The sequence below is a fragment of the Pan troglodytes genome, chromosome 10 (assembly GCF_028858775.2).
Source record: "Pan troglodytes isolate AG18354 chromosome 10, NHGRI_mPanTro3-v2.0_pri, whole genome shotgun sequence".
Classification (NCBI taxonomy): domain Eukaryota; kingdom Metazoa; phylum Chordata; class Mammalia; order Primates; family Hominidae; genus Pan; species Pan troglodytes.
In genome coordinates, this window is record NC_072408.2 from 138,254,437 (window position 1) to 138,319,660 (window position 65,224).

The following is a 65,224-nucleotide window of genomic DNA, read 5'->3' on the forward strand; positions in this document are numbered from 1 at the left end:
CCCAGGGAGGTGCTGACCCAGGCCCACAGATGACCTCTGAGGCCCACAGATGACCTCTGAGCCTGTCTGTGGGGGCCGGGAGGGGCACAGGACCTGGGTGGGTGTCCCTGGGAGAACAGAGAGGAAAATGGGGTGGGCGCACACGGAGAACCATGCAGCCATGAGACAGCATGAGCTGCTGCACACGGAGTGATATGAGAGCATCTTTAAAACATGATTATTTGTAAAAGTTTAAAAATACACAGAATGAAATTAATCACATGAGACCATTGACGTTCGTGCCCAGAAACAGCAATGGGCACTCTCCAAGAACACGTCCCAATAAAAAGATCGTCATTACACACGGCTCAGTGATTTCCTAACGGCAGGGAGGGGAATGGGAGGAGGAATGGGAAGGAACGAAAATACATCATAAAGCCTGAAGCCTGAGGGAATCCACGCGCAGACAGATGAGATGTGATGTGTCACACTGTGCAGTGGGGTTCATTCAGTCCTGACTCTTGAGGGCCAGTCATGAAGTGGGGGAAGAGATGGACGCAGTGAGGTACGGGCTGTGAGACCCGTGGAGACCTCAAAGGCTGGGTGTCAGGATGTGTGTGTCCTCCCTCCCCTGTTACAGGACAGTGTGACCCCACCCCCTGCCTGGCTCCGCCCCTCCAGCCTGGCCCCGCCCATGCCCGACCCAGCCCCCTCCAATGTGGCCCCGCCCCTATGGGCTGACCACACCCCGACCACACGTCTCCACCTTGGCCCCACCCCTGTGGTTTGACCTTGCCCCTCCATCCTGGCTTCCCCCAGTGCTTGACAGCACTCCATGGTTAGACCATGCCCTTCATCCTGGACCCACCCTCTGTCTGGCTCCTCCCCTCATCCTGGCCCCACCCCTATCTCCACACCCATGGCTTGGCCACCCCTGTCCATCCTATCTCTACCCCCTCTTTCTAGCCATTTCCTTCTCTGATCCCTCACCTCCACCCTGGCCCTTATGGTTAACCACACCTCTCCACCCTGACCTTGCCCCTGTGGTTTGACCCCGCCCCTCCATCCTGGCCCCACCCCTATCTCCACACCCATGGCTTGGCCACTCCTGTCCATCCTGTCCCCACCCTCTATTTCTAGCCATTTCCTTCTCTGATCCCTCACCTCTACCCCAGCCCTTATGGTTAACCGCACCTCTCCACCCTGACCTTGCCCCTGTGGCTTGACCCCGCCCCTCCATCCTGGCCCCACCCCCCATGACTTGACCACACCTTGACCACACCTCTCGTTCCCGCAGATCGAACCCGCCCCTCCACCCTGACCCCTCCCCTATCTTCACACCCATGGCTTGGCCACCCCTGTCCATCTTGTCCCCACCCCCTATTTCTAGCCATTTCCTTCTCTGATCCCTCACCTCTACCCTGGCCCTGCCCTTATGATTTGACCACGCCTCTCCACCCTGACCTCACCCCTGTGGTTTGACCCCGCCCCTCCATCTTGGCCCCACCCCTATAACTTGACCACACCCTGACCCTCTGTGTGCTCCATGTCACAGATGCTTTTGGCCTGCAGCCCCTGCTTTCCCCACAGCCCCACCTCCTCAGGAGAGGAGCACTGGCTTCCTTGGCTCAGCATGGTGTCCCCTGTGCAGCTGACACAGAGCTGTGCTGTCTCCAGTGTGGACAAGCCTGCAGTGTGGCCCCAGCTCAGACTCCTAAGTGCTTTCTGGAGCCCGGAAGCAGAGGGAAGACACTGCCAGAATTCTCATTTCACACCTTTATGTTCATCCTGAGATAGGAACGGATCCCTTGTTTATGGGGCAGACCCACACACCGTATGTGGACTCTGTCCTGACGCCGGCACAGAGGGCAAACTGCTTGGTCAAAATCGCCCTTACAAATCACCCCAAAACACAATGCTCAGTGGTTCTCCAAAATATATGCAGAACAGATGTAAACATATTCAGGAAGCAGAACACAGACTGAAATGAACAGCGGATAATAAATGGCGTATGTGTTAAATCTAACTGGGCATATTCGATTTGAACTATTTCTCTCATTTTGTCTTGCAAAATGCATATCTTGGAATTCCTATAACTCACATGTGGATATGGTGAGAATCCAAAGTTGCTGAATCATGGAATGGCCAGTCAGAGCCCAGGCTCCCTGAACAGCACTGGGCAGCCTCCGCCTCGCAGGTGCAGAGTCTCACGTCAGCAGAACCAGAAAATCAATTACCCGCCCCACGGCTCCACAGTGAGGGCCGCTGAGAGCTGAGGGGCCTCCTGGGCCAGGCCCCACTCTAAGCACCTTCCACGCAGGACTCAGTCAGCCCAGCACCCCCAGAAGGTGAGCTGGCTGCTGTCCTCATTTTATAGAGGAAGAAACAGAGACATTAAGGAACCTGTCCCAGGTTCTCTTAAAATTATAACTGAGGAAATTATGACTATGAAAGAAATCAGACCTAACCGACTCCATCTTGCTTCTAACCTTTAAGCTGTCCTTGTTCTTTCCTGGGTGTAAGCTGAACTCACTTTGGGAAGGAATTCAGTTCATGGTTTGACTCTGAAACAAAATTGATAAAGGCCCTTTCCCGAAAAGGCCCCGTTCTTGCCTGGGGACTGGTCTGCCTTTGCAGGACTAACAAATTAGCTACAAGATTCGAAATTACGGTTTAGGTGTCATGCAGCCTCTGGCTCCAAGAGTCTGAACCTCCCCAAACTGCTCCTGAGAATAACATCACTGTTGTAAACCTAAAATCAGTGCTTGAGGTATTTTGCAGACCCTGCACCAGATGGATCAGCTGCCACCACCCAGACCAGTAATCTGGCCCAATCAGTGCTGCCATCGCAGCCAGGAACAGAAGACAGCAAGAAAATCTCACTTCAACCCCCTATGATTGCATCTCCAACCTGACCAATCAGCACTCCCCACTTCCCAAGCCTCGACCCACCAAACTGTCTTTAAAAACTCTGCTCCCCAAATGCTCGGGAGACTGATTTGAGTAATGATAGAACTCTGGTCTGCCACACAGCGGGCTCTGCGTGAATGACTCTGTCTCCACTGCAATTCCCCTGTCTTGATCAATCGGCTCTGTCTAGGCGACAGGCAAGGTGGACCCCTTGGGCGGTTACCCACGGAACACAGGAGTGGAAGGGGAGCGGGTTGGGGGCTGTGCGGTTTGGATTCCTGGTCTGAACTGGCTACACTTGTGTTCAGTCCCCCACGAGGTCACCTGTGCATGATTCCTCTCGGTAGCCTCAGTGACACACAATTTGTGAGTGAATGAATGAATGAAAGAACAAACCAACACATGTGGGTCACTGTCCCCAAGTGATGCTCTTTCGGCCAAGCTCAACCCACCTGATCGGGTTGTCAGGGGAACATTCTTTGCTCAAAGAATCCTCTCCACTCTGCCAAAGACGCCCTGGGCCCGCGGAAGCCACACCCAGGAGCCCCCTTAATGTTCGAAGTGGCTGAGTTTCCCCAGGTCACCAACGCCAAGCCTGCATGGCCGATTTCCCTGGGAGCCTGTGGTGCTCTCTGGGGTCACGGAGCAGGGGCACCTGTGCGGCTCTGCCAGGCCTGGCTTCCCCCCTGCTTGTGAGGGGCTCACTTCAGGGGCACTGAGCCTGTCCACCAGCCCCGTGGCCCTGCCCGGGGGCGCGATGCAGATCCAGGTCCTGAGAAGAGATGGGCCCGCCTGGGAGACTCTGGGCTGTAATTGTGCCTTCCTGCCGGGAAAGACCCCAGGGCCCTCCAGGTGGCCGAAGTCTGCGTCTTCTCTAATTATTTAGTCCTACAGTCACCTCAAGCTGGCGCTCCTCACCACGGACATATGGGTGGGGCTTGCTGTCGGGTGGGCTGTGCCGCTGTCCCTCCCAGGCACTGAATTGTGCTGGCGCTGACGGGAGGAAGCCCAGAGCTGCATGGGGTCAGCAGAACCGTCCTCCAGGAAGCTGACGCTGGATGCAGTGCAGTTGGGGACTGGCTGTGCTCATCAGAACCACTCAGTGTCATGCGGCAAACACGCCCACAGGGTCAGGGCACAGGGGGCTGCGTCCACGACACGGTCTTCTGGTGACAGCTCCAGCCCCGCTGTGGCCACGTGTCCCGGAGGTGCGAAACTGTAGGGAACATTCCTCCCACACTTCTGCCCTTCCCTTCCTCTGCTTAACCCCTGGGCTGACTCCGCCTGTGGGGGATGCTGCGGCTGGGGGTCTCTGTCCCCACCCTTCCCAGGCCCAGGCTTGTGCTGAGGTCCCAGTGTCCGGGCCAGCAGGTGGCAGGTCCTGGGACCACCCTAAGCCGTGGGAGCCCTCTGGCATCAGCCAGTGAGGAAGGGCCCTGACCAGGTGGCCTCAGGGACAGTGTGGGGTCCTCCTGGGATGGGAACTGGGAGCTGCTGTCAGAGGAAACATCTGAGGTGACCCTAAAGTCCACAGAAAACCAGGGAGGCCAGGGCGGGCTTGGTCCAGCCTCACGTGGGCAGAGACCCCAACCTACCTCTCAACCCCTCCCCACACCTGCCCCCCATATTCTGACACCTGCACCCAGGGCGCCCTTCTGGGAACGGCTCCTGAACCTCAGCCTGTGCCGAAGAGTCAGGGACGCTGGGCTCTGAGCGGTTCTGGCCGGTCCCCTCCACCAGGGCCCCCGAGTCCCTCCGGCTGGGCCGAGGTGGAGCCCACGGCGGGTGAGGCAGGAGGAGCAGCTCTGCCTTCAAGGGGAGACTCACTCCCAAGCACCCCTGGGCCCATCTTAGGCCACGGTGGGACCGAGGCTGGCGGGACCAGGACCTGAGGGCACTGGGGCAGCCTGAGAAGCCAGGCCTTGGTGGATGGAGAGGCTGCCACCCCGGGCTCTGCTCAGAGGCTCCTCAGCCTCTCTGGCTGTGTCCAGTGGGCTGACCCTCGGGGTCCAGGCTGTAAGTCCACTGGCCCCTGCCAGGGTTTGGCCAACAGAGGGCAGAGTCAGGAGCAAGAGGAAACAAGGAGGGGGCGCAGGGTGGGCCCCATGCCCTGAGATTTCTCACTGCTCCCTCCACAGCCCGGTGTCCCTGGGAAAGCCCTCTGCACCCCCAACTCCTGCTGACCTGGGCAGGGCCCTGCATACCCGCTCCTTGCCCCCATCCCCAGGGCCATGGCTGTGGCTGCTCTCTGGGTGGCCCTGGGCCCTGCACCTCAACTTGCAGTGAGCTCCCCCTGTGCTCTCCTGCCTCCCATCGAGTCACTTTAGCCTCCTGAGGAGGTCAGAACCCAGTGGGGCCAAGAGGCCTGGGTGGGGTGGGGCTCCCCGTGGGCACCGGCTGTTCTAAACCATGGCCCTGGGGCAGCCTCAAAGGACAGGGGAGGACGCGGGGCCACAGGGTGGAACTTGTCCAGGGCAGGCAGATGAGAGGCCTCTCCTCACTGGTTCTGCCTCGTTCTTCCACCTGGGACAGGCACAACCTCCTTCCCACCCCAACCTGGGCCACCCCTCACCGGAGCCACCCAGGGTCCTCTTCCTCCTGCCTTAATGCTGTTTAACTGCCCTGAAGTATTTGTCCTGGGCTGCGGAGGCCAAGGGCAAGGCCTGACGGGGTGAAATGCAGTTTCCTCCCAGGTCTGGGAATCCCCTGGTCTCTCTTTCAGATTCCATTGTCATTTCAGAATTCCAGTTTTTAACACAGATCAGTCCTCGCCTCGGGGCAGCCGCTCCTCCCAGCACCCAGGGCAGCTGGCCTGGAGGGGGCTCCCCTGGCAGGGCCCAGCTCTCCATGCAAAGCCCTCTAGCTGGAAGGGGAACTCCCCCAGAGCCCTGTGGGGAGTGAGGAGTTAACTCTCACGTGGTCTCTGGTCCTGGGACCACAAGAGCTCAGGAAGGATTTTCCCGCCTCTCAGGGCCTGGTCCTAATCTGACTTGTGATCTGGAGGCCTCAGAACTTGGAAAAAAAGAAACATGTTGTTCATGTAACAGAAATCAGATATGTCTTTCTGAGACAGCTCCGAGCCCAAGTGAAGGTGAAAAGCGAACGTCGGCTTTCTTCTTGCTAAAATTTCAAGTTCAGATTTTATGTTCTCAAATAATTTGTCATGTAGATCAGGTAGCTTAGGTCAAAAACGTGTCATGAACATTCAGACACAGATGACAAATGACGATGAGAGGAACAGCTTGCTATGTTTCCTCAACAAATCCCAAGCAGCCCTGACACAGAAGCCTCTGGGAGCCGGGCTAGGTCAATAACAGCAATCAATCAATTAGGCCGTCAGCATCACTGAGCAAAAGGAAGGAGGTTCCCTGTGCTCGCTGGAAAAATTCATCCAAGGGAACAAGCAGAGTGGGATGAAGGACCGCCTGCTGATGGTCACAGACTAACCCACCTACGGTACCAACCTAACCCCACCCCAGGAATAAATCAGGCTGCAGTTAAACAGATCAACAAAAGCAAACGCACAGCCTCCTGCAGTGCCATAATTCTCACGGTGACTTTCTCCCGGTGTGGACCGCTGTGTGTGGCTGCCTGGGGAATCCGGGGTCGTGACTTAAGACAGAGGGCAGAACACTCTGGACAGTTCTGATGTCTAAATGGTGTCGGCCGCCCCTCCTGTGCTGTGCTGGGTCCCAGCGAGGGGAAGATGGAGAGGGAGGACCCTGCCCAGAGTCCCACCGTGCGATGTTGGAACTGCAGGAAAAGGAGGGTCTGAGCAAGTCCCCACCGCCCCGCCTCTGCTCCCCTACACAGGGCTGGGGCACCTGCCTGAGGCCCCATCCTGTCCCCACCCACGTCCTGTCAGAACCCACAGGCTGGGGTGCTCAGAGACCCGGAGCATCCGGGAGGGATGGAAAGCTCTCAGGACAGACGTCCGGGAAAATGTCACTTCTCTTAATGGCTCTCCTTTCCGGGGCTTCCTCAATTAGGATAACGAGGCTCCACAAGCTTCCCTGCCTGCCAAGCACAGCGGTTGAAATTTTATATTAGAAACATTCAATTCCTCTCATATTAGAATTATTTTTTAATTTTACTTTGAAGTGTGGTCTCTGCATGAAATACAAGCCTAATTAGATCATGGTGGTAATGTATTCAAACCATAAGAATGAGAAGTGATTTGAAACTCTCTCTTGTTCCCACACCCTTTATAATTCAGCAGTAAACGGCATATTTATGGGAGTGGGTGAACAGTTACTGGGTGCACCACCATTGCCAGACATTTATCAGGGACCCTGGGGCTCTGCAGGAGCCAAGAAACCCAGGACATTCCGAAGCTCCTGCTTCAGGGGTCAGCACAACTGGGGAGGCCGGAAGGGATCCAATATCAGAGAGGAGCTGGGGTCTTGCTGAGCACAGGGGTGTTGGGGGAGAGCAGTTGGGGGCTCATAAGAGCAGACAGAAACTCTGGGGACAGGTCTCCAGTCGTGGGTGCCGCGGGCACCAGGATGTTACCAAAGGCTTAGATGGAAGTAACGTTTCCTAAACATCGGCTCACCTATGTGGAGGGAGGGGTGCAGCGGGCACAGCCTCAGAACCTGGCTCTCCACGGCCCCCTCATTTCTCTCCAAATTTTCCCAGGCTGAGAAGACTGCAGTTGGGGTGTGAGGGACAGAGAAGGGTACCAACCAGGACTCCATTTGTCAGGGACAGAACCCACTTCAAACTGGCTTAAGAATGAAAGGGATTTATTGGTTCATGTAACTCAGAGGTGCAAGGGTAGCTACCTTCAGGTGCGGCTGGATCCAGGGGCTCCTGTGATGCAGCTGGGACTTCCCCCCGCCCTCAGCTCTGCCTCCCTCCATGATGGCTCCATGGTCAGCCAGGCTCCCCTTGGCATCTTCATCTGCATCCAACAGGGGTGGGCTCCTCCAAGGCAAAGCAAAGGCCATTACTGGAGAGAGGGAGGCAGCTGGTGCAGAAACCAGTGCCCCTGGTGGATGGGAGGGTGGGGCTTTTCCTGAGATGCAAAAGGCAGACTGAGGGGCACAGGCTGCTGTGGCCCAGACTAAAGCCATCACCGTCTGGTCTGCCTGGTCTGTGGGGACCCTCCTCGGCCTCAGCGCCCCGTCTGCAGTGCCCACCCACCAGGGCCCACTGATCCCCATTCCCAGGGGTGCGGGGCTCCTCTGCTGGAAGAGGGTTCTGGGCCAGTTTGTCTCTGGGGCACTGAGGAGGGCAGATGCTGCTCCACCAACCCCGCTTCCCCGCGGAGATGCCCTGGAGCTCAGCTCAGGTGAGTTTCCGCCCCACGAATGAGGGGTCAGGTTCTTCATGGAGACGGCGCGGGGGGATGCCGCACAGCTGCTGAAACAGAGGCCCAGGAGGGTTATTTTATTTTCATGAAGAACCGTTTACAAAACACCATGCAGTGAGAAAGTCAGGCTTAAGAATAACCTGGACGGGGTGGTTACATTTTTTGTTAACAAAGAAAAACATATCACTTGTCTGTATTTGTGCAAGTCGGGAAAACGTTGGCCATGGATGGGGACTTTGTTTTTTTTTTTTACGTCTCTACAGTCTCTAAATTTCCTGCAATGATGAGTTGTGCTTAGAATAGGAAAATATCGGGAAAGTTAATTTTAAAAGGAGAAATTGTAGGGCGGACAGCCTCCCTTGGTGGGAGCAGGGCTTCTTCGGAGATGCTGGAAGGGCAACACCCTGGCTGGGGGCCCTGACCCAGGAGGAGGCCAGAACTCAGGGACTGGGACTGTGGGGGCCTCCCTGGGCCAGGCATCTCCGGACAGGAACAGAACTGACTGAGGTTCATGAAGGAGTAGTCAGGCGTCTGGGATACCCAGGAAATTAGGCACCAGAAGACACCAGGGAGGGACAGGCGCTGTGCAGGAGACGGGGAGGGAGGGAGGCGAGCCCAGGAGAGGAGCCCACACCAGCCCCGCACTGCTCACCCACACACTTGCCTCCTGGTCCAAGGAAGAAATGAGACTCACACTGGGCTCCCAGGTGCAGGAGCCTCAGGCGGGGGCTGCTCCCTGCCCCCACTGAGTGCAAACACTGGGCCTGCACTGCCCACACCTGCACCCCCAATGTGTCCAGTCGCTCCCCAATTCTTTTATTTTTTACACTTTAAAAACTGGGATATCATTCACATACCATATAATTGCACCAACTGCACAAGTTAGTAGTTTCTAGTACATTCCTAGAGTTATGCAACAGTCATATTTTCATCACCCCACCCCCCAAAAATTGCGTGCATTCCTCTCTCCATTCCCCAGCCCCTGGCAACCACCAGCTGCTTTCTGTGTCTATGGATTGGCAGTTTCTGGGCCCCTTATATGAATGGAATCGTACGGCATGTGGCCTCTGTGTCTGGCTTCTTTCACTTAGCAAAATGTTCTCATGGTTCATCCACTATGTAGCCTGTGGCGGTGCTTTTTTCCCTCCTATGGCTAAATAACGTTCCATCGTAGAGATGGACCACATTTTCTAATCCATTCATCTGTTGATGGACATTTGTGTTATTTCCACCCTTCGGCTATTATGAATAGTGCTGCCATGACCATTTGTGTATGAGTATTTGCGTAAACATGTCTTCCAGTTCTCTTGAGTGTCTATCTAGGAGTGGAATAGCTGAGTCATGGGATAATTCTATGATTAACTTTTTGAGGAACTGCCCAATTATTTTCTCTATCGGCATCACCATTTTACATTCCCACCAACAATGAATAAAGGATCCAGTTCCTCCATATCCTCACCAATACTTATTCTTTTATTATTTTGCTTTTTTAAAAAATTATAGGCATCCTAGTGGGTATGAAGTGGTATCTCATTGTGATTTTGATTGAATTTCCCTGATGGCTAAAGATGCAAATTTTTTCATGTGCTTATTGGACATTTGTGTATCTTCTTTGCACAAATGTCTATTCAAATACTTTGCCTATTTTAAAATTTATTTTTCATTCTACTGTTGAGTTCTAAGAATTCTTCATATATCCTGGATACCAGATACTTATCAGATATTCTCTGGGTTGCCTTTTCACTTTCTTGATAGTGTTCCTTGATGCATATATGTTTTAATTTTGATGAAGTCCAATTTATGTTTTTCCCCTTGGTTATTTGTTTTTTTATATATATATATATCAAATCTAAGAAACAGTTGCCTAATCCAGGGTCATGAAGATTTGTACTTTTGTGTTTTTTAAGGGTTTTATATTTTTAGCTATTATTTCTAGGTCTTTAATTCATTTTGAGTTATTTTTCATACATAACGTGAGGTGAGGATCCAAGTTCACTCTTCTGTGGACTATTCAGTTTGTAGCTTTATAGTAAGTTTTGAACTTGAGAGTGTGAGTCCTCCAGTTTTGTTCTTTTTTCAAAGTTGTTTTGGCTATTCTAGGTCCCTTGCATGTCCACATGAATTTTATTTTTTTACTTGTACAAATTTATGCAGTTTATAAATTTATGGGGTAAGCTATAAATTGGGGTACAAGTGCAATTTTGTTGCATACATAGGTTGCATAATGGTCAAGTCAGGGCTTTTATGGAATTAGAATCAGCTTATTCATTTTTACAAAAGAGACAGTTGGAGTTTTCTAGTGATTGCATTAAATCTGTATCAATTTGGCGCATACTGCCACCCTAACAGTATTCAGTCTCCCAATACATGAGCATGGGATGTCTTTCCATTTATTAGTTCTTTAATTTTTCAACAATGTTTCATAGTTTTCAGTATGCAAATATTGCATGTCTTTAGTTAAATTTATTCCTATTTTATTCCTTTTGATGCTTTTATAGATGGCACTTATTTCTTAATTTCCATTGTAGTTTTTTCATTGATAGTGTTTAGCCGTGCAGCTGAGATTGTGTATTGATCTTGTATTCTGCATCCTTGCTGAACTCATTTATTAGCTCTAACCGATTTTGTGTGTGTGTGTGTGTGTGTGTGTGTAGGTTGTTTAGCGTTTTCCATAGATAAGATCATATCCTCAGCAAATGGAGATAATTTTACTTCTTCCTTTCCAATCCAGATGCCTTTTATCTCATGTCCTTACCTAAGTGCCATAGCTGGAACTTCCAGTACAATATTGAATGGAAATAGTGAGCACAGATATCCTTATCTTATTCTTCATCTTATGGGAAAATAGTTCCATCTTCCACTCTGAAGCATGATGTTAGCTATAGGCTTTTCATAGATGCCCTTCAGCTGGTTGAGGAAGTTCCCTTCATTCCTAATTTGTTGAATACTTTTATTATGAAAAAGTGTTGGATTTGTCAAATGCAACTATTTTTTTCCACATCTATTGAGATATCACATAGTTTTAGTTCTTTGCTCTATTAATATACTGTTATATTGATAGGTTTTCTTATGTTGAATCAACAATGCATTCCAGGGGAAAAAATCTTATTTGGTAATAATTTTTAATTATAATTTTATATGCCTCTCAGTTTAGATTAATAGTACCTTGTTGAGGAGTTTTGTGTCTGTATTCTTAAGGCCATTGATCTATGGTTTCCTTTTTTGTAATACTTTTGTCTGGTTTTAGTGTCAGGGTACTAACTGGCCTCAGAGAATGAGTTAGGAAGTATTCCATACTCACATATTTTAGGAGAGTTTTTGAAGGATTGGTGTTTCTTCTTTGAACATTTGGAGAATTTCTCAATGAAACCATCTAGTCCTGTAATTTACTTTGTAGAAATTGTTATTATTTGTGAACTCAATGTCTTTACTTATTATAGGTCTATTCAAGCTTTCTCTTTCTTCTTGGGTCAGTTTTGGAAATTTGCAACTTTCTAGGGATTGTTCCTTTCATTTAGGTTTTCTAATTTGTTGGTGTACATGGTACATTGTATTTACTTATAATCCTTTTTTTTTTTTTTTTTTTTTGAGATGGAGTCTCTGTCCACCCAGGCTGGAGTGCAATGGCACAATCTTGGCTCACTGTAACCTCTGCCTGCCGGGTTCAAGTGATTCTTCTGCCTCAGCCTCCTAAGTAGCTGGGATTACAGGCACCCACCATCACGCCTGGATAATTTTTGTATTTTTGCAGAGACGGGTTTTCACCATGTTGGCCAGGCTGGTCTTGAACTCCTGACCTCAGATATCTGCCCACCTTGGCCTCCCAAAGTGCTGGGATTATGGGGGTGGGCCACTGCACCTAGCCATATTTCCTTACAATCTTTCATTCTTCATAAGCTTGGTAGTAATGCTCTTCTTTCATTTCTAATTTTAATCATTTGAATCGTCCCTCTTTTTTCGTGGGTCAACATAGCTAAAGTTTTGTCAATTTTCTTGATTCTTCCAAATGAGTAGAATTCCATTTATTTCTGCTCTAATCTGTATTCACTTTTTTCTTCTTCCTGTGGACTTAGTGTGCTCTTCTTTTCCCAGCTTCCTAAGGTGGAAAGTTAGGTTAATGACTTGAGATATTTCTTCTTGTCTAATCTAGATGTATGTGGCCATAATAAATTTCCTTGTGACACAGCATCCCATAAATTCTGGTATATTGTGCTTTTGTTTTTATCCATCTCAAAGTATTTTCTAATATCCCTTATGATTTCTTCTTGACCCATTTTATTGTTCAGAAATATGTTGTCTAATTTTCACATATAGACCAATTTACCAAGTTTTCTTCTATTACAGATTTCTAATTTCACTCCAGTGTTGTTGGAGAACTTACTTGGTATAATGTCATTCTTTAAAATTTCCTGAGACTTGTTTTATCATCTGGAATAGGATGTATTCCTCGTACCATGTGAACGTGGAGAGAATGTTTCCTGCTGTTGTTGGGTGAAATGTTCTGCAAGTGGCCTGCCCCAGATGAGAGCCAGTGGGTCCCGAGGAACAAGGGGCTCATCAGTAATTACTCAGTTTGCTGGCTGCTGCAGATACTGGTTCAGTGATGGTGCCACAGACACTGGGGGAGGAGCGGGCTTCCTGCTGAGAGCTGTGCTGGAGCTGTCAACAGTTAGAATAACAACAGCTTTCAGCATGCAAACGCTGCAGATGTGGGTCCAAGCAATGGCAGGCAAGTCCCTCCCCCAATGTGCCATTCTGATATAACTACCTTCCAACCCTCCCGTGAAGCACCCTGCATATGAATCAGGAGCTGGGCGTTCACACCGGCCACGGGGCGTCCTCTGCACAGCTGTGCTTCTCGGCGCCACTGCCCCCTTCCTGCTTTGGACGAAATTGCATTTTAAAAATGAAACAGGCCAGTCTTTTGTAGATACCTGAGGACTTTTACCTTTTCATGGGGATCTGGCTATTCACGATGCTAGTAACAGCTATTCATTTGGAAGGGGTGTTGCATGACTCAGTCTCCAGGCATAAGGAGAATGGGGTCCTGAGATTTTTTTTTTTGTTTTTTGTTTTTTTGTTTTTTTTTTTTTTGAGATAGCATCTCCTTCTGTTGCCCAGGCTGTAGTGCAGTGGTGCGATCTCGGCTCACTGCAACCTCTGCCTCCCGGGTTCAAGTGATTCTCCTGTCTCAGCCTTCAGAGTAGCTGGGATTATAGGTGTATGCCACCATGTCTGGCTAATTCTTTGAATTTTTAGTAGAGACGGGGTTTCGCCATGTTGCCCAGGCTGGTCTCGAACTCCTGACCTCAGGTGATCCGCCCACCTTGGCCTCCCAAAGTGCTGGGATTACAGGCTTCAGCCACTGCGCGTGGCTGAGATTTTTTTATTTTCCTTTACATAGATTACAACAATGTGTGGAGAAGGCTTGAAGACTATTTGAAGATTGTTGCAATAATTTTTGTGTTTTACAAAGACGTGAATTCAAGTACATCTCTGTTCAGGCTCTTTGTATACCTAAAGTCTTATGCCTAATTTCAAAGGAGTTTACACTCTATGAGAGTATTATTGAACACTTAATAAGAGTCAGGCAAATGCTTTACATGATTTATCTCGTTTAATCCTCACAACCATCCATTGTCACTAGGTAGGCCATACTGTCTTCCCTATACTATAAGTGAAGAAATTGAGGCCTTGGCAAGATTATGCACACTGGGCAATATCTCACAGCCAGTATATGTGGAGTCTAAATTTGAATCCAGGTGGTCTGAATCTAGAAGCTATATTCATGAACAACTTAACCTTTTATAATATAAATGTAAATGGACTTGCTTGAAGACAGAAAGTATTAACAGGAGTATATGATGCCTAGAGTCTAGGAATAGAACCAGAAACTCATGGTGAAGGGGTTAAGAGCATGAGCTTTGGGGACAGGAGGTAGCCCTTGGTTTCATTTCCAACCAATCCTTATTACCTCTGTAATTATATACAAGTTCCTGAAGACCTCTCAGAACTTTTGTTTCTTCATCTGCAAAAGAAGGTCATTGTGATGATGTATTTTATGTAAAACACATAGCACAGAATATAACACATAGTAAGTCCTTAATAAATATTAAGCAAAAGAGGGAAAGATATTCTAACTTTATCCATAACTATCTCTGAATGTTTATAAACAGAGTCCCTAGGGAAATACAAGTGCTGCCTGAATATCTGTGCTTAAGTGTAAACCCATCTAAATAAAATCAATTAAACTGGAAGCAATATTTCATAAGGATAAGACTAGAGGTTTCAACTCTTAGCCTGCCTGCTATTAACCATCTCTGGGATCTTACTTAATATAGGACTTCATCATCACGATGCAGTTTAAGAGACTGCTTCCTGAACCGTCTATTCCAGACTTATGCTGTGTCCTGGGGATGTAAGAGGGCTTATACATTGCCCCTGCCCCAACTTCACTAGACCAAGATTTTTCTCACTGAAGAAATGCGTAGGTGGAAGGTGAGAAAGGTTTTACTAAGCTGATTTAAATTATTTTGATTTTAAAATTAAAATTATTGTGATTTTTATCATTTAATTATTTTGCCAGATGCATCTATTGGGTATTAATGTAATGAATCACAGTTAAAAGTTTTCCCAATTATCAAAAATAAATAAATAAATAAATAAATAAATAAAACAAGGAGCATTTGCAGTGAGAATGGGCTGCAGTAGGGTGAGCACTGATGGGAATTGAAGTCCACAAGCTGGCAGGTGGGGCCCTCGTCCCCCAGGGACATGGCATAGGGAAGCAGGAGAGGCGCCCAGGCCTTGTGGGCCTGAGGTTTATGTGACTGGGAGGGTGTTCCTGGGGAAGACACTACAAAATCACACAGACAGAGTTGCAAGGGACCCTCTCACACTCTGCAGAGGCCCATGTGACACGGCAGGGACAGGAACTGCAAGCAGCTCCACTGCGGGAGCACCTGCCCCCCTTGTGGCCATGCAGGGCAGACGCAGCCCGGCCATGCAGCAGCGCCCAGCCACTCCTTCTCACGTGCCCACAGCAACTATCGCTTAAGGAAGAGAGGTCTCCCGACCACAGTCACCAGGCCACACGCTCCCTCCAATGGCTCCCTTCCTTTCTGGGTCAAAGCCTGACACTCCCTGGCTCCTGCCCCCACCCCTGCCTCAACATCTGTGCCCAGCCCCACAGCTCCATCTGCTCCTTAAACCCCCGAGCTCCTTACCTGGACATCAATGTGGTGGGGAAGGCCAGCGAGGAGCCTTAGAGGACGTGACTTTTAAGCAGAATCCTTAAGAAAGAGTGGAACGTGGCCAGGTGGAAATCTGAAGGAAGTGTCCAGCAAAGGCAGGCCCGAGTCCCAGGATCCCCGACGGTTAGGAGCTTGGTTGGCTGAGGACAGGTGTGGGCAGCTCCTGCTGAGGCAGGAGAGGTAGGCAGCGCCAGGCAGTCAGGGCCTGTTAGGACGAGGACTCACACAGCCTGAGGAGACTCTGAGGAAACGCGTGATGCAGACAGACTTAAAACTGTAAGAGGCCCCACGGCTGCTCTGGACAGGGAGGGTTGGCAGGACAAAGACAGGTGCAGGCGCCATGGAGTCTGTTCATGGGGGTCCAGGAGAGAGTGATGAGGGTGGGCTGGCACCGAGGGGACTCCTCCAAGGGAGGGTTAGGAGAAATTCCCTTGGGGCCAAAGGGGATTGACGTGTGGTCATGGGAAGGGCAGCCCGGAGACTCCCTCCTGAATAGTCACCAAGGTCCAGTTCCCTTGTGCATGGCGGAACCCAGGCCTGCGGGCGGCTCTTCCACCCCATGGGGTGGGGGCACAGGACAGGGAGGAAGCACTTTGGGGACCCCTCAGAGCCCCGGTTCAGCGAACCTCAGGAGCCTGCGCAACCCACAGCCCATTCTGGAAATGGTGGTATCCCACCCAGGGGCCCAGTGGGGAGGGGAGGTGGGCCAGGCTTTCCTCTGTGCTCTCCTTGTCATCTGCAGCTGAGACCCCAGCCCAACTCACTCCTGTGTCTTCTCGTCCTAATCTCTGACATGAGTACAACAGGACTCACCTGACAGCAGGTGCTGTCAGATCCCTGCCCATTTCTGGCCAAAAGAGCCTTCAGGACAGCCCGGCAGTGCTAGGAATCGGAAGGCTCATGGGGACCGCAAGGTCTGGAGATGGGAGGGCAGGGGAATGTGTGTGTGTATGTGTGTCTGTGTGTCTGTGTACGTGTGTGTGTGTGTCTGTGTATGTATGTGTGTGCATATGTATGTGTATGTGTGTGTATATGTGTGTGTGTGTGTCCTTCCTGGAGCTTCTTAGTGTACCTGCAAATGCCTCCAAGAGCAACCCACGTGCCTGTCCTGGGCCTGTGGCCCTGATGCCCTTTCATCCATGCCCCACCCTTCCTGATCTGCTGGGAATTTGTGGGGGTTGGGGGCTGATCTGCTGTGAATTTGTAGAGTTGGGCTTCCCACACCCCTGGTCAGCTAGCCTCAGGCTGAGCTCAGACAGTGAGAGGCCCTGGTGGGTGATGGGGGGCAGGGAGGAGCCAGGCTATTCCCCATCCTTCTCTGCCTCAAGCGCCTCGGGCAGCTGCCTGTCTTCCCTGCCAGCTCCATGTCTCAGGGGTCCTGGGGCCACCACACACTGCGTGATTAGAGAGTGGACTCCATGGCTTATTACAGAGAAAGGCCACGTAGCAAGATCAGCAGGGGAGAAAGACCCAGGGGAGTCCACCAAACACGCGTCTTGCTCCAGCAACCAAGTCAGCAACACATCCAGAGTGTCGCTTCCCAGGGAGGCCGTGTAGGTCTCTGAGTGCGGGGCTTCTACAGGGGGCTGGTCACATAGGCACCCTCTGCCTGTGCAGCCACTGTGGTGACAGAAGTCAGGCGTGCCCTGATCACACTGCAGAGTCCAGGCAGCTGGTAGGGAACGGCTTAGTTCCCTGAGTGCACAACGACCTGGTCAACCAGTCACTCAGGAAACGTTCCAAAAGCCAAGTTCCCGGATGCTGGCTGGGGATCACCGGGATGCTGGCTGGGGCTCACCCAGATGCTGGCTGGGGATCACCCGGATGCTGGTTGGGGATCACCCGGATGCTGGTTGGGGCTCACCCGGATGCTGGCTGGGGATCACCCGGATGCTGGCTGGGGCTCACCTGGATGCTGGCTGGGGATCACCCGGATGCTGGTTGGGGATCACCCGGATGCTGGCTGGGGATCACCCGGATGCTGGCTGGGGATCACCCGGATGCTGGCTGGGGATCATCGCTGCACACGGGCCTCCGTGAACACGCGTCAGAATCAGGCAGCCTCCGGCCTGCTGCGCACGTCGTTCCTGCACACCGAGGCCGCTGTGGGTCCAGCTTCCCCAGAGACCCCAGCCCTGGGCTCCGCCAGCACCACCCACCCCGCTCCAGCCCAGGGATGGAGCCGCCGCCTTCTCTCCCGGCCTCTGAGTTGCCTCCCAGCCCCCGTCTGACTTCTCAGCTCTCCCGTCCCCTCCGTAACCCACTCCCTGCCTCAGTCTCCTGTGTGGTAAATACGCGAGTTCTGCAGTGAGGCCCCAACTGCTGCATCCTTGGATTAATTTAAGGATCCAAGGACAGAGGCCAGAGAAGCCTGCATGGACCTGGGTATCAGACGCAGAAGTAATGGAGCATTAGTCACCTTCATCACCACGTTCTCAGTCAGCGAGGTCAGGTGCACGTCCAGACCTGATGGACGCTCCTTCACAGGGACCTCCGGTGCGCAAACAGGACTCCATGGAGAGCAGCTCGGGGGCAAGGACAGGCTTCTCTAAAGCATGGTGAGGCACCGCTGTCACTGAGGATGCACGGTCCTCTCCTTGCCCTGGAAGCAGAGAACGAGAATGTGCAGCCACAGTGAGTGTGCGACCAACCCCAGGCCAGCTCAGTCCCCTTAAGTCCCTGAACAGCGGAGCCTTGACTGCCTCCAGCCAGGTTCTCCATCCACAGCCCCAGTATTTGGGTCTTGGAGCGGTGCTGACAGCCAAGATGGTGAGGGGGTAGCAGGAAGCTAGATGCGGAGCAGGCATTTCCCAGCCTGGCAGAACCACGGAGAGACCCCCCGGCCCCCACCGCCGCCACCAAGGGCAAAGTCAGAGCAGGACACAGTGGGTCGGGGTGGGGTTCCCAGGGTCCTGACCCTGAGGCAGCAGGACCCCAGGCACAGGCAGGACCCCACCTCCCCCCCTCCACCTGTAGGCTCCTCCTTTCTCCAGACGCCCCTCAGCAAGGAAGAGCGGACCCAGACCGGTGGGTGCTATTTGCTCCAGACTCCCCAGCACCTACGCGGCTGAACCCTAAGGAGTCCCACGCGGCTCCAGAGGGACGTTTCCAAACACAGGCCCAAGTCCTCCAGAAGGTGACTTGAAGATAAAAGTCCTAAATGAATGCAGAGCAGTTTCAACACATGAGTTCACATACATGCTCCCAACTGTTTCTAAATGTTAGGGGAAATCCCAACCTTTGTCTTTGAAAAACACCAGAGTGTCTTGTTTGTGATTTTAAAACACTCAAAGACAAATTGCCAGTTTGCCGTGTGTATTTCAAATCTACTTTCCGTTTATTTAATTTCTTGGCTTCTTTAACTTGAAGCTTCCCACCAGGGCTCCAAACCTCTTTCTTACTATCGAACAGTGTGACTACCCAGGCTGCTGAAGGCACCCCTTGTCATCTATCTAGAAATTACCTTCTCTGCATGTTGCCTGGAACTGTGGAGGGTTCACCATTATAAATTATAGTTCAAATTACAAAACAGGGCCCCTATTGATGATTTCAGGTTCTAAGTGTGTAATTATGGTGCTTTTGCTAATGACATAATGAAGAGAGGTGATTATGTCATTAAAATGTGATGTTTTTTATATCCCGAAGAAGCTGCCTATGTGTCGTAATGAACATCCTGGGTGTGGGGTCAGAGTGGGCTCTCCCTAGAGGACCCTGAGGCCACACTACAGGGAAGAGTGGGGTTTTGTCCAGTGAAGTATTTGCTAGTCACAGGCTGCGCTGCTTAGTCCTGAGAACGAGACACTTTCAGAGTTAATGCCACAAATATTGTTCTTCGGCTCAGTAATGTTAGGACGAAACAAACCCTTGTTATTCTAATTGTTTGAATTATCCAGTTGAGATCCTGGGCAGTCTTGTCCTGTTTAATGACTGACAATTAGGCTTCAATGGCGTTCACGCTGACGGGTGCTGGATCGCCCGGCTTGGGGCGTCTCACGTGGCTTCAGCCCTGCCCTCCCTGCGGATCTGGCTCTGGTACCCACCGCGCTGAAGGAGGGAGCGTGGGAACACGTGAGCCTCTCTGCACAGGGAGGTCCGAGGACTGACACCGACACGGAATCTCCTCACCTTCCACGGGTCCCTCGGGTCCCCAAATCCAAACTCACGCCGGGAAGTACCTCAACGCACTTCCGCCCTGGCCCAGGCTGGACAAAGCCCAGGTGCTGCTGAGCTGGAAACTCGCTCTTCAATGACGTTCATCTTTTTCCGCACCAATGACATCTTTATGGGGGAGGCATTCAGTTATGCGCCCGAGGCTCAGCACCTCATGTGCAGTTGTGGGTCTGAGTCCTGGACAGAAGCTGGCGGAGGGTCTGGGGGTTTTGTTCACCCCACACTGAAGGGCCCCGAGCACCTTCTCACCCACCCACCCACGGGGGTGTCATGAGTCCAGCCACAGGCCTGCCTGTGACTCCCAACAGTTTCAGAAGGAAATGAAATTTGAGGAGATTCGAGCAGTGATGGTGGGCGTATTCCACATTTCCTCCTTTTTTAACACAATGAAAATGTAATTATCCTCCCTTACAAGAACTCCCAGCCACTTGAAGGACTGTCAGCCCAGCTGCGCTGTGACGGTCACATATTCTTGTTTGCCTGTGCCTTTTCACTGTTTTCACAGAAGGAAGCCGAGTTTGAGCTAGTTCCATTTCACCATCAAAGGCAGGGCATGAGGAGCGATGGGGAGAGAAACGTGGATGCGAAGAGGCGCCTGCCGCCTGTGTTCTCACAAAGCCACAGAGCATGGACCTGCTCCCCCTACCCCCCAGCGCCAGCCTGGCCTGGGTAGGTGACCGCAGTCTGGAGGAGGGGATGGGGACAAGGGAAAGCGGGGGGGGGGATCTGACCCAGGAGCAGCAAAGAGCAGGTCCTGACAATTCCCTGATTAACCGGCGTGCAGCTAGACAGGGCAGGTCTCCATGGAGAAATACACGTGGCTTATTTAATTAATCCTGAAAAGTAAGTTCCCCTGGCCTTGCCCCAAACCGGAGTCCCCCTTCTAACGATGAGAATAGATCATTGAATCAGATTTCATGAAGTCTACTCAGATTTTTCTTATTGAATTCCATGAAGGTGTTACTTTCAGGACTCTGCCCCGGCACCCATGGTTCAGGGACATCCTACATGCACTGGTTCCTGCTGCGGCACAGAAGGGCCCAGGGATGCCGTCTATGGGATTTCTGCTCCCAGAGAGGCTGCCCCATCCACCTGTGCCCTCCGTGTGCCCCCACCCACCCCTGCTCCTCCCCTGCCCTCTCCATTAATCAGCGTGAACTGAGGACTCCACTCTTAATATTTAGCCAAGTCAGGCATTTAAAAATGTCATTCTCCTGGGAGGAGATCATTATTAAAAAGGGAATTAATTTATTCTAAAGCCAAATATAAATCCTCCGTCATCCATGGACTGCTCTTAGATTACTCATCTCCTGGTATCTTTTCCACCAGGACGAGTGAATGAGCGAACCTAAGTGTGGGTGCACAGAGTGTCACCATATTCTGGAACTCGAGTTATGTTTGGGTCTGTTTTTCTCTGCTTTTCTGATTGACTTTTCCTTGCTCTCGGCTGTGCCAGGCAGAGCTAATGTCCATGCATTTCACAAACACGGGAAAATTCAGAAGCTGTTCTTGCTAGGAGATGTGCCCGGAGAGGAAGATGCCAGCCAGGAAACAAAGCCAAGTGTTAAAAGCCTCCTATTTGTTTAACTGCATAAGTAATGCACATTCATTACTCATAAAGGCAGGAAGGGGAGGGGGTCAGGAAATAATGACAGGCAAAGAAAGTAAACCCTATAAATTTGTATTATCAGGGACAAATCACTGTGAACAATTAGGATTGAATTGAATTTTTACCATCTTTTACAGTCTCACTTCTAAAAAGGCACACATAGAATGTAATAGGCGTAACCTTGTTAATACCTAGATGGGACCACTTTATAAACAATATTTTGTCATCTACCAATTTCACTAGATTGCAGACACCATTGCTTCTAATTAACGCAGATCTGTGAGACCCGCTGATTTCTGCAGAGCACTCGTCTGCCTCCATCCTAAAGTTGAGACAGTTCCCTGTGTTCGGTTCTTAGGTTTTCCCAGTGTTTTTGCTATCTTGCACTGGGATGTAAGCAGTGTCCCTGGATGGCTCATGAACCCTCAGCACAGTCCCTGGCAGTGGAGTGGGCACTGTGCCTGATGACACTATGACCATCCTCCCCAGGTGGCCCCTGTTTCCATCACAGGGCTGAGAGGGGCTCTGGAAAGTTCCCTGGACCCCCTTCTCTGCCCACGAGCTTCTCTGCCACATCTGGTTAGATTTAAGAGGGAAATGGAACAGGAGCCCTAGAGGGGCTTTCAGGCTGCAGGAAAAGGCCCTGTTGTCCCAAATGTCCACCCCTGGCAACTGTCAGCTCTCCTCCCAGCCAGGGGGCAGCCCCAGGGAAGAGCCCAGGCAATGTCCTCTCCTTGGGCTTTATTATTAACTGAAGAAAAAGGGGTGCCCTTTAAAGACTTTTTAAGATGAGGAAAAAAATAAGTCAGAAGGAGCCAAATCAGGACTGAAAGGTGGACGCCTGATGATTTCCCAGGGATGCTCTCAAGATTGCCCTGGTTTGGCCAGGCGTGGTAGCTCACGCTTGTAATCTCAGCACTTTGGGAGGCTGAGGTGGGTGGATCACGAGGTCAGGAGTTTGAGACCAGCCTGACCAACATGGTGAATCCTCATCTCTACTAAAAATACAAAAATTAACCAGGCATGGTGGTGGGTGCCTGTAATCCCAGCTACTCAGGAGGCTGAGGCAGGAGAATCACTTGAACCCGGGAGGCAAGGTTGTTTGCAGTGAGCCAAGATCGCACCATTGCACTCCAGCCTGGGTGACAAAGCAAGCCTCCGTCTCAACAACAACAACAACAAAAGACTGCCCTGGTTTGATGGTAAGAAATAGCAGGAGCATTGTTGTGGTGGAGAAGGACTCTCTGATGAAGCTTTCCTAGGCAACTTTCTGCTAAAGCTTTGGCTAACTTTCTCAAAACACTCTCATAATAAGCAGCTGTTATTGTTCTTTGGCCCTCCAGAAAGTCAACAGAAAAAATGCCTTGAACATTCCCCAAAATTGTTGCCATGACCTTTGCTCTTGGGTGGCCACGTTTGCTGTGACTGCAGCACTTCCATCTCTTGGTAGCCATTGCTTTGATTGTGTCTCCAGAATGGTACTAGCAAAGCCATGTTTCATCTCCTGTTACAATTCTTCAAAGCAATGCTTCAAGATCTTCATCCCCCTCTTGCTTAAAATTTCCATTGAAAGCTCTGCCCTGGTTGGCAACTGATCTGGGTGCAAGTTTGGGCACTCATTACGTAGAAAATTTGCTCAACTTTAATTTTTTGGCCAGGATTGGGAAAGCTGAACCAATTGAGGTGTCTATGGTGTTGGCTATTGTTTATGCTGCTAAGCACCAGTCCTCTTCAACTAGGGCATAAGCAAGATTAATTTTTTCCTCTCAAATTGATGTGGTCTGCTGCCGCAGGCTTCATGTTCAACATCATCCTGTTCCTTCTTAAAATGGCGTAACCATTTGTAAATGGCTGCTTTCTGTGGGGCATTATCCACCTAAACTGTTTAGAAAGCATCAATGACTTCACCATTCCTCTACCTAACCTTCACCATAAATTTGGTGTTTGTTCTTGCTTCAGTTTTGCATAATTCACGTTGCTCTGATGACTCTTTCCAAACTGATGTCTTATCTTTCTTAGTGTCTCAAACTAGATACTTTTCAGACATATTATAACAAGTTAGTATGAGTTTATTTTGGTGCAAAAGAAATTTGAAATCCATGCATAGTTTTATTCATAAGATACATTTTCCATAAACTTTTGAAAACACCTCATAAAAATAGCTGACTCTTGAACAACACAGGTTTGAACTGGTGGGGGTGCCAGTTATATGTGGATTTTTTTCAGTAAATTTGTTGGAAAAATGTTTGAAGATTTGCAACAATTTGAAAAACATGCAGATGAAACACATAACCTAGAAATATTGGAAAAAAATTAAAGTTAGGCATACCATGAATACTAAAATAAATGTAGATACTAGTCTATCTTATCATTTACTACCACAATATTAGACAAATTATTATAAAAGTTAAAATTTATCAAAATTATACATATAAACACAGACTTTACATGGCATCATTCACAGTCAAGAGAAATGTAAACAAACATAAAGATGCATAAAACTCACTGTAGTACATCACATACCACTGTCATAATTTCATGGCCACCTCCTGTTGCTAATACGGTTCTGAGTATTTGCTGGAAATGCGGTGTGATGCTAATCACCTCCCCATGCACAGCTCATCGCTCCAGTAAATTACATATTGCAGTAAAAAGTGATCTCTTGTGGTTCTCATGTATTTTTTAATCATATTTACTGCAATACCATAAACCTTGAGTAACACCCTGAGACCTATGAGAAGTGCCACTAGTGATGCTGGAAGTGCTCCAAGAAGCAGAGAAAAGTCATGACATTACAATACAAAGTTGAATTGCCTGATATGTACTCTAGATCAAGGTCTGCAGCTGAGATTGCTTGCCAATTCAAGATAAATGAATTTAGCCTAAGGACCATTACAAAAAAAAAGAAAGAAAGAAAGAAAAGGAAATCCATGAAGCCGTTGCTGCAGCTATACCAGCAAGCACAAACACCTCACACTTTTTGTAGCATACGTTTGAATTTCGTATTGAAAATGCAGCTTTTGTGTGGGTGCAGAATTACTATGAGAAAGGCATACTGTAGACTTTAATGATTTGAGAAAAACTGAAGTCATTATCTGACAACTTAAAGCAAAAGGAAGGTGAAGAAGCTAAAGCTGGAGAGTTTAATGCCAGCCAAAGATGGTTTGATAATTTTAGAAAGAGAGAGGTTTGGCTTTCAAAAAATGTCAGGATAACAGGAGAAGCAGCTTCTGCTTACCAAGAAGTAGGAGACAAGTTACTAGACACCATTAAGAAAATCAATGAGCATAAAGGCTATCTGCCTGAACAGATTTTTAATGCTGATAAAAGTGCTCTATTCTGGGAGGAAAATGCCACAAATGACATTTATTAGTAAGAAAGAGAAGTGAGCACCAGCACTGAAGGCAGGCAGGGAGAGGCCAACTCTACTGTTTTGTGCAAATGCAGTTGGGTTTATGGTCAGGACTGCCCTTATCTATAAAGCCGCTAACCCCCAAGGCTTGAAGAGAAAAGATAAACACCAGCCGCCAGTCTTTTGTACAACATGGAGGTCTGGACAGTGAGCACCCTTTTCCTGGATTGATTTCATGGATGCTTTGTCCCTGATGTAAGGAAGTACCTTGCCAGTAAGGGACTGCCTTTTAAAATCTGTTTGATTTTGGATAATGTCCCTGGCCACCCAGAATGCCTTGGGTTCAACACCAAAGGCATCAAAGCGGTCTTGTCCCCAAATACAATACAATGTCTTTAATACAATACAAGACAAGACAAATACAATGTCTCTAATTCAGCCTCTAGATCAGGGGTCATAAGGACTTTTAAGGCCCATTAAGCACGGTACTGTATGGCCAGGATTGTCAACGTTATGGAACAGAATTCCAGTAGCAAGAATGTCATGTAAGTCTGGAAGGACTACACCGTGGAAGATGCCATCGTTAGAAAAAGCTGTGAAAGCCATCGAGTCTGAAACTATGAATTCCTGCTGGAAAAAAAACTATGTCTGGATGTTGTACATGACTTCACAGGGTTTACAACAGAGCCAATCAAAAAAATCATGAAAGTGATTGTGCATCTGGCAAAAATAATGATGGGGGGTTGAAGAATTTCAAGATATGGATCTTGGAGAAATCCAAGAGCTAACAGACACCACACCAGAGGAATTCACAGAAGACAATAACCAGAAGACGACTTGATGGAGGTGAGTGCTTCTGAACCAGCGCCGGATGATGAGGAAGAAAACAAAGAAAAAGCCATACCAGAAAACACATTGACTTCAGACAATCTGCCAGGAGGGTTCCAGTATTCCATCTTGCTTTTCACTTCCTTACTGACACAGACCCTTCTATGACGCAGGCACTGAATCTAAAGCAAACGGTGGCAGTAGGATTCACATAAAAATATTTTTAGAAAAATGAAAAAGCGAACAGGTCAGACAAAATTTCCCGGAAATTGCACTGAGTGTGCCTGCCTCTCTTGCCTTCCCTCCTTCCACCTCCTCCACCTCTTACATCTCTGCCACCCCTGAGACAGCACAACCAACCCCTCCCTTTCCTCCTCCTCTCAGCCTACTCAACAGGAAGACAATGAGGGTGAAGATCTTTACAATGATGTGCTTCCACTAGTGAATAGCAAATAAATTTTCTCTTTCTTATGATTTTAAATAACATTCTCTGTATGCTAGTTTACTTTATTTTAAGAATACAGTATATAATTTACAAAATATATGTAAATCTACTGTGTTATCAGTAATGCTTCTGGTCAACAGTAGGCTATTAATAGTTAAGTTTTGAGAGAGTCAAAAATTATACATGGATTTTTCAACTGTGCGGGAGGTTAGCACTCCCAATTCCTGTGTGGTTCAAGGGTGAACTGTATACGCGCACACACACACACGCACGCACACACACGATTCTCTCCTTGGATTTTTTTCTGCAAAACTCCTACTCATGCCCTGTCTAACACATTACTTTGATCTTGTCTAAGTTTCTTTAGAATTTAATAAATTATACTTTTACATCAGTCATAATATTGGCTCAAGGTATGAAATGGATCCAATTATAGGAAAAGAAGGAAATGTGCCTTCTGGCAGCTGAGTTTATGGTCTGTACAACCCTGCATCCTGCTTAGCTGTGGTTCCTATTCACCGAGCCTCAGCCTGTCCTTTGCTCATCCCCAGCCCAAATGCACTTCATTCATGGAGACTTTGTCCATCCAAACCAGGGCTGTCCAACCTTTTGGCTTCCCTGGGCCACACTGGAAGAAGAATTGTCTCAGGCCACACATAAAGTACACTAACAATAGCTAATGAGCTTTAAAAAATTGCAAAAAAAAAAAATCTCATAATGTTTTAAGAAATTTTACATATTTATGTTGGGCTGTATTTAAAGGTGTCCTGGGCCACATGTGGCCCACATGCCGCGGGTTGGAGGAGGCTGATCTAAACCTAGAGGAGGGCCCTCGTCCCCAAAGTGCATGTTCCTGGGTTGTATTTACGAGGATGATTCTGCCTCAGGACAAGTGAAACAAGGCCTAGGTGTGCTGGCCACTCAGCCCATTCATTTTGGGAAGGGACTTGTTCAATCAGCTTTTGGAATCCTCAATGTCTCCCCCAGACCTGGCAACTGAGCCAGGCCGGCTCTAGCCCCTGAGCTCGAGTGGTGACAGAGGGGCTCCTGGTCCACATCCCACGTCATCCCAGCAGTTCAGGGGATGCTGGAAGAGGGAAGGACACAGGACTGAAGGGGCTGTACCCGCTGCTCAGCCACAGGTGTATTCTCCCCTCTGCAAGAGGACAGGGCTGCCTTTTCCTGTTGGACAGAGAGAGTCCAGCTCTGAGAACCCTGGGGCTGCCTTTCCAGAGGGAGTGGGAAGGCAGCCACCAATTCCCCCAACCACCTGCCCACAGGCCCACGGCTCCATCCCACCCCCACCTCCACTCCAGGAAGAGCCAGTCACCCTCCCACACCTGCCCTCCGGCCTCGCCTCTTCCTCTGCCCAACACCATTTTTCTCGTCTTGGGGAAAGTCTGCCCTCACCTTGTGTATTGGGCCAGGGTTAGCTGTGTTGGCACAGAAACATCCAAAACTCAAGAATCTCATGAGGAAAACACTTGTTTCTCTCTCACAGGAATGTGGAGTGGTAATTCCAGTCGGCAGGAAGACTCTGCTCCATGCGGTCATTCAGGGGCCCAGGCTGATGGCTGCTAAGCTACCATCAACATGCGGTTTCCAGGGTCACCTGGGCATCACCACCTCAGTCAACAGGAAGATGGGAGGGGCATGTCAGGTGCCTCCACAGGAGGTTTAGGGCCCAGCCCTGAACATGCATAATTTCTTGCCCAGCACTGACAGCCCCTCTGCAGGTAGGACTGAGCTGAGACCCTCCAAAGTCATAGTGCCATGGATGATAAGGGAGGGCAGGCTCCGGAGCTGCTGTACAAGCCCAAGCCCAGGTGTCTTCTGACCAGTTGTTAAAGTTACAGAGCCCTCGTCATGATCCTGGGGTGGAAAGTGATGTTCCTCCACTCTCCATTTGTGGGTGTTGTGCAGTAACTTGGTTCACAGGCACTGTTAATGGGGAGTGGGCAGCACAGAGATTGGGGCAGACGGAGATGGGAGCAGGGTCTGCCCGGTTCATTTCCAGCACAAATCACTCCTTTGCCAAAAGTAAGTGTTAAATCCTGACAACAAACTCTCCTGGAGACTCATCCCTCAGATTAAAGGCATGGACAAGTTTTGCAGTTAAAAAAAAAGTAATGCATTCACTTTGCTAATGCACTGCTTGCAAAAAATGAAAAAAATAAAAACATAGAATACTGTTTTTGTGCAACGTCTTAATAGTCTGTAGAATTAGTGTTTGCAGGAGACACTGTGAAAAAGTCAGGCCTTTTTTTTTCTCTCTCCATTTAAGAGACAGGGTCTCACTCTGTCATCCAGGCTGGAGTGCAGTGGCATGATCACAGCTCACTGCAGCCTCAAAATCCTGGACTCAAGTGATCCTCCCACATCAGCCTCTCAAGCAGCTGGGACTACAAGCGTGCACCACCATGCACGGCTAATAGTTTTTTATTATTCTTGTAAGACAGGGTCTCCCTACATTGCCCAGCTGGTCTCAAATTCATGAGCTCAAGTGATCCTCCTACCTCGCCTCCCAAAGTGCTGGGATTACAGGTATGAGCCACTGTGCCTGGCCCAGGCAGGTCTTTGAGATGAAGACCAAATTCCTGAGCCTAGTATTGAAGGCCTTAAAAAGTTTGACTCCCCTCATTATGGCCAACACCAACACAGTGACTACATTTGCTACACACTATTCTAAAGCTTTACTATGTTAACTCATTTAATCTTCACAATAAGTGAATGAGGTTTGATGATGATGACGATTCTCACTATAGAGATGAGGATGATAATATCCAGAGTTCCCAAGATGCACCGAGCGAGGAGGAAGCCCAGGTCTGGGACCCCTGTGACAGCTTCTCCAGTAACAAATGGCCCTGAAATCCCAGCAGCAGCACAAAACCTCAGTTCTCATTCACACTCCATGAGCACAGGGCTGGGGCTCGGCTGGGCTCCACAGAGTCACTCGGGGCCCTGATGACCAAGGCTCCGCTCCTCATGCCCACACTCAAGGGAGCATGTGGCCCCTTAGTCAGGGCAGCAGGAAATGTGCAGCTGGAGGGGCCCAGGGGGCTTTTCTCCACCTCAGCCAGGTGTCACCAGGTCCCTCCTGCCCTAAGTCCATTGGCCAGGACTAGTCACAAGACTCTGCCCATCAGCAGGGGGGCGGGACGTATGTGGACAGAGGGAAGGTCAGGAGGGCGCCACACCTCCACCCATCCTCCTGCTTAGACCACACAGAGGGGTCTTAGAGGGCCTTTAATTTATGATCCTGTTTCTGAGATGAACACGAAGACCTCTCGGACACCAGAGCCCAGAGGACAGAGTGTGTTTGAGCAGCCTTGTGATCGAGATTGTTTCCCACCCAGGGGGCAAACGCACCCAGGAAAGCCCCCGCCGAATCCACTGAAAATGGAGAACCCACACCCCAGGGGAAGCTCAGAGCCTGCTCCACGGCTGGCGGCCAAATGCACACGGAGCCTCTGCTCAGTGTTACAAGGAAGGTTTTCACTGCACAGAAAACTCTCTTCTCTGGACTTGAGAAACAACCAAAGCAATGGCTCGTGGTGGATCCTAGCACCGTGAGGCCCAGGAGAGGGGAAGCTTCCAAAACCAGGGAGCAGGGCAGCGGCTGGAGGCGCTCGCATCCGCACCCGCTGCACAGCAAAGTGCCGCACATCTCAGGGGCGGAACGCGGGGCTTCCTTCCCAGGTGACTGCAGTTTGGCCGCGGTGGCTCAGATCTCAGTGGGGCTGGCTCAGGGGTCTGAGGGTCCAACGGGTGTCAGCTCACCTTGCGCCACTCAGATGAACAGTGCAGCAGCGGCAGTGTGGCTGGCTCTGCTCCCGCACCGCGCGTCCTCCCTGGTCCCACAGGCAGCCAGGCAGGTCCCCCTGTGCTGATGGCAGAGGCGCAGGGAGTGAGCCTCGGTGAGGAGCTCCCTGGAGCCCGGGCAGCGCCTGTCCGCTGACGTTTCACTGGACAACGCAGGTGACATGGCTTTGATTGGAGCAGGATATTCCACACCTGGAGAGCGGGGCCAGGGAGAGAAAGAATATTTCAGGAAAATCATCTCATCTCCCCCAGAACACAGTAGGGTGTGGGCCTGGGGCTGCCAGGGCCATGGGCCGCCCCTCCCAGCACTCACAGCCGCACGCTTGCGTGTGTCCTCGGCTGGACCTGGAAGGCTGCACCCCCACGGCCCCAGCAGGGAGCATACCCAGTGATGCCTGTGCTACTGGATCCGCCACTGCCAAGGCCTCCCAGGGCAACCACAGCACGCGCCCAGCATTTGTGCCCATCCCTTGCCCCACGCTGCAGGGCCTGCCTCCTGGGGGCCTCTGAGCCTCTGAGCCCTGTGCTGCTCACGACGCTGAGAACGCTCCTGATCAGGAACGGACCCTGCCCGCACGCCCAGGGCCTCACCAGCTCAATCAGGCCATCCCCCCGACAACAGCTTCCAGGTGTGCCCTGCCTTCTGAACATAAAAGCTGATGAAAATCCCATCGCCCATTGGGAGTAAACGCCACGTGCATGGCTGCTCAGGAGGAGTCTGTAGGGAGAGAATCTTTCTTCCTTAATCTTCCGATAAGAGACCTATTTTCCCTACTGCAGTCGTGAGACACCCATAAGCAGTGATGCGGTGTTCCTGATGAGTTGTGAATTATCTCCTAAGTGTCTAGAAAGCGCCTCAGCCCACAGCAGCCTGCTGCCTTCAGAGGATGCACTAGAGAACGGTCTCCCCAGCTGCTGGCGGGAGTCCTGTTCCAGTGTGGTGAGGAGCCAGGGACATGGACACGGGAAGCCTGAGGGATTCTGCACCGTCCCCATCCCTTTCTGCTGGCCAGAACCACTCCCAGGCTCAAGCCCAAAGCCAAGGGCAGAGGGTGGGGGCTCCGCAGAGAGAGGTGAAGCCCTGGGGCCACGAGCTGGGTCTATCGCAGCTCCCACAGAGGGCTATTTACAGGTGGGGGTGAGAGAGGAGCGGGGACATCCCTGAGGGACACCTGGGGAGGAACAGGCCCTGCAAGGTGACTCCAGGTCAACCTCTTAGGAGGATACCATCTCCCAGGATCCCGGAGGCAACCACATATTTCTGAACAGGGCCAGATGGAAAGTAGAAAATATGAGGGGTAGATGAGACTAGAACTGTTTTCAAAGATACAGAAAAAGGAGGGATTAAACTCCAGGGACCCTCTCCATACTAGAATTCCTGAAGGAAATGCATAAAGAAGATAATTTGCTGAGAAGCAGTTTGAAATACAGTAAGTTACGGTGAGAAAAGAAAATGATGTATATGGTACAATATTAAATAATTATTAAATAATAATATCGACAGAGGAAATAAAACCAAACCCAGCTAGAAGACTATGTTAACAGCCTGTCAGCCAGAGGGCAATAGTTGAAATTAATAATCATAATTCAGAAAGAAGGCAGAGATGGCTATTAATGAAAGTGTAATGAATTAAACGCACTTGTCAAAAGGTAAGCGACAAGAGATGCAGAATGTCCATCCTAAAAACCAGTAGGGGAAGGAAAACAATGAAAAAAAAATTCTGAAGAAGACAAGTCCATGCTGTGCTACATTATCTTAGAAAACACAAACATCTCCGTGTTTCTGTGTGTGTTTAACATATCTCTGGAAGGTTCACAGAAGACGGGGTTGCCCACGGAGGGAACGTGGAGATTCCTGTCTAAGTGGTAGTTGTTAGAGAAAGAGGACATTCATTTAAAATCCCAGCATTCTTCCTGGTGAAAATTAATTTTAAAACCCATCATTTAAGAGAGTGGAAAAGTGTGGCTGTAAACTGAAGAACTAAAGGACATGCCAGGAGAGAATGTGGGCTTAGGGAGGAGTTCCCTTGAGCCGGGCGCTCCTGGGAATATCTAGAGGGGAGGGGACGCAGCCACGACAGAGGCGGAGGAGGAGTCGGGAGAGGAGACAGCGGTGCAGGGGAGGCAGGACGGGGCCAGCGGTGCTGCCAGGGCCTGCTCCTGCTCTCCCAGAGCTCCTGTTGTACCCGTGGTCACACTTTTCCATACCTCCCTGGAGCCAGATGGCCTGGGCTGTAGACAGGCGAAGGCCCCTGAGTGGTGTAGCCACGCCAAGATGTGCTTTAGGAAGGAAACTGCCCAAGCATTAAAGGGAAATGAGGTCACGGTGAACTTTGTCCCCTCTGGGCTTGAACAGAGAAGAGCATCTGTCCTGGGATGGAGGACGTGGATGGAGCAGGACCACGCAGCATGGCACCTGCAATGTCAGAGGGACCTGGGCAGGAACACCTGGCACAGCCATGTCATCTTGTTTGTGCCTCGGTTCATCCTCCCAGAGCCGACCCCTCCATCCCCAGGAGCGAACCCCACCCTCCCTATCATAATGCACTGACCAGGGCCAAATTGGTTTCATGAAAAGGAGACACCTGCAGGCAGAGCCCAGCGGACACTCAGTTGTCTGAAGTTGCCGCACCTGCTTCATTTTGCTTATCGAGCTACTCCTGATGCCCACAGCACTTTCTAACAAGAAATGAGCAGTGAATCCATGGAAACCAATGGGAACGGGATGTGGCAGGCATGATTTATAGTTTAGTTAATTCGAATAAGCAGAGAATCACACCTGCTGAGAGATTCGGAACCACAGCCTCCACGACACACGGCTCCTCTCAGCAGGAGTCCTTCCCAGCAAAGGCTCCCCCAACACACCCCGTTCCACATCACGGAGTGCCAGCCCCGGCCCAGCCCGGCCCATCCTTAGGGAGATGGACTCAGCAGGGCTGCCAGAGCCCACACCAGGGCTGCTCCCTCCCTCACCGTCCACAACCAGGGCCAACTCATCTTCACAGCTCGACCCCATGCTCTGGTCACTTTTCAGCCCAGTGACTGTTTCAAAGGCATCTGGCACAAGTCAGGAGAGTGCTGTGGAGTCAGTGGAGGCTCCCAGCCAATGAGAGCACCCTCTTCAGGTGAGCTCCTTCCCCCATGGGGGCCGCAGCATGGGGAGACCAGCTTCTCTGCATCAGCCCTGCATAAGCTCTGAGCTCTGCTGCTCCACGCCCCGCATAGCTGCTCTAGGGATGAGCATGGTGACATCTGGCTTCCGTGTCCGGGGAGCCTCTGGTCATCAGCAAAGTGAGGGGTGCACACGCAGCCCTGCGGTGAAGACAGGGGTGTGGCTGATAGGACCCCAGGGCATCTGGACTCCCACCTGTCAGCAGCAGAAGTGGACCTGCTCTGTGCACAAGGGAGCTGCCTTTGACCTGATTTTGGCAGTGATGGCGGTGACCACAGAGGTCAGGATTTACTGATTTAGAAAAGAAATGGCTGGGATTGCAAACCATGAGCTTTGTGGCCCTCCGGACCACAGGTGGCTGCAGACTTGGACTGAGAGGCCCCAGAGGCCAGGCAGGAGGGCTCCAGTCTGCCCCAGAACACATGAGTCCAGGCCTGGCTGCTGATCTCCTGATGGTTCCCCCAGCACTGTCTACCTCCCAGAAGCCTCGGTGTCCCCATCTAGATGAGGAGACAGGGGTCTGGACCTCAGAATCAACCAGGAAGGCTCCAGTGGAATGGTGGGAAATGGGAGTGACCCACCCATGCCTTCCCAGCGAGACTCCCAAGAGCCGCTGTGGATCTGGGACTGAAGTCCCCTGGGCAGGGCAGCTGTGGGCTGGGGCAGGGATGGGGGCTGGCCAGGGGGAAGAGGCACGTGGTAAGGATAGTGCCCTGGATGGGGGGATCAGGGCCACTTTGGGAACCAGCCGGGGCAACAGAAGCGTGTCCAGGTGATTTGGGCATGAAAAACAGGATCTGTGGGAAGAACCGAGGGGTCTGTGCAGGGATTTCATGTTCTGGCTCCACATCCTGCTCTGTGTCCGTGAACCCATGAGCACTGGGTCCCTTCCCCCAGAGTCCACCTGGCCTCAGCAGGAGGGAAGCAGGGGGCAGGTAGTGTGGAGACCTGAGCCACACTGACCACCCCCTACATATGTGCCCTCTCCAGGCACCCGAGGAGGGGCAGCTCCCCGCAGACAAGGGCTCCGCCTGGAGTGACAGCAGCTCTGCCTGGAGCATCCCTGACTCATCTGAAAAGCCACTGATGGGGCCCCACTCAGCGAGGAGGCCGACACTTAGCAGGGACAGGACAGGTGGACGGGGCGCCTGTCCGTGTCCCCATTTACGCCAATGGGAGCTCAGGCATGCACGGCCGCTCCCGGGCTCCTCACCCAGATATAGCCTCAGGACAGCAGGCCTGGGCTTCCCACTGAAGACCCCAAGGGGCAGCGAGCTGGTATAAGAGATAAGGGGAACATACATTTAACTCTTGGCTTTTTACAGTAGCTATTTGCCAAAATTAAAGGAAAAAAAGAATTTTCCTGGGACAGCCAAGGGTGAAACATCCAAGTGGGTTTAAAATCCTCAACATTCCAAGCTGAGAGGCCACGAGGTTCACCCAGGTTCACAGCAGAGCCCAGTAGAGCCACATCCTTCCCAACAGGAAATGCCTGTCCCTGTGAGATCAACTGCAAGATGCCCATAACCACGAGAGAGCGTTTTGCTTCCTTCTCTGCGCGAATCGGCTGCTCCTTCCATCTCACCAGCAGCAAGGTAACAGCAACACCTGAGTGAGTGCCCATGGGTCCCGGGGCTAAGCTGACTCCCCAGCATGGTCCCAGGAGGCAGGCGCCCTTATCCCCATTTTACAGATGAGGAGACTGAGGCTCAGCGAGGGTAGAAGGGTCCCCGATTCCCACACTCAGAACTGGTGGAGCCTGAGTCAGCCCGAGTCCATCTGACCCTGGAGCCCCCCTGCTCAGCCCTGGGCCCCGCCCACCAGGGCACAGCCAGTTTGTGAAGGATTTTAACAGAAAAGCCACAAATCTGATGTGAAGACGCCTACCTGAGAGACGGTGAGCAGAGGGGTGACCCGGGGCAGGGAGCAATGAAGCCCCTGGAGCAGGGCCCAGGGAGCCGGGCCGAGGCGAGTCTGGGAGGTGCATCAGCCTCTGGGACTCTTAGGAAGCTCCAACGGTGACACAGGCCGTCCCTCACCTGAAAATGCACAGGCCGCGTCACGTGGGAGGGAGGAGTGACTGTTTCTGAGAGCGAGGAGCCTCCTAGTGCACAGAATGGGTCAGCTGCTAAGCAAATGCTGCATTGGAGGCCTGGCCCTGTGTGACTCTGGGGAACATTCTGGCCGCCAGTGCACATCTGAAGCCAGCTCTCCCCTCCAGCTATTTGATCCAGGGCAGAAACTCATCACACCCAAGCCCAGAGGCCCCGAGGAAATCGACGGAAACCAGACTCATTTCCACGGTTCAGGAGCTTGTCACTGCTCCTGACCTGCTGCTGGGTCCTCCTGGGTGCTTCAGGCTGGAGCAAGGAGCACGGGCGGCTCCGGAGGCTCTGGAGGGGGAAGGAGCCACCCAGAGCCCGGGGAAGCAGGAGCAGCGTGAACAGTGACTTGGGGGTTATTTGTTGGGTGCCCTGCAGACTTGGCTCTGTAGGGAAACAAGCCCCAGAGATGCCCAGGTCCTGGTCCATGACAAACGCGCACTGTGTGTGTAAGTGGGAACCAGCCGGGACGCGCTAGGCTGCCCTGCGGTAACAAACATCCCCGATCCCAGCTGCTCACGAAGGGAAAGGCTCGCCCCCGCTCACGCTCTTCGTCCATTGTCCCTTGGCTGGGCGTCTCGTCCTCGCCATCTGCACTTCCTGCTGCTCAGAGGGAGGAAGAGAGAACGTGACGAATAACTCATGAAGTACTAAAGCTGCTGCCCAGAAGCCACGCCCCCCACTTCCTCTCCAGTTTTAGGGACAAAGGCAGTCGCATGGCCCAGCCTGATGTCAGTGGTGGGGAAGGTCCTCTGACACGGAGGGGCTGTGAGTGTTTATGAGCAGCCGTGCTGTGGGCTGTGCCAAGCGTTGTCTCTTCCCTCTCCCTGGTGAGCCCACGCCAGTGCATCTCTGCTGAGGGGGCCCTTCCTGCTCTTAGATTTGTCTTTTGGAAAAGGCTCCAGAACTCCTCAGGCAAGACCATGTGACTTCCCCAAGCCTAAGCCAATCAGGGCATTTATTCCACCAGCCACTGTGATTGGCTGAGGGATGGACATGTGACCCAATCCGACCCAGTGAGATCCAATGAGATGATTGCAGGGAATGCTGGGACTGAGGCAGGTGGCTTCCCAGTGGACCTGAAGCTGAAACAATGTGAGGTCCGGAGGGGCTGCAGCCATTTTACATCCATGAAGGAGGAGCCTGTCAGAGAAAGGAGTCAACGTGAAAGGAGCAAGGAGACAGTGGTGTGGGGAGAGAGGCATCGGGCCCTGATGGCGCCACGGAGCCTGAACCCAGTCTTGCAGGAGCCAGCTCTAGCCCTGGACTGTGCAGGAGCTTGAATCCGAAATCCCCTGGTTAAAGTTGGCTTTTCTGTCACTTGTATCCCAACGAGTTCCAGCTGCTCAGAGCACTTAGGGCCCTGTCTGGCCTTCCTCATGACACAAGACAGGGACAGGGGAAGGGTCCTCTGACACGGGGTGACCTCCTCCCAGGCTCGGGCCATGGACTAGCATGAGACTTCGGAGCTCAACCCTGGATTCTGATGGCCTGGAGTGAAGTCCGGCCTCTCCTCTTGCTCACTGTGCAACTTCTACCTCACTTTACTTATGTTCAATTCAGGAACATAACAGAACACACCTCATAGGGCTGCTGTGAAAATGCAGGGGATTAGACAAGTAAATTCCTGGTGCCTGTAAGGGGTCAAATAATGTCAGCCGGGCTGTCCCTATGTCCCCAATACCCAGCCCGGTGTCTGGAGTGGGAGCACCTCAGGACATGTGTGACAAGGGTGTGGGATGAGATCACATAAGGGCTGTAAACCCCCTGTGAGGAGGAGGATTCCAGAGGACAAGGGAGCAAGGGTCCCCTGGAAGGTGTAGGTCAGGAGCTGATGATCAAGGAATAGTGGGATGAAGATGGAAAGAGGGAGGTGGGGAAGAGAGGATTGTCCCACTGACCAGCCATGAGGACAGGTCTGAGGGGCTGGCCAGAGTCACAGTTGAGGATTGCCTATCACGAAGCACGTGTACAAGGACCATGGTGGCATGATATGGCATGATGTGTTATGACATATCACCCAGTGAGGGAGGGTGGTTGTGAAATATCATGGACTGCCTTCTCTCCTACTTCGTGAAAAAATTATTTGAATATCATTTCATTAAATTAAGACTGGAAGGAGAGCTATCAAAATACTACTAGTGAGAGTGAGTGACCAGATTTTTTCTTCTTCTATTTTAGGCAAAAAATTATCTAGTTTTAATTTCACCCTATCTGAACATATTCCCTTTGTAAATCTCCGAATAGTGCATATATATTTTTAAAAAGAGGGCTGGGCACCGAGGCTCATGCCTGCAATCCCAACACTTTTTGAGGCCAAAGCAGGATGATCTCTTGAGTCCAGGAGTTTGAGACCAGCCTGGGCAACATAGAGAGACTTCATCTCTAATAAAAATCAAAAAAATTAGCCAGGCATGGTAGCGTCTATAGTCCCAGCTACTTGGGAGGCTGAGGGGGAAGGACTGCTTCAGCCCAAAGGATGAAGGCTGCAGGGTGCCAGTATGGAGCCACTGCATTCTAGCCTGGGTGACAGAGTGAAACCGTATCTCAATAAAAACATTTTTAAATAAATTAAATAAAATTTAAAAAGCAAGTGAATCAACACACAATGAAAAATGACCTCACTTTCTCAAATAAATCAATGACATATAGAAAAGACATTTGGGAGGCCGAGATGGGTGGATCACCTGAGGTCAGGAGTTCGAGACCAGGCTGGCCAACATGGTGAAACTCTGTCTCTACTAAAAATACAAAAATTAGCCAGGTGTGGTGGCAGGTGCCTGTAATCCCAGCTACTCGGGAGGCTGAGGTGGGAGAATTGCTTGAACCGGGAGGTTGCAGTGAGCCGAAACCACACCGCTGCACTCCAGCCTGGGTGACAGAGTGAGACTCCATCTCAAAAAAAATAAAAATAAAAAATAAAGTAAAATAAAGAAAAAAAAAGAAAAGACATTTAGTAAAAGAAAGGAGGAAGGGGTGACTGTGATGATGATGACGATGATGATGGTAATGGTGATGGTAATGGTAGTGGTGATGGTAATGGTGCTGATGATGGTAATGGTGGTGATGATGGTAATGGTGATAGTGATGATGGTAATGGTGGTGATGATGGTAATGGTGATAGTGATGATGGTAATGGTGATAGTGATGATGGTAATGCTGGTGATGATGGTAATGGTGCTGATGATGGTAATGGTCATAGTGATGATGGTAATGGTGGTGATGATGGTAATGGTGGTGATGATGGTAATGGTCATAGTGATGATGGTAATGGTGGTGATGATGGTAATGGTGGTGATGATGGTAATGGTCATAGTGATGATGGTAATGGTGGTGATGATGGTAATGGTGGTGATGATGGTAATGGTGATAGTGATGATGGTAATGGTGGTAGTGATGATGGTAATGGTGGTGATGATGGTAATGGTGATAGTGATGATGGTAATGGTGGTAGTGATGATGGTAATGGTGATGATGGTAATGGTGATAGTGATGATGGTAATGGTGGTGATGATGGTAATGGTGATAGTGATGATGGTAATGGTGGTAGTGATGATGGTAATGGTGATAGTGATGATGGTAATGGTGGTGATGATGGTAATGGTGATAGTGATGATGGTAATGGTGGTGATGATGGTAATGGTGATGATGATGGTAATGGTGATGGTGATGATGGTAATGGTGATAGTGATGATGGTAATGGTGGTGATGATGGTAATGGTGGTGATGATGGTAATGGTGGTGATGATGGTAATGGTGATAGTGATGATGGTAATGGTGGTGATGATGGTAATGGTGATGGTGATGATGGTAATGGTGATGGTGATGATGGTAATGGTGATGGTGATGATGGTAATGATGGTGATGATGGTTATGGTGATGGTGATGATGGTTATGGTGGTGATGATGGTAATGGTGATGGTGATGATGGTAATGGTGATGGTGATGATGGTAATGGTGGTGATGATGGTAATGGTGGTGATGATGGTAATGGTGATAGTGATGATGGTAATGGTGGTGATGATGGTAGTGGTGATAGTGATGATGGTAATGGTGGTGATGATGGTAATGGTGGTGATGATGGTAATGGTGATAGTGATGATGGTAATGGTGGTGATGATGGTAATGGTGGTGATGATGGTAATGGTGATAGTGATGATGGTAATGGTGGTGATGATGGTAATGGTGGTGATGATGGTAATGGTGATAGTGATGATGGTAATGGTGGTGATGATGGTAATGGTGGTGATGATGGTAATGGTGATGGTGATGATGGTAATGGTGGTGATGATGGTAATGGTGGTGATGATGGTAATGGTGATAGTGATGATGGTAATGGTGGTGATGATGGTAATGGTGGTGATGATGGTAATGGTGATAGTGATGATGGTAATGGTGGTGATGATGGTAATGGTGATGGTGATGATGGTAATGGTGATGGTGATGATGGTAATGGTGGTGATGATGGTAATGGTGATGGTGATGATGGTAATGGTGATGGTGATGATGGTCATGGTGATGGTGATGATGGTAATGGTGATAGTGATGATGGTAATGGTGGTGATGATGGTAATGGTGGTGATGATGGTAATGGTGATAGTGATGATGGTAATGCTGGTGATGATGGTAATGGTGATGATGGTAATGGTGATAGTGATGATGGTAATGGTGGTGATGATGGTAATGGCAGTGATGATGGTAATGGTGGTGATGATGGTAATGGTGATAGTGATGATGGTAATGGTGGTGATGATGGTAATGGTGATAGTGATGATGGTAATGGTGGTGATGATGGTAATGGTGATAGTGATGATGGTAATGGTGGTGATGATGGTAATGGTGATGGTGATGATGGTAATGGTGATAGTGATGATGATAATGGTGGTGATGATGGTAATGGTGATAGTGATGATGATGGTGATGTTAATAGTGATGAAGGAGATCTTGATGATGACAAAGATAATGATGATGATGTTGACGGTAAATAACAGAATGATAATGAAGAGATTGACAATATAACAGTGACCATGACAATGACAATGGTGGGCAAGATGGTGATAATGAGGATGATGATGATAATGGTAATATTGGGGAATAACAAGGAGATCAGAATAAAATGCTTGAACTCCTCCCCCTTTGCCTTCCAGACCTCCATCCTCAACTCCATTCCCATCTATATCCTTTCATTTCCCCGAGGTAACAGAAAAACAGGGCATGCACTCGGCACCCACGTCCCATCCATGAACTCAGGCAACCTGCTCGCAAGCTAGAACCAATGTTGTACTAAGGCCTTACAGGGCTGTGGCAAGAGGCACAGGCTCTGGTTAAATTAGACTTGGGTGTGGATGCAGGCCCCACTATCAGCAGCTGAGCCTAGCTCCCGCCTCTGTAGAATGGGGATAATCATCATACCTTGCCACAGGATGACTAAATACATATCAGAGGATGCATAAAACACACTGAGTCAGCATCTGGCACACGTGCACACACACACACACACACACACCAGAGAAATGATGCTCACATGGCCTTCCCTCCCCTCCGCCTGTAATTCTTCCATCATGAATGTCAGTAGGGAACCACTGCAGATCCTGGAACAGGGGCTGTGCATGCTGCATCTTGTACATGTATTCCCTTCTCCCCTGCCCTGTAGAAAAGCACCCTTAACTTTTCACCCTCCCAGGACAGGGCAACAGCACCCACTGCCTGCATGACCAGGATCTGAGGAACTGACCACCCTCTGAGGATAGCTCCTCCCTTCTGAAGCCAGGGATACATCCCCATTAACCACAGGGAGGGCGTTCTCTGCTATAGACAGGGAGGGGACTGTTTATAGACTGAGAGTTCATGCTGGTTTATGTCATCAATAAAATGCTGCAATTACATAAAGCTATAATAAAGAAGCTATTAACCTTATTGTGTTGGAAAATTTTTCCAGCAATCTACTGAGGAGATTCGATAAAATCATACGCTGTCTGCCACTCATGTGACAAACATCACACTAGATAAGAGACATTCTGCCTTCAGGGAAATGGACACTATTTTATTTCTATTTAAAAACTAATTTTAATTACACAGAGATGCATGAACATATTCCTGGTCCACCATCTTGGGAAACTAATTTTCAGTTGTACACCCATGTAAGAACATTTTCCCCTCTAAAGCTAACACATAACTCCTCCAATCTAACCACACCTCACGAAACCCTTGTAACCTGTGGCCTCTGTGGCGAACCTCTGCCACCCTGTGCAGTGGTCTTACAAACACACTGATGCATGCACAGAAGCATATGACGCATCTGACAACACAACTGAGATCTATCTGCTGACATTTTGGCTGGGATGGCTGCCACTTTTCCACCCGACAAGGCCTCACTGGCAATGCTCTGGCTGTGATATTGGACCATAATTTTGCCAGAAGTTACTACTGGGGAAACTGGGTAAAAGTTGCAAAAGGTCCTGCATTACTTCTTACAACAGCACATGAATCTACAATTTTCTCAAAATCAAAGTTTGAATTGAATATATGTGATCTTTCATTGTTTACACATATATATTTGACTTGCCTGAAATGTATGCTTGGTTCATTGGGCCTGTGAGTCAGGCACAATCAAAACCCTGCATTCCCCTGGCCACAATTATAGAAACACAGATGGATGTGTGACCAAAACCAGACCTTTGGGAGACAAGGAAACTAAAATTTGAAACTCTGGTTTTGAAGGACTGGAGAAATCAAGCACCTCCCCTTCCAGCAGGGTTCCTGAGAGGCTGAGATGCAAGCCTCAGGACCTCTAGAAGGTATCTTGACACCACAGTGAGGGATTCTGTCTGAGGAAGCAGCCAATACAGAGGAAGCACAGTAAGAGGCAACAGGAGAAAATTACGGAGATCTCCTGGATCCAGCCATGCCTGAAGATAAACTATCCCTGAGTGGTTATTTGCATCAACAAACAATGGTGTTTAAGCCAATTCTAGAGATTTCTGCCACTTAGAAGTGAAAATAAATTCTCATTACACTGTTGCAGCTCATCACCAACATGAAGTAGAGCCAAGAGGTGTAAAGAGCCTTCAGAGACCTAAGTTGCTCTCCTGGATTCAGCCATGCCTGAAGCTGACATACCTATGGATTGTTATATGTCAAAAAACTTTCCTTCTTACTCAAGCCAATTTGAGTTGGGCTTTCCGTCACTTACAATGGAAAAACTCCTGATTACCCTGCTGTATCACAGTGATTTACACACAGTCAGCATCAGTGAATACTTGATGAATAATTGATGAATAAAAGAATGAATGCAAATGAACGTGTTTGACTACTGCAAGATGCACTCTTGCTGAGCACTCAAGCGGGGACAGAGAAAGGCTCTGGAAGGTCCCAGCAGATGCTATCTGCAGGTGGGAGGCTCGGGAGTGGTCTCCGGAGATGACATGTGAGCAGGGACTTCACAGAGGGGATGTTTCTATGGTGGGGACTCCAGACAAGCAGGCAGCAGGAGCGAAGGTGATGGGGCTGGCGTGGGGGACAGCAGGGAGTCTGGGCACCATGGCAGAGGGTGTGTGAGGATGAGAGGAGGAGGAAATGGGTGGGGTAGAGGCCTAAGTGTCCTGGTGAGGGGTACATCTGCACCACGGTCCAAGGAAAGAGGGGTCACTGCAGGTGCTTCACCATGAAGGGACAATGCAGGGATTTGCATGGAAAGCTGAGAAGGCAAAAGGCAGCTTGTGAGGTGAGGATCAGCCAGCACAGCAACCTGCCACTGACCCTGGGGTAGACCATGAGAGGGAGTAGGGTCCCCAGCTCAACAGGCCACAGCGGGGACTGAAGCCATGGGGGAGATGCAGCCACTGCAGAGGGAGGCGCCCTGGGTCCTCCTGCCCCCACCCTCCACCACAGCCCCCCACCGCTAATCCAGGCAGACACCAGCCCAGTCAGAGCCTGGGAAATGTGGCCTACCGGGGTGAGCCCAGAGACTCATGGGAAGGGGCATGAAGCGGCCTGAGGACAAGCAGGCCCAGGGCAGCCCCGATGTTCCTCCAGACCAACCCTGAGTCCAAGAGACTTCCAGAAGCCCCTCGTGGTGCTGCTCTGAAAACACCACGCTTCAGGAATGAGACAGTCGGCTCTTAGAGAAGCATCATTCCTCATCAGAGCAACAGGAAATGTAGTTAAATAACCAAAACTCAATCTATTTAGTCTAGACATAAATAATGAGATTTCATGGAATTCTAATTTCAAGTGTAATATATTACACAATTATTATCCCTCTAATGTGATTTTATTCCTTTGAAATGGATTCGTGGATAGATTTGGCCTGGGTATAAATCTGTGTTTATAGCTGGATCACGGGCACAGGCTGATGTCCCCTGTCTCTATGCCCAGTCCCCTGCTGCTGCACAAATGGCATGTATCACATTGTGCTAACCTGGGTCGCAGCAGGTAGCCTGCCCGCAATGTCCTGCCGAGGGCAAAAGTGCCTCCAGCAAACACACTGCCCATGGTCCTGCACTGGGCTCTAGCAGCCCCAGCTGAAAAGCCATTAGCATTTGATCCACATCGATCTGCGGCCCTCAGCAAGTGGGCCGAGTGACCCTCCCGGACAGAGGCTGGAACGCCTGCATTTCACCTGGCCTGGAGCCATGACACTCATTACAGGACCCATTCTCCAGAACCCCAAGGTCACGGGCTTGTGGATATTCAATTTCACTTTCAAGGTCTAGTGGTGAGTAAGGGACCAAAGTCAGGCAGGCTCGGCTCCTTCTTGCAGATCCAGGGAAATAAGAAAGGAGATGTTCTGGGGTGAAGTCACCCCACCCCTGCTTGTGTGTTTGTGGTTCTGTGCGCCTGTGTAGACGGTTGTTTCTGGGTTTGTGTGTGTGTGCATGTGTGTCTAAGTTTCACCTGCAGGTGTGTGTGTCTGGATCTTTTCACAGGTTTTGCGTGTTTGTCTTGTCAGAGATGTGTTTTCTCTGGATACGTGCTGGCCTGTCTCGCCCGTCTGCAGTCCAGCAGCAGGATGGATAAAGGATGAACCCGATCATCTCACTCCCTGGTCACATCCCTCCCATGGCTTCTGCATCATCGGGTTCTTTGCTGTAACCACAGAAGACCACCCATCCAGCTGCATTAAGCAGGAGTAGCTCATTACAGATCACACTTCTCTGACTCCCATTACACACAAATCCCCAGGGGTCTTGATAAAATGCAGACCCCGACTCAGCAAGTCTGGCTGGGATATGAGATGGTGCATTTCCAACAAGACCCAGAGGCAGCGAATTCCTTGGAGCCAGTGTGGACATCAGGAAGGTCCCGATGCTTCATGGGGGCAAAGACTCCATGGCTACAAATGTCCAGCCCACAACAAGGGCTGCTCCAAGGAAGGCCACTCAACCTGACCCCACAGGTCGCTCTACTGGCCCCAGGAGGGGACATCAACCTTCTTCCTTCCCACTCCCGCTGAGTCCACCGGCCCTGCCAGCCCCAGTGCCCACACAGGGATCCACACATCTGCCATCTTCCTCCAGTTCTTTTCCTGGGCAAAGGCTCATGGGAGGTTTCTGATTAGTTAAGCCTGAGTCACATGATGGGGCTCAGGTCACATGAGGGGCCTGGCTGCAAGGGATGCTGGGAAATAGAGTCTGGTTTCCCCCTTGGAACTGTGACAGACACCATGAGGGATGTGTGCCCATAGGAAGGGCGCTCACAGGGACCATTAGAGGCCATAAAACGCCCACGACAGCTTCACCCAAACCCTGAACTCAGAGAAGATGGGCCTGAACTCGGCCCATCCCAATGGCCTTGGTCTAGAATATTCTCCCCCCACATCTCTATGCAGGTCTTAGCCCAAATATCACCTTCTCAGAGAGCTTTCCTGACCATTCCAGTCATTTCAGAATATGATACCCAAATCCAAGGCTGCGGCCCTGAGAAAACTGCCCAGAAGTTTCCCCAATGCCCCACCCCCTTTCAACACAAAACTAAAATGACTTTCCTGGGCCAGCCCAGCGAGGCACGGCGACACCAGTGGATCTGGCCCATGGACGCTCCCAGTCATCTCCCATACAGAGGCAGGGGTCCTCCCAGAAGAAGCGTTCTGGAGATCAAGCGAGTTTGTGCTGCTGTGTCCACGTGCGCGGCTCCTTCAGAAGTCTGGTTTCTTTGCCAGTGCCTTCTCTGCTGGTGTGGTCAGCGTTCTTGGCCCCAGCATTCAACAAGAATCCACTGTCCATGCATGGCACTTTTAAAGGGTCTGCCCCTCAACCAACGCAAATGCTGTTGGCAATACAGGTGCCCAGGGTGGGGAGGAATCCTCAGGATTGGGGTCTGTGGGGTCTGTCTGCCTGCCTGCCTGCCTGAAGCAGGGTGAAGGAAATACTCCTCTGTATTTGAATGGCAAATCATTTCTCCATGCTCAAAAAAATGAGCCCAGTAATTCAGGGAAGGAAGGAAGATAGAGGCCAGTGGTGTTGGGCATGCTGGGGCTCTCAGCTGCTGCGTGTTGTGGGCGGGGCTGTGGTGAACACAGTGAGTCCATCCCCACAGCCACTCTCAGGAACAGCAGAACAACCATCTGACATCTCCTGCATGAACCGGAGACCTCTAGCTGGTGTGTCTCAGGCTCTGGCAGGATGTATCCAGGGGCCTGGAGACCCTCCGTGTGCAATGAACGGATCAGACTTGAAGAGCATGGACAGTGGGTGGAAGAGATGCCTGCTGGGACTGAGCCACAGTGGACACCTGGGGTGGTGCTGGATGCTAAGGGACTGCTGGGGGCTCCCCTCATCTGCCCATGCACTCACTCCCTTACTAGGTTTGGGTAAAGTGAGCCATGTCTCAATAATGTGGAGGGTGGAATGGATGGGGTTGGGGAGAGAAAGAGAAGGGAGTGGACAGAGGGGGAAGTCGCAGCATCACCCAGGCGAGTGGAGAGTAAGTCTGGAGACAAGTGGGAGCCATGAAGATGGAAGCCAGGGATAGGGAGGGGGAAGATGACGGCAGAGCTGTTGGTGATACGGCAGTCGGGTGCTGGGCAGGGAAGGGCATGGTCCCTTTAAATGATATGGAAGTGGGAAAGTGCTGGGTAGAGTGGGAAGAGGAGGGCATGGTCCCTGGCCCCATGGAACTAGGTGAGGACAGGCATTTCCTGCCCAAATGTTGCATTTCCCAAGACCACCCTGGCCTGCCATGCCCCCATCCTATGCCTATAAAAACCCAAGACCCTAGCAAGGCAGACACACAAGTGGCTGGACGTCGAGAGGAGCACATCATCAGCGGAGGAGCACACGGGTGGCTGGACGTCGAGAGGAACGCACTGACAGGCACCAGCAAGCCGCAGGCCAGCAACCGGCAGAATGATGTGGAGTTTGGCTGGGGCAGTTGGAGGACAGCCCAGACCCCAAGCGGCCCAACTCCAGGGGAAAATCATCTCCCTTCTGGCTCCCCCATCTGCTGAGAGCTACTTCCACTCAATAAAACCTTGCACTCATTCTCTAAGACCGTATGTGATTTGATTCTTCTGGTACACCAAGGCAAGAACCCTGGGATACAGAAAGCCCTCTGTCCTTGCGATAAGGCAGGGGTCTAACTGAGCTGGCTACCACGAGCCACCTACAGACAGCTAAACTAAAAGAGCGCCCTGAAACACATGCGCACTGGAGCTTCAGCTGTACACATTCACCCCTAGACACTGCCGTGGGGTTGGAGCCCCACAGTCTGCCTGACTGTATGCTACCCTAGAGGTTTGAGCAGCGGGGCACTGAAGAAGCGAGCACCCCTCATTGCACACCTGCGAGGGGAACAAGGGAACTTTTCCCATTTCACTGGAATGATGGAGGAGTCAGAGGTCACCCAGTGTTGAGCTTAACAGAATTAAAGGTCAAAGCATAAAGGACACACGAATCTCAGTTCTTTAAGTAAGACTCTCTCTTTCCTGCCTATGAGCTTCCTATCAGAATAGATGTCTCTTTAGTTGGTTGACTGAATAAAGTTGGGGAAAGTGGCGAATCATGAAAAAAATAAGATCTATACTTCTTAAAAATATTTTCACACAATGCATGGAAATGTACAATTGTTTGTCAATGTTTTCAGTATGGGTTTCGTAACTAGAGGTCTACTCACTTTCTCTTCCATCAACCACAGCCACGGTATGGTACTCAGGAATCAGAGTTTTAGAGGTTTTTGTTCGTGTTTTTCAACAAAGCAACTAAACCTATAATTCCAGTACAAAATCCTCCAGTAATTATACCTAGTTCTCTACAGTTGCTTCAACTACATTTAAGACAAAAGAATTTTTTTTAGTATGTCTGTTAAGTAAACCTACTGCTTTCAATTTAGGTTTCATAGAAATAACCCTATTTTGCCCTCTTATCTCATTGACATATGATGCTTTATTAAAGCACCTAAATTCAGTAACACACACAACCGGCATAAGCAAGTTAGGAATTAGGCACGCTGACTCCTGGCCAACCAGTACCTTCCCTGGTAGGAACAGATGTGGCTGGGAATGGAGAGGGACTGACCCCATACATGGTCACATGCCCTGGGCTGTGGTCAGCATGTGCAGAGGGAACAGAAAGTCAGTGTTGGGGGGTTGCTATGTGAATATCAACCAAGAAACCTTCCACTAAGTTATTATTATATGGTACACAGAGGGATCCTGCCACACTCATGTGATTAGTAAGTCCAAATGTATATACCCAAAAACACAGAGAGAGAGAGAGAGAGAGAATGTAATTTGAACTGTTCAGCTAATTCAAGTTGAGGAGCCCAATCCCCCAAATGGCGAGGAGCTGAGGGACGAGCCCAATCCCCCAAGTGGAGAGGAGCTGTCCCCTCATCTGTCTCTCCAGGGGGTGAACATCTCACCATTCAGAAGCTGGTCTTGATGTTTAAAATGAAGTTTTTCATTCAAAATGGCCCTACAAAAAGGAAGCTACTTCATCTGATACTGGACAGAAAACAATGCAATCTGCTCCAATGCCAGGCAATGGTGCCGTTTAAAGGCCCTGAGTGTAAACGTAATCCCTGAGTGATATATGGTTCAACTGCATTGTCCATATTTTTATAGCCCCCACATATTGTGTGTCACCATCCCACTGTGCCACATTCTGGGTATTAAGGACCCAACTTGGAGTGGGGCACACTTGTGTGGGAATCCTGGCTCTCTCCTTTGCCGGATGTGTGGCCTTTGTCAACTCTATACCCTCTCTGTGCCTTGGTTTCCTCAAGTAAAATGTGGATGATAACAGAACGTACCTCACTAGGCAAGGATTAGATGAGATAATCCATCTAAGGCCTTTAGCACGAGGCCTGCCACACAGTAGGTGCACAATAAATGCTGTGGTTATTAACTTCAAGTTCACAAGATGGACTCTGCAGTAAAGGATGCAGAAATGATTATTTAATTTGTCATGCCTTGTTCCAAGGCTTTTGTGAATAAAGCACTGCATTTGAAGGCTTTATCAAATACTTTCTCATCTTTCTTATTACTAGGACCCTGGATGCAAATATTTCTTCCTGTTGAATGTACATTTTTATTCCTCTCCTGGCTGCATTAACCTGTCTTTCTTATCACTCTGGTCCTAATGCTTCAACCTAGACTTTACAGGAATGACAGCGACAGGAACTATCATTGCATTTTTTCCTTTAGATTAAAATTGATTTTTTGATTTTATACAATCTTGCCTTTCACACATGCCTATGGGTTATTAACATTTAGTCAGAACATCTGTTTCATTTCTATACCCCATTTCCTCTGCCTACCAATTGGAAGAAAAATCTCCTGAGTTTTCCATCAACTCACTTTAGGTAATTTTTGATTTATCCCTGAGTGAGAGCTGAAATTGCTCAGCCTTCCCTAGTGTTCCCTCAAGCTCTTGTGTCAGCCAATAGCAGCTTTCTCTCACTCCTCTTTGCCTTCTCTTTCTCACACTCGCTCATACAAAGCAAACTTAACTGACCCCAAATGCAAAGGAACATCTCTCCAGGATCTCTGTCTTAGCTCAGGTTGCTATAAGAAAATATCACAGACTGGGTGGATAAGCAACAGAAATATATTCCTCGCAGTTCTGGAGGCCAGAAGTATGAGATCAGGGTGTCAGCAGGGTAAGGGCTCTACCAGGTTGCAGATAGCAGACTTCTCACCATCCCCTTGCACGGTGGAAACTTGCTGAGGTCTCTTTTAGAAGGGCACTAACCCCATTCATGAGGATGCCACCTGCAGGACCTCATCACTCCCCAAAAGGCCCCACCTCCTAATACCATCCCCGTGGTGGTGGTTAGGATTTTAACTTATGAATTTAAAGAGACACAAACATTCATTCCACTGCAGAACCTAATTTATAACACTGGGGAAAAGTCAAAATAAAATACCCTCCTCCCCCTGTATTCAGATGGTGCCGACTTCATCCTGCACCATCCCACTGTCTCTGCTCCCCAAGTTTCTGACATGTGAGCTGATTTGCAGGACTTGATCTTCCCACTGATGCTCATACCCAGCACCCAGGGGAGGGCCTGGCCCACAATCCACACTCAGGAAAGATCAGGTGAAAGAGTGAATGTCAGAGAAGTGGAGGACGGGCCCAGGTTCCCAGAACCATTCGGCCATGTCCTTGTCACAGACACAGACTGGTACACAGGCTCCAAATCATCATAAGAACTCAATGTGGGCTCTTTCCAGGAAGTCGTCACCTGCCACAGGTCACAGACAATGTTCTAGGATCCATACCAGAGCTGGTACAGCTGGTGATCACCAGGGAAGCTGAGAGAAATTACCCAACTACTCTATAAATAATGGTGTGTGATTCAGACCTGCCAGTGAAAGAAAAAATGACCCCCTCCCTGAGAACCTTTCAAAAATATCAGAAGATCACAGCAAGCAAAGCACAGTTTCTTAACAAAATCAATCTTTCAATGTATCATTTCACAGTTAGGACACAAAAAGCACAAACACAACATTCTCAATAGAAAATAAAAACACTTCAGCAGATTACACACTTTCCAACCTGTTTCTTTGCCCCAGCATTTCTAGGAAGTCATTCTGCTGATCCTCTGCCAAGTTTGCTAAGCAAATGGCAGCGTCAGCACTCTGCTAAGTGGGTAATTCGCTCTCAGGATTCCAGTTCACGGTGGTGGTTATTTGGGGCTGACTCACCCTGTTCTAGCTTTCAGGATACTGGTGAACACTGCCAACGTTCTCTCCTGGGCAGCTGGACGCATCCTTCTCAGCACATTTATTTCTATTCTCCATCCTAAGGTCAGCTCTCCCCACCCAATACCTTGCACATACACCCCTGGCCTCAGGTGGAGCTGCCTTCCAGTCTCTGCAAGCTGAAGGGCAGCTTTCCTTTACTTCCAGAACCATAACCACCTGTATTACATTCCCACTATGGCCCTAACAAATCACCACAAACTTAGTGGCTTAGACAACACAAATATATTTTCTTGCAGTTCTGTAAGTCAGAAGTCCGATGTGGACCTCACTGGACTAACATCAAGGTATCCACAGGCTGTTTTCCTTTTTGGAGCCCCTAGGGGAGGATCATTTGCTGGTGTACTCAGGTTGCTGGCAGAATTTCCTTGTGGTTATCGAACTGAGATCCCTGTTTCCTCGTTGGCTGGCTGGCTCAGGGCCTTCCCAACTTCTAGGGGCCATGTGCATGCCTTGGCACCCTCCTCTACCTTCCAGGCCAGCAATAGGGTGAGGTTCTCAAACAGTCTCTCTTGCTTCTGGCTCATCTCTCTGACCCAGCTGAGAAAGTTATCCTATTTTAGGGACTCACGTGATGACACTGGGCTCACCTAGACACGGGCTCACCTGGACACTGGGCTCACCTGGACAACCCAGGATGCTCTCCCTATCTCAAAGTCCAAACCCCTCATCGCATCTGCAAAGCCCTTTATCCTATGTGAGGCGACATATTTACAGGTTGCAGAGATTAGGGTCTGGGCATATTTGGGGGCCATTGTTCTGCCAAACACACCATGATGGACTTGAATCAAGGGTTGCTCAGAGCAGCAGCTGTGTGAGCTTGCCTAAGGACAGCCCAAAGCCAGGGTGAGAAGGGGGCTGCAGACTGAGCCCCAGGCTCTTCACCTTCCCACTCCTGCCTACCAACTGTGCTAATTTCACCTTTGACACATTCCATTAGAGAAAGAATTGCAGTATTTTAATTGTCTATTAACCAGAATACCTTTGACAATTCCCAGGCATGGTCAAAAGTAAAGTTGAAGAAATCCATTTACTAGTTAGAAACACACACTCTGCTAACTCACAAAGCACTGAAATAAATGTAACTAAATTCTGCAATCAATTCACCATCAGGTGCAAACCAAGCATGAAAATTTAATTCCTAAGAGGAATCTTTTAATAAAGTCATGTGTGACTGAAAATGAGGGGGCTAATGAAATTATTTTGGGGACAGTGTCTGGACATTTTACACACAAATGCTGCTCATTGGAAGTTATTGAATATTCCATTGCCAACAGATGATAGAAAGAGAGATTTTCTAATGCTATAAGGCAGGAATGAAAAGACCCACAGAAGGCATCTGCAGTTTGGGGCTACTGAAATGACGGATAAATATTCACAGCCCATCATCCTGGGGCTGCCAAGGAAGAATTTAGATAATGTGACTCTCGAGATTTTACTGGTATTTTCCCAATTCTGGAATGTTTTCCTTTTATAAAATCCATGATTCTACAGCAGTGCTGCCTTCATGGTCAGGCCAAAAACTGTAGACTTCATCCATTACCTCCCTCATCATCTCACGCCCCATGTCTAATTTCCTCTAGGTCCTACAAGGTCTGCCTCTAATATATGTCATCTTAGTTTTTGCCCTCCCAGGAACAGGCAGGCCTGGGACAAAGATTCAGGACGAGCAGTGTATTTGGTAGGTGACCCCAGGAAATACTGGTAAGAGACGGGAGAATGGGGCAGGATGAGGCGGCAGTTAGCAAAGAATTTGTTTCCAAGTGTTACCTCTGTGGCAACCAGAGCTTTATCCCACTGGGAAATCTGAAAATCCAGGTAGGACACAGGCCCCAGAGTCATCCTCCTCCCACGGATGAGGGAGTTGGGGTACTGATACACCAATTCCCATCAGTCATCGGGGGAGGCTGTTCCTGGAGGGTGTCAAATGCCAGCACTTTCTGTTTGTCATGCAAGTGAGGATGCAGCTGGAGGAAGGTTTGGAGAGTAATGGGCTATGTTCACAACCTTGATTGTGATGATGGTTTCATGGGTGTGTGCACGTGTCAAACCTTATCAAGCTTCATCAAACTTAATGTGCAGATTATTACATATCAATTACCCTTAATAAATGTGGTTTTGATAAAACCCCAAGGGATTCTCATGGGAATCAGAATAAAAACCCAAACCCTTTATTTCAGGCTGCTGCTCCTCATAGCACCTGGCCCCACCTACATTGCTTCCCACATCTCTAATGAAATTTTTTCTTCTCTCCACACTCCAGCCCAGGTCCCACCTTAGCTAGTTTGTTCTTGCCATTTGCTCTTCCTGCAATACTTCTCCCCAACACCTCAGCTTGACTGTGAACTCCCAGAAAGCTCCCCTTGACCATTCTTTCTAAATTAGCATTCATGTACATACACACACATAAAAACACAAACCCCTACACACTCACACATGTATACCTACAAACACCTCCACACTTACGGATACACACATACCCCTACAAATTCACATATATGCATACACACCTACTTACAAGTCCACACACACAAACTGCACTTAAGTTTGCACATAAACACACATCTACACACTTACACACACATGCACAGACACACACTACCTACCGCTACCCTGCATCACTGTCCTCAGAACACACATCACCACCTGGAATCATTGTGTCCATGATTCTGTTACTTGCTTATTGTCAGCCTCTGCCCCTATAACATTAACTCATCAGGGCAGGAACCGTGTCTGACCTGTTCAGTGTCTCATCCCCACTTTCCAGAACATTCCCCAGCATGTGGTAGGTGCTCAATGAATAGCTGTTGGATGATAAATGAGGCTTCAACAAGGTCCAGGAGTGTACCAGTGACCCCACACCCTGGGAATGAATGAGATGAACCACATCCATTCAATACCATCCTCATGGTTCCCACAGTGTCCTCCTTTTCCAATTCTTTGTACCCACCAATCACAGCCTCCCACTGATGACTGATGGGAATTGGTGTTATCAGTTACCCATGTTAACTTATAAATGTAGACACTGACCAGTGGCAGATGTACTAGTAGAGACCCATCCTATCTTCCCCATTAAATACAAGACCATGGCCAATTCTGGAACTTAGATTCTTCATCTTTAAACAGGGATAACATCATACCTGTCTTATAGGCCAGTGTGAGGATTCACGGAGACCAGGCAAGGCATATGAGTGCCTTGTCCTCCCGACACACAGCAAGCTCTCACCAATATGGGTCATTTTCACTCATCAGTCTGAGGCCTGTTCCTCAGAGCCTGTGGGGCAGATTTTCATGTGATCACTCTAGATAGGGAGTGTGCACCATCCCAGTGATTAATGGAAACCACTCATGTTAACTTATGAATGTAGTCACTGACCAGTGGCAGATGTGGAATGGTTCTGTGTAGAGTCTGAATGTGATTCTGAATATTGGTTTTATTTGATCTCTTCTGAATGTATTTCTACAGTGTATACCTTTAAATGTGTATGTCTTCTTTTAAATTCATACAGTGCCAACCAGTGTTACACGATTTGTTTTTCTAAGCTTTTAAATTAATGAAATAGTTGTGTACCTGCCCCCCAGTCTTACTGACCTAAGAACAGGTCTAACAGATTTAGGGAGTACACACTCTGAGCCTAAGATCCCCTGTTTATAAGTTGTGAACTCTCCACTCAGAAGTGATAACTCATTAGAGATGCTCTAACCCATGTTCATGAGCTTTGAAAAACCATCTGAGAGCCCAGAGGAGAGATTAGTGGACAACAACACTAGAATGAAACCCCAATTCTATGGCATAAACAGGAGAAATTGAAACAAAATATAAATAAAATATTTAAAAGTAGTTGGAAATGATAAGAATAAACAGAATGATAAGGAGAACAAATCAGAATTAATGAAACAGATGTACCAGGTGCAAATAAATGAACCCTAATCCTTGCAGAAGAGATTGTTATAGGGAATAAAGATGACAGCTCTGGGCCCTGGAATGCAAGACAACAGGACAACAGCTGGACCTGGGCAACAGACAAGCCAAATGTGACTGGAAAGGAATCTATGTCTGACTGCTGTCCAAGACTCTGCTGTTCTATTACAAGAGCTGCCTTTGGCTAATCCATGCAAAGCAAAGGTTTCAGGCAGTAACAAGCAATCCCCAAATCTCCAGGGCTTAAAAGGCCACTGTCAGTTTCTTCCCTATGCCATACACCCATGACAGATCACAGGTGCTCTCTGCTCACTGTAACCACTGCAGGGCCCCTGCTGCTGCTGCCCTCTGCGTGCCAGAGGGAGTGGGTTCTGGAGAGACTCACCACTCAAATCAAATGCTCTGGGATGGAAGTGACCCATGATGCCTCAATTCAACAGTCCCATTCTTCCAGGTGAGGGTGACTGACTCCAATACACGGGGGGGAAAACAGTCTCTCCAATGGGGCCACACTCTGCACAGTGGGGACAGAGGAGGGACCAGCAGCGTTGACTGGGGGTCTGGGACAGCTTCCAAGGAGCTCAGGTGAGAAGAGCCTTGAAGTTGAAGAGTATCTCAAGGAAGGCCCAGCCCCGGCTGTTTCTGGAGGCACATGGAGGTCTGGGTTCTGTGCAGGGTTCAGCCTTGGCCTTTGCAGGTTCCCGCTCCTTGACTGCTGATATGGATCGCCCCTCTCCCCCTGCACTGAGGGTGGACAGCAGAGCCGTGGGGTCTGAGCCCTTTCTCCACCGTGGGACAGACTTACAGCACAGGCGAGTGCTCCCTGCATCTGGACACAGCTGTGGGGCTGTTGTCGCCCCATCTTAGGCCTTGTTTCTAGGAGACGTTCCCACCGGAGGGAGTCTCTCGTCACTTTCCTCGGGTGATTCAGGAGCTCCGGGTGTCATTTAGTTGCATTGCTCATTCCCAGATCGAGCGGAAATCCCAGCCTGGAGTCTCCCACCAGCGCTCACGTGCGTATCTACAGCTCATACCTTGGGACGTCTGGGCGTGACGTCAGCTTCCGAGTTCACGAATCAGACAATTAGATTAAAAATTCAAATTCCACTTGGAACTCCCAGACCTCCGAAGCTCGGCGTGTTCTGCACTCAGTGGCCGCACAGTCCGGGTCCTGGCGCGGATGCACTGGGGCTGAACTCCTACTCCTGACAGCGCCGTCCAGAGAGGTGCGGCCCGCGGCGGGGCTGGGGGAGCTGGGGACCCGCGGGCCCAGAGGAGGCGCAGGACAAGGGGCGCCGAGACCCACCAGGACCGTCCCGGAGGCCTGAAGGCCGTGCCTGGTGCCCGGGCAGGTGTGAGGAGGCTGAGCCCCCGACAGCATCCTCTCTCTTCGTTCCCAGTCCCCACGTGGGGCCTTGGGGCACAGACTCCAGATACGCGGAGGGTCCCGCCCCCTCTTTCCAGGACCACCCGAGTTTCACTCAGGAGCCCGCCCACCCCTGGCTGGGACCCTGGGACCCCCACGGATGTCCTTGGTCTATGAAGCGGCCTCTAGCCCCGGGTGTGGTTGGAAACCACTGTATTCTGGTTCTGTGATTGGTGCAGGGCTGGTCACATGGCCTGAGCAAGTCCAATCACTGTGAGCATCAGGGTTTGTTCCCTGGCCAATGGGAAAGGCTCTTACACTTTCACCGGTTGTACTCTGGACCAGTGATTGGTGCAGGGCTGGCCACACGGCCCAGCCAGTCCAATCAGAGTGCATACCAGGACTTGCCTCAGGGATAGCGGAAGAGCCTCTCATGTGAGAGGAACTGGAAGAGACTGTAGCCTCCATCTTGTCCTATTGATGGGGCCCCTAAGGGGCAGTCTGAGGGGCACAGGCCCTAGATTGGGTCATTAGTGGGGCCAGAGCAGCCCCATCTGAGATGCCTTCAGAGCAGAAGGTCCAGATCTGAGATGGAAAAAAACATCACTGGAGCCCTGGATCCAGCCGAGCCTGCAGCCAGACCTGTACTGCAGCAGTTGCCAGGGCCAGGTCTCCTCCTCGCTTTTATTTCCTTGAGCTCATTTGAGGATTTCTGTGGCTTCCAGCCCGATCCACACAAAGCCGGATCAGGATCCAGAACCCGGATCTCGCCTCTTCCCCCTCTGCCGTCCTGAGCCTGGGCTCATGGCCTCAGTTTCCCTGGCTGTGAAAGGAGCCGGGAAAGCGCGGGCATCAGGAGCACGAGGGGCCTCAGGACAGCGCGGGTGACCCTGGGCCAACCGAGCCTCGATGCCAGCCCCAAGCCCGCGGAGCCCGCTGTCCCCTTGTATGTCGGCGCCAGACAGAGGGACAGGGTCAGGTGGGGCAGAGTTCACAGAAGGTCCACTGCACTCGCTACCTGGGCAGTAGGGGAGCTGCCCAAGCCGGGCCTCTGACGTCCCCTGGTTGGAGGGCGAGTGGTTCAGGCTCACTCCCGAGGGTCCTGACCAGCAGAAGGAGGGGCCCAGGGACAGGTGAGGAGATGCAGTCCTGGTCCCGGCGAGGACAGCGGCCGGCTCTTCCTGTGGCCCGGAGGGCCCTGTCGGAAACAGCTTGAGGACCCGGAGTTCCCAGGAGTCTCCTGCCAGCCTTCGTCTCTGCCTGCCCCTCTCGCCATAGTAGCGGGAAGGGTGATAGGAGCACGTGGGTATTCACGAGGCCCCACGCCTGGATGAAACCCAGACATCACATCGGGGTACAAATTGTGATGGCAAAACACACAAGTGAAGCTCATGAGACAGACGTCACCACACAGACACCGCCATACAGCCAGTATAGGCAAATAACCCACAAAATGAGATCAGTAGCTCACATGGAGAAACATGAAACTGTTAACACAGAGCACAGAAGCACAGCAAACATGGGGTGGCACACACAGGTCACAGAGGACAGGCACAGGAATCACACCTCCGCAGCATGCATGGACCGGTGACACACAGGAGAGGATACAAAGAGACTCACACAGCAACACAAACAAGCACCAACACACGCAAGTGACATGTACAAGTGACAAAAGATGGTGACACATTCAGTAACATGGGCAGCGTGGACACAGGTGATGGCACAACACACAGGAGAAGCCCACACTATGACACTAACACACCACACCAGTGACCCACCCAAGTGAGTGCACGTGCAGGCTGCACACAAACGGGTGACACACAGAGGCAGCAAATTCAGGTGACATATAGTCAGTACACATGAATAATGCATGGGAAAACACCCAAAGAAATGCAGCCAGATGATACACATATAGACATCACACACACACACACACACACACACACACACACACACACATACCAAGTAGCACAGGGGAGCATGTGGTGGTCAGGTAACACAGATTTAACATACATCAGCATAAATGTAACAAACCACATACAAAGATAACAGACATCAGTGCACAGGAAGCACTCACAGGTGATATAGGCACAGCCAGCACACACAGGCAGCACATCAAACACAAGGAAACAGCACACATATGGCACTCACAGGTGACACACAGCATTATGCATGTAGGCCATACCTATGTAACACACATTGGTAGTCCCTAAGTCACACCCATGGGCAACTCACATGGGAACCAGACAGGTAAGGCAGGGCCACTCACACAGGCAGCACACAGGTAACAGATACACGGGCTTACTCTGGACCCAGGCTCAGATATAGGATTGAAGAAGGACCATATATGAGCCCAGTGTTCCTTCTAACCTGAGGGCAGATGCTCTGGGAGAAGCATGTTTGGAAACTGGGGTACGGGGTAGAGAAGGGCAATCCACTTGGCTTTAGTGCTTGGTCCTAAGGGAGGGAGGAGGGCTTTGCCAAGCTGGTGTGACCCCTCCTTTATACAGCATGTCACATTCTAAATCATCATCCTTCGATCTTCCACAGCGAAGAACACCGAGATGTTTACATGAAATAACCCTCCTGAGTCTATTTCTTCTCCAGCTTCACGGGTGCAGTAAATACCTTGTAGTGAAGCCTTTATCTCTTAGATAAAAAAAGCGCTTATGCAGACGTTCCTCCTTGACTTGCTTCATTAATCTTTTCAAGTTACATCCTGCTGCCAAGTCCTCAACCTCCCTCCCATTACTGGAAGTGGGGCTTAATTGGGATGTCATAACTGCTGAGCTGCGATGTAGAGAAACCCTGAGATGGGATGCCTTAGGCATCTCCAGGAATCAGGATGGAGCTGGTGTTAGATGAGGGAGCACTTGTTTACCGCCCGCATCCATTCTGAAGAACTAAAAGAAAAGACAAAGCCCAGGACTCTCACAAGGCTATTCATGAAAAGGTGGATGGAAAGGATGCTGCACCTTGACTTTCTATCCTGGGAGTCTTTTCTGTACTTCACCTTTAAAGTGACTTGGGAATGCTCTCCCTGCTGCGGGTCCACACTTGTGAAGCCGTGGATAATTCATCAAGGTGGGGCTGTAGAAGAAGCTGTCCCTTCTGTCAGGGACAGAAGACACTGTCCCTGGTGTCTTCTGCCAGAACGCTGAGGGGAACACCCAACCAGAATGGGCAAGGACACAGAGACCACTCTAAGTCAAGCTCTCTCCTCCCCTCTCCCTTTATGCTACATGTACAGGGTGTCAGAACAAAAGGAAAGGCTCAAAGTTCTGAGTGAAAATTCATTACATTTCAAAGTGTTTCCAAGTTTTCTGATGCTTTTCAGGGGCCAGAGTCCAGTCTGCAACTTGCACTCAAAGAACCATGACCTGTCCCTGGCAGAGACCATAGCCCATTGGTGCAACACAGCCTTAGAGTCTAGTTCCTTAGGAAGTGAAAGACCCTTCTGCAATCTTCCCTGACTGTAACATTGCAGCCATGATAGGACTGGCACCCCTCTTTCTTTGCACCCAGACTTCAGATGCTTCCGAGGCTGCCCACCATAGGATGGGCTTGGGAACTAGACTATCTCATTACAGTATAGCTGCTCCCAGAATGTTAACTGTCCCTAATGCTCTCAGTGGAGCAGAGAACTGAGAAAGGAGATTCACCATGAGTTAGAAAGGCAGTAAGAATCTCAAAAGACATCAAAATCTAATTTCAGCTTCCAAGAACAAAATGTGTTTCGTGGAACAGCATTGCAATTACCTGCATTATCAACACCCAAACCCTTTTGGCACCATCTCCACCTTCTCATTTCTTATGCATGATCTTAGTGCAGAGTGATACTCACCTTAGTTTTAATTAAAAGCTCATAATGCACAAGTATATTTAGAAGGGAAAAGGACTCAGATCCCCTTTAAGGATAATTATATGCTTATTAAAGCCCATTTCCTACACCCCGCTGTGTGTTTAACTTGGCCCATATGCTCAACGTGGACCTTGCTGGAGCTTTGTTGGTAGTTGCAGGTGTTGAAGTCCAGCAGTGAGCACCCACCCTCCTGGTCAGGTGACCAAGAATATGGACCCCATCCACATCCCCAAGCGCACTACAGGCTGAAGGGGTGTCTACATGCCCCCCTGCTTCAGCCTTGAAGGCTAAGGGAGGAAGGAAGCATTGGATGGCATCTCCCAGCCTGCACACCAAGGCATCCCCCCGCTCTAGAATCTCTGGGATGTTGAATGATCTGTCTGAGTGACTTGAGCCCCAAGAGGAGATACAACATGGTATGTAAAGAAACTAGAGTTGGGTAGGGCCAGAGCCAGATCGTGGGAACCTGTAGGCTACTGCATCTGTCAGGAACGTTTGTGTCAGAGCAACAGTGTTTGAGTCGTAGTTGGGGAACATTTTCCCAGTGAAGAAGTTGCCCCTGAGTGGCCAGACCATTGTATTTGTTCATTCATTCAACATGTATTTTCCGATGTGCTGGGTTGTGTTATTGGTACTGAAGACAGAAGCCACAGCAACACAGACTCATCCCCTGCCCTCAAGTTCGCAGCCCAGAGAAGGATACGGAAGAGGAAAACCTAGTGTAAAAATGGAATTGCAAACTGTAATAGATGTCAGGATGGAAAATTACAGGGAGTTTTGAGAACATATAATGAGGCTTAAGGAGCTAACATTTGAAGGACATGCAATCAAAGGATATGGCATTCCAGGTAGTAGGACCAACAGGAACAAAGGCCCAAAGTAGGATGCACACCCTTTAGGTACAAAAGTTGTTGTCATAGCAAGAGCTGACACTGACAGAAGGCTCACTGTGTCTATAATTACTTTCCACTGCTTTAAATTAATCTCCCCATTTACTCCTTAGTGTAGCCTCAGGAGTAAAGACAGCTTAATGAACCTAGTACAATCATGATTCCCATACTGTAGAGGAGGATATGGAAGCAGGCACAGATAAGTAACTTGCCTAAGGTTATACAACTCATAAGCGGCAGTGCCGGAATTTGAACCAGGCCATCTGGCTCCATGCTGAACTTCTTTAAGATCCCTCCAAGTGATCTGAGCCCCAAGAGGAGATGCTGCATGGTTTGCAAAGAAACTAGAGTTGGACAGAACAAGAGCCAGATCATGAGAACCTGAAGACCATCGCATCTGTCAGGATCCTTTCTGTCGTGAGCAACAGCAAACCAAAACCAGGCCAGCATAAATGAGAAGAGACATTAATGGTGCACTTACCTGGAAAGTGTGGTGACTTCAGGCCTGGCTTGATCCAAGTGCCCAGGTGACATCACCAGAGTCCAGTCTCTGCTCTCCTTCTCTGTGCTACCTTTATTCTCAAAGCAGCTCTGTCCAGTAACTCCAACCTTACCATCCTCCAGTTTATGATTCAAAAATCTCAAGAAAGGTCCACCACCTTTCCTCAACCATTCAAGCAGAAGACCAGGGTTTCCTCTGTTTGGATGCCAGAGTCCTTGCTTGAATTGCATGCTTGTTCCTGAACCCATCACTGTGGCCCAAATGGAAGCTCTGATTGATCCAGGCTAGGATGCATGACCCATTCCCTGGAGCCCAAAGCAAAGTCACATCTGGAGTCCTGGACTGGGGGAGAGGATCTGGCAGGGAATGTAGACCCAGATATGGAAGAAGAATGTGAAGACTGAATGTCCAACAAACAAATGTCACTCTTCAGGCCCATCCAGGACTTCGGCTATTGAGGAGAACTCAGCACCAAGAAGAGAGTATTTTCCAGGTTCTCTGTTAACTGAGACCATGGCTTTGAAGAGGAAGGAGGAAAGAAGGATGGCCCAAGGGAGGCAGCAGCTCCAGAAGCAGGAGAGCTGTAGACTGCCCCCAACATTCGCCCATACCCCACCCACCTTGCACCCAGGCCTGGGTGGGACAGAAACCTCCAGAGCCCAATAAGAAGGGGACTTTAAACTAGTGGCTCTCAAAGACGCTGTCCACTGGAATAATCTGGGAAGCTTTGCAATGACTGGATCCTGGCTGGCCTCATTCTCACAGATCCTGATGTAATTGGGCTGGGGCACAGTTTGGAAATCAGGGTTGTGAAATCTTCCCAGGTGACTCTTCTGTGCAGCCAAGACTATAATCTACAGCCTGAGTCATTCTCTACATGCACCAATAGTGTGTCTACTCCTCAAACACCACCCAGGGATATCACTCTATTTTAATTCATCTCATTTCTATCCATTTGTTAAAAAAAAAACATAGCAGTTCACCCACTTAACTCTCTATTGTTAATTTTTCAAATCCTCCCTGGGGCTCCTTCAGAGTAACTAGGGGAGAAACCAGCGTCTGACCTGGAAGCTCCTTTTTCTCTTTGCTGTGCTGATTTGCTCAAGATGTTTCAGGTGACAGTGAGGCTGTGGTTGGTGTGAGGTCAGTCTTCACCTTTCTAAGTCTGGCCAGGAGAGGAAGTGACTGGGAGAGAAGATGATTAATACCCTCCCAGGCAACCCTGAGTGGGGCTTGTGGGGAGGCCCTCAGTGCATTTGGCATAACTAGTCTGAGCTGTCTCCTTCTCTTCCTTCCATCCATCTGTCCATCCACCCATCAATTTGCAAGGACCAGATTATGATGGACATTTCTCCAGAGGTCTGTGAGGGAGGGAGATGATGGGCCAGAAGCCAGATGCATCAGACTCATGCCTTCCCAGAGAAAAGATGGAGAGAGGGAGATCCTGAACTGACTGAGCCCAACTGTGATATAACCACATTTACTTACAATTGACTAAGACTGAATGTTGTGCAGTTATTTTGGAGGTAGTATTAGCTATTACTGTAAGTTTCAGTTTTGCATGGCTCAAAATTCGAAGCTATTACATGTTTGGATGAATGGAATTCTTGAAAATGTGTCTCTGATACATGATGAATCAGAAACCAGGCTGTTCTTCTTGACCGGGTTAAAGTAAGGATGGAGAGGAAAGGCCAGGATGTGAGCCAGTGAGGGTCCAGACCCATTATCATCATGCCCTGAGATCCTGGAATATGAATGTCTACAGTAAGTGCTTAGCAATGGTCTGGCATCATGGATGTACACGACAAGCTTAGTGATGGCATGGCACTGTACATGTACATGGTGGTTCCCAGTCATTACCTGGCATTGGATGGTGCTTAGTGATGGTCTAGCACTGTGAGTGTACACAGTAGGTGCTCAATAATGGCTTGGCACCAGTTACGTACATAGTAGGTGCTTGGTGAGGACCTGGCATTATGGATGTACACAGAAGATGCTCAGTGGTCTGATGGGTTCCTCTCCATGCCCAGCTGCTTACTAGTTGCTGGTTAGGTGTGCCCAGTCACAAGGGGGGGGTCCCAAAACCCACCACAGATGACACACCCTTCAGATAAGAAAGGGGTTCTAGAGATACAAGACCAGCAGGGGAGGTCGCCTGAAGAGGTATCAGTGAACTGAGTGACAACCCAACCCACAGAGAAACTTAAAAATCACGCGCCCCGTCACAAGTTACCTAATCATGACCACCCGCGCTGACTGGGGGCCTACTCTATGCAGGCCCTCCTCTGAGTAGAGTTGGTCCTATGTAACCGCAGGTTCTGCATCTACAGATTCAACCAACCTCGGATACAGAATGTAGTTAGGCCTACGATGGTTGCATCTGTACTGTATGTGTACAGACTTCTTTTTCTTGCCATTATTCCCTAAACAATAAAGTATAACAACTTTTCTTTCTTTTAAGAGACAAGATCTCACTATATTGCTCAGGCTGGTCTCAAACTTCTGGTCTCCAGTGATCTTCCCATCACAGCTTCCTGAATAGCTGGGATTACAGGCATGAGCCACTGCATACAGCCAGTATAACAACTGTTTACACAGCATTCACATTGTCTTAGGCACTACAAGTAATCTAGAGATGATTTAAAGTAGAGATGGTCCCTGGCTTACAATGGTTCAACTTATGATTTTTTGACGTTATGGTGGGTTTATTGGGATGTAACCCCATGGTAAATAGACAAGCACACGGACTTACGACAGTTTCACTTATAATTGTTCGACTTTACCACGGGTTTATCAGGGTATTATTAACTGCACATTTTTGACTAAATGAAATTTTCTACTTACAATGGGTTTATTAGGACATAGCCCCATCAGAAGTTGAAGAGCATCTGTATATGGGAGGATATGCATACATTATCTGCAAATACTATACCATTTATATAAAGGACTTGAGCATCTGCAGATTTTGATGTCCACGGGGAATCCTGGAACCAATCCCCTGCAGATTCTGAGGGACAACTGTACTCTCCCACAAAATCGAGCAGCACAAGATCAGGGGCTATGTCTGTCTTGAGTCACCATAGGGGCCCCATCCCCTGAATGAGCATGGCCCAGAGCAGTTGACCAAAATAGACCTGATGAATGAGTGAATACGTGACTGAACCTATGAAATTGGAAGACAGGAAAAAACATTTAACACAGTGCTGGCTAAGCTGTGGGCAGACAGGCATTGCCACTCCCTACTGTGCAGTGCTCACTAGTCTCTTTTTTCTGGAGTGTCAATGACAGTTTACATCAGATATGACAAAGACTCTTTGGCCCACTGATCCAGTTTCCATCCACAACACCTGATGTACGCAGATAGAAACTTTCTTTTAATCTACAACAGGAAACCTTTTGGGAAAGCCTCCATTTTCAGCAACAGGGTATTGAATGAATAAAAACTCAGAAGTCATATGAGAAGATGCTCTGATCCACACATTAGATTCACTCTCTGCAGTGAGGTGCCTAGAAAGCTGTTTATTATTTAAAAACACCCTGGGTAATTCTGACGTTCACCTGAGGAAATCATCATTGTCAAAGGAGGATGTTTAATGACTTGAAGACAAAATCACATATTATTGAACAAAAACACAGGCTACAATAAAGTGTGCATAAAGTGAGCCAAGTTTCATTCAAAAAACTTCACTCAAATATATTGTGTCACACACATACACGCTCACAAAGATACCTGAAAATCCCTGCGCCAAAATATCTCCAGTGGTTGCCCCCTAGTGATATAATTATAGGTGATTTTTTTCTCTTCTTTTTGATATATAGAGAGAGACTTTAAATTTTTCTACAGTAAATATGTAACTTGTAATAAAATGTTATTTTTAAAAATAGCAGATGACCTTTCAAATATAGTGATTGAAACCAGGATAGCAGGGACTACACAGGCCAAGTGGGAAAAGACCAGAACCCAAAAGCTTGAGGTTATACCCCAATTACAGCCATGACAATTGATGAGAACTGGAAGAAAATTTAGATAAATAAATGTAGTAGAAATATGATGTTCATAGGCTGGTTGTGAAATTGCTCAAGCACCTACTTTTTCTTATTTTTTTTAGATAAAAATCCAGCTGATTTATTTTTATTATACTTTAAGTTCTAGGGTACATGTGCACAACGTGCAGGTTTGTTACATATGTATACATGTGCCATGTTGGTGTGCTGCACCCATTAACTCGTCATTTATATTAGGTATATCTCCTAATGCTATCCCTCCCTCCTCCCCCGACCCCACAACGGGCCCTGGTGTGTGATGTTCCCCTTCCTGTGTCCAAGTGTTCTCATTGTTCAATTCCCACCTATGGGTGAGAACATGCAGTGTCTGGTTTTTTGTCCTTGTGATAGTTTGCTGAGAATGACGGTTTCCAGCTTCATCCATGTCCCTACAAAAGACATGAACTCATCCTTTTTTATAGCTGCATAGTATTCCATGGTGTATATGTGCCACATTTTCTTCATCCAGTCTATCATTGA

At 49.4% G+C, this 65,224-nt stretch overlaps 1 protein-coding gene and 1 long non-coding RNA gene across 8 annotated transcripts; one reads left to right on the forward strand and one right to left on the reverse strand.

Annotated features, from left to right (window-relative positions):
* Nucleotides 1-7,619: 7,619 nt before the first annotated feature.
* LOC112205025 (uncharacterized) lies at nucleotides 7,620-55,135 on the reverse strand. 7 transcript variants are annotated; one of them, XM_054664743.2, is made up of 9 exons: nucleotides 54,466-55,135; nucleotides 35,477-36,099; nucleotides 34,742-34,893; nucleotides 32,656-32,994; nucleotides 32,235-32,361; nucleotides 31,891-32,098; nucleotides 29,641-29,874; nucleotides 27,271-27,486; nucleotides 23,284-23,528 (listed from the first exon to the last, which is right to left on the reverse strand). In XM_054664743.2, the coding sequence occupies exons 4-8, from the start codon at nucleotides 32,696-32,698 to the stop codon at nucleotides 27,469-27,471; spliced, it is 630 nt and encodes a 209-aa protein (XP_054520718.1). In that variant the 5' UTR covers nucleotides 32,699-32,994; nucleotides 34,742-34,893; nucleotides 35,477-36,099; nucleotides 54,466-55,135; the 3' UTR covers nucleotides 23,284-23,528; nucleotides 27,271-27,468. The 7 variants fall into 7 exon arrangements, 3 of the variants coding, with proteins under 3 accessions (XP_054520718.1, XP_063642229.1, XP_063642230.1); XM_063786159.1 differs by lacking the exon at nucleotides 54,466-55,135 and adding an exon at nucleotides 25,492-25,597 and having other exon boundaries at nucleotides 34,742-36,099; XM_063786160.1 differs by lacking the exons at nucleotides 23,284-23,528; nucleotides 54,466-55,135 and adding an exon at nucleotides 26,986-27,042 and having other exon boundaries at nucleotides 35,477-35,556.
* LOC134807526 (uncharacterized) lies at nucleotides 17,444-28,019 on the forward strand. Its single transcript, XR_010148213.1, has 3 exons — nucleotides 17,444-18,090; nucleotides 20,132-20,295; nucleotides 27,362-28,019. It is a non-coding gene; the product is annotated as an uncharacterized LOC134807526 (long non-coding RNA).
* Nucleotides 55,136-65,224: the final 10,089 nt, after the last annotated feature.

Excerpts from the sequence above, each read along its gene's own strand:
- LOC112205025 (XM_054664743.2), bottom strand. The coding sequence starts at position 32,698 with ATGGGGTCGAGCTGTGAAGATGAGTTGGCCCTGGTTGTGGACG. Across the intron at positions 32,362-32,655 it reads GTTGGCCCTGGTTGTGGACG|AAAGTGCTGTGGGCATCAGG; the intron begins GTGAGGGAGGGA and ends ATTTCTTGTTAG. Across the intron at positions 32,099-32,234 it reads ATGAAACCAATTTGGCCCTG|GTGCCATGCTGCGTGGTCCT; the intron begins GTCAGTGCATTA and ends CTGACATTGCAG.